The 71755-nt window shown below is 44.2% G+C and overlaps 3 protein-coding genes and 1 long non-coding RNA gene across 15 annotated transcripts in view; 1 reads left to right on the top strand and 3 right to left on the bottom strand.

Annotated features, from left to right (window-relative positions):
* atg7 (ATG7 autophagy related 7 homolog (S. cerevisiae)) overlaps positions 1–17391 on the top strand; it is a 61875-nt gene extending 44484 nt beyond the window's left edge. For all 8 annotated transcript variants that reach the window (XM_031568461.2, XM_031568456.2, XM_031568460.2 and 5 more), the window contains one exon: positions 17074–17391. In XM_031568461.2, the coding sequence (XP_031424321.1) occupies positions 17074–17106 (33 nt within the window). In that variant the 3' untranslated portion in view covers positions 17107–17391. The remainder of the gene's footprint in view (positions 1–17073) is intronic.
* A 2694-nt stretch (positions 17392–20085) lies between these two features.
* vgll4b (vestigial-like family member 4b) lies at positions 20086–57015 on the bottom strand. Of its 5 annotated transcripts, none has more exons than XM_031568451.2 (6): positions 56688–57015; positions 55736–55812; positions 30973–31162; positions 22640–22862; positions 21985–22108; positions 20086–20921 (listed from the first exon to the last, which is right to left on the bottom strand). In XM_031568451.2, exons 2-6 carry the CDS (start codon positions 55797–55799, stop codon positions 20674–20676), a joined length of 849 nt encoding a protein of 282 aa, XP_031424311.1. In that variant the 5' UTR covers positions 55800–55812; positions 56688–57015; the 3' UTR covers positions 20086–20673. The 5 variants fall into 5 exon arrangements, with proteins under 5 accessions (XP_031424311.1, XP_031424312.1, XP_031424310.1 ...); XM_031568452.2 differs by having other exon boundaries at positions 56813–57015; XM_031568450.2 differs by having other exon boundaries at positions 56810–57014.
* On the bottom strand, positions 45419–47605 carry LOC122132933. The gene is made up of 2 exons (XR_006152441.1): positions 45946–47605; positions 45419–45539 (listed from the first exon to the last, which is right to left on the bottom strand). It is a non-coding gene; the product is annotated as an uncharacterized LOC122132933 (long non-coding RNA).
* A 947-nt stretch (positions 57016–57962) lies between the features above and the next one.
* tamm41 (TAM41 mitochondrial translocator assembly and maintenance homolog) lies at positions 57963–63203 on the bottom strand. The gene is made up of 8 exons (XM_012833257.2): positions 62696–63203; positions 62224–62406; positions 61854–61946; positions 61395–61545; positions 60410–60555; positions 59539–59704; positions 59252–59314; positions 57963–59144 (listed from the first exon to the last, which is right to left on the bottom strand). Exons 1-8 carry the CDS (start codon positions 62831–62833, stop codon positions 59068–59070), a joined length of 1017 nt encoding a protein of 338 aa, XP_012688711.2. The 5' UTR covers positions 62834–63203; the 3' UTR covers positions 57963–59067.
* Positions 63204–71755: the final 8552 nt, after the last annotated feature.

The following is a 71755-nucleotide window of genomic DNA, read 5'->3' as shown; positions in this document are numbered from 1 at the left end:
TTTATAAATACATCTATTTTATGGTACATTACATTCGTTTTGCATTAGTTCTTTGTCCAGTTGCAGCATTTGAATTTATGTTATCTTGAAGTACATTTCGTTACACAATGACACATGAACTGATAACGGCCCTTTTAATGTGTGCCAATATTGGAGCCAACTTCTTATCTTATATCATTTACTATAGATAATGTTGCTATCTAAAGTTATCTGTTAGGTGTATGTTAAGTGATATGCACAGACAGGTCATTCTCACTTTACTGACCAAAATAGAACACATATGGTAAGCACAGACATTTTTATGAGGACGTTGTCAAATAGACACTCTGTTGTTGGTCTTAGAGCAAGGTTAGTGTCTAAAAACCCCTTAGGTTTATTATCAGTCTACATGTAGAGGAACGAGAACAGAGCTAAGGAACCTTAGGTTTATTATCAGTCTATATGTAGAGGAACGAGAACAGAGCTAAGGAACCTTAGGTTTATTATCAGTCTATATGTAGAGGAACGAGAACAGAGTTAAGGAACCTTAGGTTTATTATCAGTCTATATGGAGAGGAAGGAGAACAGAGCTAAGGAACCTTAGGTTTATTATCAGTCTTTATGGAGAGGAAGGAGAACAGAGTTAAGGAACAAAGTAGATAGTATCAGGATACACTTTCACCATGACCTATACAGAGCCTGGATGGTGATCCAGCTGAGGATGTGTGCCTACGGAAATTTGGCCCATGCCCGTCACCCCAGTGGGTGTGTGTGTGTGTGTTTATCAGTGCCCGTGTAGGAGGCTGGGCAGGACTGATCCTGGCACAGGGCAGTGGTCTTGTAATCTGCTGTGGGGGCCCTGGGCCGGTCCCTGGGATCAGCAGGAGCCACACAGCAGCCCTTATCTCTGCCCTGATGGCTGAAGCGACACATGTTGGGGAAGATAGGATCGTCCCTCTGTTCTCGCTTTCCGCTCCCTCTGAGGTGTGTCTCTCTCTCTCTCTCTCCAGCTTCATGCGCTCTTTTTTTTTTCTAACTTTCCCTCGCTCCATTTCCGGACTTCTCTTTGTTCACAGCAGACTCACAGAGGCTGAGGTTTCTGTCTGATGGGAGATACGGCCTGGCAAGCACAATACGTACTACTTTTTTGCTCTTCGACTTTGGTTCTTGGTTTGGCGTTTTGATCGTCGCTTGAACTTTACAATATTTAACTAAAGAATAGTTGTTAAAAGTGATTCACTGCTTGCAAGGGACGATCAAAACGTTCTGAATCATCTCCAGTCAGTCGCGAAACAAGTGTCGTCACGGCTTGGCTGACTGCTGGTGAGGTCAACCCAAAGTCATGTCAAGCGTAGGTCATGCTCCCATGTGCCAAAGGTGTGCATCAAAATGGACCGCCTCCAAAGATCCTAAATGTGTGACTACCCTGACGGGGGGCGCGGGGGGGGGGGGGCGCGGGGAGGGGGGGATCAAACGGATCAGTGTGCAGCCTGCGGTTGGGATTGCTGCTCCTCTGATCCAAGATAAAGATTAGCCCCTTCCAAAGCGCATTTCTGTTTTCAAATGATTTGCCTCAGTCTTTGGACCTCATCCAGTCCTTCATTAAAGGGGCCTCTGCAATGGGTGTTTTTCCCCGAGAGGAGAGCTGGGAGGCTGGGCCGGGGGGGCCTTGGTTTCCACTCCTCCTCTGACCACCCATCAGAGCTGGAGGTGCCTCATGTGTAATTAATACGACTGCAGGTCTGCACTGGCACACGCCTTGTGGAAGGCCTCTTGCGTTAAACCCCCCCCCCCCTGTGATTATCCTCAAAGGACCGACGCCTTTGTCAGTGTACTAGCTGAAGATACCACGCTGAACATGTAGGCTCCCCACTCCCTTTGTGCATGTGTGTTTTATGAGCGAGTGTTTCTTGTTTGTGTACGTATGTGTGTGTGTACTATGAGAAGCTGAGTGGGCTTGTTTGTGTGTGTGCTTGGTGCGTGCTCTCCACACCTGCTGAGCTACAGGCGTAAATTGTCTGTTGCTCTGATTGATGAGCGGCATGACCAGGCCTGTCCCCCCCCCCCCAAAAAAAGGAAGCCTCCACCTTTTTAACTCACTCATGGGGTCCTCGAAAGGCAGGCTGGAACTGGGAGTGAGAATAGTGCCTTTCAAAGCGTCTTCGTCGTGAGGATGAAGGTGATTAGAGTGGTGATTAGCTGCTCTTACACCAGCTCCCGAACGAGCTTAAGTGAGGCCATCAGTGTTCAAAATTAGTGCCAAGAATGAATCATGCCAAGTCCTTCAAAATAGACGTCAGAGTCTATTATTTATGGTGCAGTTTTGGGACCATGTCCTATTATTGCCAGGAAATTCTTTGATTTGAACAGTCCTGTCTGCCGCTTATATAAAAAGCAGTGAGCTTAAAATAGTGAGCGCTGTGTAATTTGGTTTTGGTCTCTGACGGCTCACGCTATAGTGTACGTCGTGTATGCCGTTAATCCTGCTCCTGTGTTAACCTGCAATGCAAAATTGGTGGGACACACACACACACACACCTCATATGTTGATGAATGTGTCTGTGAGAGGAAATGTATGGTACAAGTGCTCCATGGGAAACTAACGATTTTTAGTTACGATCTTTGTACGATTTTGAAGGCACTAGATTAAGAATCCTCGTTAGATCTCCCCCCTTATATGGAAGCAGCTGGATTATCTACCATCAGAGAAATGGTTGCACAGAGAAATCAGAAAAATTATGGGTCACGTTGAGGGGAAAAAAAAAACGAAACGTTGTAATTTTAAGTTTTTATGTCCCATCAAGCCAGGGGGTTTATATTTACACAGGCCTCAGTTCTGTTCTAATGGTTAGGTTACAGCACCAAGCATGTTGAAGCAACAGTACAGGGAGAGGATAGACATTCTGTCCCCAAAGCCCGGAGGTTTGGGTTGGGTTGAGTCGAGTCATACAGGTCTCGTTGCTGTCTTTTCAAAGCTTTTTTACAGAAGCACCATGCAGATGACATAGCTCAAGACACGAATAGCACATTTTCTAAGTAATGTGATATTCCGCTTTAATTACAGATGATAGTTCACTGTACAATTAGTACATGGTTGATTTAACCACATTCAGTAAAGCACTGAGTGTAAAATGTTGCCATGTGTGTAGCTCTGGTCCGAGCGTGATGTCTCCAGCATTGCCTGGTACAGCAGCCCCCCCCCCCCCCCACCACCACCCCCCCTCCAGACTGTGTTTAAGGCCTCAGTACTGCACACCTGTGCTCCCTGTGTCAGTGGGGTCTGCACCATAGACATATATCTATATATATCTATGGTATGGTGTATGGTATGGTCTATCTATATGTCTATGGTCTGCACAGACAGACCAGCAAAGGGAGGAGGACTCCAAGCCATTTCCCTTTTCCTGCCTCCAATGGGCTCAGCAGACACACACAGACAGATTAGCACACTTCCAGTCTGGCCTTTGCGTAGTCATCTATACTCCCGTTTGTTTGTTTTTGTTACAAACAGCGAGGTGTTTGGGTTTTTGTATTGTGATCTCCATTATTGCCAACTTTAATTTCACGTTTAATTATTTATTTAAATGTTGAGTTTGTAAAAGGTTTCTGCTCAATTGCCGGCTTTATATTTGCAAAGTCTTGTTTGTCTCCTGTGGGAAACAAACTCCACTCCGGAGAAATAGCAGGGTCTAATCTCTTGGAAGGGTTCTCCTTCATATGTAGGACAGGAGATGTGTCACAGAGAAAGATTGTGTGTGTGTGTGTGTGTGTGTGTGTGTGTGTGTGTGTGTGTCCCTCTGTGTGTGTGTGTGTGTGTGTGTGTGTGTGTGTGTGTGTGTGTGTGTGTGTGTGTGTGTGTGTGTGTGTGTCCCTCTGTGTGTGTGTGTGTGTGTGTGTGTGTGTGTGTGTGTGTGTGTGTGTGTGTGTGTGTGTGTGTGTGTGTGTCTGTGTGTGTGTGTGTGTAAGTGTGTGTGTGTGTGTGTGTGTGTGTGTGTGTGTGTGTGTGTGTGTGTGTGTGTGTGTGTGTGTGTGTGTGTGTGTGTGTGTCCATTCTGAGGAACAACAAACCACAGCTGCACTTCTCTGGCGGCCCCACCCATGAGATCGGCCTGTTTGTGTAGCTGCACTCTTGTGGATCTGCTCAAAATGGAGGAGGGACTTTCAACACCCGCAGGGGATGTGTGGGTGCCTGTGTGTGTGTGTGTGTGTGTGTGTGTGTGTGTGTGTGTGTGTGTGTGGGGGTGCCTGCCTATGTGTCTCTCTGAGTGTGTGTGTGTGGGGCAAGGTTATTATAGTTTTGCATTTTTCACTAGTTTTTATTTTTATTTCGTTTTTACTTTTTGTTTTCAATTTCAGTTTAGTTTTAATTAGTTTTTAAAGCGGGTTTGCTAGTTTAGTTTAGTTTCTATTTTTTGAAAATGCTTAGTTTGAGTTTAGTTTTTATTAGTTTCAGTATTAGTTTTAGTCTTTACCGCGGAATGCAAGAAACCAAGGGGGGGGGGGGGGGGGGGGCAGTCAGGGAAGCTTAATTTTTTTGCTTGCAAAACAAAATGCTCAAAATGAATAGAAGATACAAGCTATAATAAATAATATGTAATAAAAACAGAATTTGCGCATGTCCTGTTCAAACAGACAGGAGACAGCGAGACGGTGAGGCAGCGACGAGCTGTGCCTCATCTCAGATTGAGCAATCCCTCACAAACTAGGTTGAGCGCATGCGTAGAACCTATTTAGTTTTGCTGATCTGACGTAAAGCCGCAGTGAAAAAGCACGGAGAGGAGGCAAATAGTACCTCTGCTTCAATAAAGGGAGCATGCGAGAGCCCACCGGTCGGGTTTATTCTTGTTCTGCCGTTACTCTTCTTATATTTGACATTGACTACGAAAATTGAAGATTCTATAACTAAGCTAAAACATTTCTCATAACTGGACTTTCAATTAAAACGTGAATTGATCAATAATGGGAGACCAATGCCTAAGCTAAAATGTATGCTTGAAACGACGGGACAGAAGATAACTCGATCGACTTCTCACATCCAAAGCCAAAATGTTTTGAAAATATTTTGAACCTCAAGAATAGATTTGGTTTTGGACGTACAGCGGAGACTAAATATTAGCAGGGGGGGGGGGGTATCTCACCCCTCATTCGCTAACATTACATTGATATCAGAGAAAGCCCTTGCTCCGTTAATTTCCCGTTCTCTTAGGATTGTTTAATGTCTATGTAAAGCCATTTAACATCAAACAAGTGGTTGTGATCACTTTGGTGAGCTGATTTTGAGAAATTAAACTTAAATTGCAGCTAAAGTTGTACATAATCACACATATTAACACGAGTTCATCACAAGCTAGCAGCTGCCAACTGTATGTAGCCACCTTACCTATGTTAGAATGCTGATATGAAAAACAACCAGTAGTCAATGTGCAAGCTGCCAATTGAATGGTGATTTAAGCTACTGCATTGGGTTTATATATTTGTAAATCTGACTCTGAAAGAGTCAGTGCCTCACCAGCCACGAACCTCACCGCACGTTACTGTTCCAGGTAATCCCAAATAGGACTCTGTCGCTTTCTCCCGACTTTTGCCGCCATGATACCAGGTGAGGGGCGTGTAGTAAAAGTGGTACGGCGGAAGATAGACGCTATGTATGAAATCAATTGACATCTATGAAATACATTGACAAAGACGAAAACTAAGGACATTTTCTCTATAATTCTATTTTATTTTAGTTAGTTTTGTAAAGACACAATACAGTTTCAGTTAGTTATCGTTTTTTTATAAAGCCTCGTTTTTATTTTTATTTCAGTTAACGAAAAGAAAAATCACACCTCGTTTTCGTTTTTTCGTTAGTTTTCGTTAACTATAATAACCTTGGTGTGGGGGGGGGGGTGCCTGCCTATGTGTGTGTGTGCGTGTGTGTGTGGGTGTGTGTGTGTGGGTGCCTGCCTATGTGTCTCTGTGTGTGTGTGTGTGGGTGCCTGCCTATGTGTCTGTGTGTGTGTCTGTGTGTGTGTGTGTGTGTGTGTGTGTGTGTGTGTGTGTGTGTGTGTGTGTGTGGGTGCCTGCCTATGTGTCTCTGTGGAGGCACCAATGTTTATATGATTGTACATCTCTCTTTCTTTGCCGACTTCTTGTGAAAAAAGGGATGTTTGTTTATTGAAGAATGTGTGAGACATGTCCTTCTTTCTGTTCACTGGGTTTGAGGCTTTCTCAAGGGACGGTGACAATATGTGTAAGCATGAAGGAGAAGGTCCGCTCAGTTTTGTATTTTGTTGGCACTGTAAGTGTAAACTTTAGGTGTGTGTGTGTGTGTGTCGGTAGTGTGTTTTGTTATTGGAGTCGTAGTGAGGCAGAGGTGTGAGTCATGTTCTTGAGGGAGTGACAAGATGACGTGTGTGTGTGTGTGTGCGTGCGTGCGTGCGTGCGTGCGTGCGTGCGTGCGTGCGTGCGTGCGTGCGTGCGGAGGAGGTGACTGGAGGCCCCGGCCCGCTGACAGCTGTGGGGTGCTGAGACGTGCACCTAGTCCAGCAGACGAGGGAAAACCCCCGAGTGGTCTGAGCAGCACATCCTCCCCTCCAGTCAGCCCACATCCTCCCCTCCAGTCAGCCCACATCCTCCCCTCCAGTCAGCCCACCGTCCTCCACATCCAGTCAGCCCACCGTCCTCCACATCCAGTCAGCCCACCGTCCTGCACATCCAGTCAGCCCACCGTCCTGCACATCCTCCCCCTCCGACCGTCCTGCACATCCTCCCCCTCCTACCGTCCTGCACATCCTGCCTCGGTGCTGTTTCTTTGAGTTGCCTGGCTGCTGGGGTCCCCAAAATGAAAGGATTGACCCCGAGCTAGGATCGGCTGTAAAAGCCCCGTTCCCAGCACCCCAGACCCCCTCCTCTTTGGCCTTCTCCTCACCCTCATCATCTTGTTACATATCCAGTGTGCAAAAGGGGTCCCTCACTGTGTGAACCTCAAGAGCACCAGGTCCAACTTAGCATGGAGTTAGTGATCGAATGAGCCTTTTTTTTATCATCCTATCATTTACCACGGGTCATAAAAGTGTCAGGTTGAAGACATCATCTCGAGGTCTTGACTGGTCACCAGCTGTGCCAAAAGCACATGCAAGAGCAGCATTTAAGACATGGCAGTCCTAACAGTAGCTGTAATAACTCATTCAGCTGGAGCATACTACCAAAATACTTGTATATACATTTACATTTAGTCATTTAGCAGACGCTTTTATCCAAAGCGACTTACATATGTGCGACTTACAATGTATACACATTTTACATTTACACTGATGGCACACTGCACATCAGGAGCAATTAGGGGTTCAGTGTCTTGCTCAAGGACGCTTCGACAGGGAATCGAACTAGCAACCTTCTGATTACTAAACGACTTCTCTACCTCCTGTACCACTGTCGCCCCCGTTATATACGTTTGAATGCTCAGAGTGATCAACTCCACTTTCAGATCCAGGATTTTTTCTTGTGTTTGGGAGTGAATGTGGAGGCTGTGCTGTGGTATATGTGGTGCATATAAAATACTGGACTAGTAGGTCAAATGACCTGAACCCTTGTGAAAAGACCTGAGGTGCACATGACCTCCTGCCAGCCTCTCTCTGAGGGGAGAATGGATGAAGTCCACATTCATATAGATAGAGCAGGATAGAGCACAGAGGAGCAGGTTGATTCAGTCTGAGACTGGAGATACAGGGGTGACTAGGAGGCTTCTTCCTGCTGCCTGCCTGCGTCTGTGTATCTGTGTGACAGACCAGCCTTTCTCTCATCAAGCAGTACATCCAGAGCATCCAGCTCACTTGTTTCCAGGGACAGCGGCCTTGGAAAACGAGAGGGAAATGTCAACCCAAACTAGCCCATCCCTACAGATAAGAAACACGGCTGGACTTGAACTTGATGGACAACCACCTCCCTTTTTCTCCCTCTTTCTCTTCCAACTCTGCCTTTTGAGTCGTGTCATAAAGCCAGCAGTTGACGCAAGCAGTTTGTTTGGGGAGGAAAAAGTGCCTGTTAGACGTAATGAAGGCTTTCTGGGGGAGCGATAATGACCCACCGTGACGTGAGCAGACGCTGGATGTCAAGGCTGTTCTTGCGACCCTAAGGGCTTGGGCATGGCGCGTGTTACGGGAACGGGTTGGCTCCTATCTAGGTGACGGAGATGCTATACAGGAGGACAGAGTTAAAGATTAAATGTGTTGCAGATTTTGTTGAAGCACGAGTAAGGAGTTTTTTGTCTAAAACTAGCAAGCTAACAAGCCAGAAGCAACAGACTTGGTGAGAAAACACCAATAACTTCACAGCTGGCACTGATAAAAGTTAGCTACCTTGCTAACGGATGTGTTTCAGTGATTTATTTGGCTAAACTCAGCTGTAAAAAAAAAAATGTTTACAGGGTGACCACAAAACTACTACAAGTAAATAGCCTGGGCAGTAAGTGGGATAGGCAGGTGTTCATTTGTCCTTCACATCAAAAAGAATAGAATAGAATGATAAAAAAAGCAGTTGCCTACAAAAACTGAACTATAAATGGTTAAAAACTGAATAACGTGCTTTTAATGGTTTTGTCCGGCTTACCTGTAACCTCCAAGCTTTGATTTGGAAGATGAAAGATTCTCCCTTTTTCACTGTGTTCATGCCACTATAATTTTCTTACAATTTATAGATGAACGTATTTATACGGTTTAATCTGCTGAGATTACTCCAAGTGTGGGATGTTAAAACTGCCAGAGCAAGTCTCCTAGCATCCATAATGTTGACCTGCTAGAGCAGTATACATAAGACTTGTGGGTGTACAGGGGCTCTCTGAAGAGCATTGTTTCCCTGTGGAACAGTAGTCGGTCTGGGCAGGCCTGATCCACTACAAAGCCGTCCCTTGTCTCTTTGCAATTCATAATTATGTGCTCGCTGCTTGGATTGACTTAAAAGCAACCCAGATGCTCATGGATTCCCATAAACCTAGAGAGGTCTACATGAAACATGTGTGGAGGGACACGGCCTCCCTCCAGAAGCATCAAGCGGCTTTTAACCAAACACTAAAGACCAAATTAACGCTGGCTTTTTAAACAAAAGTCCCCCCCCCCCCCCCCCCCCCCCAAAGCTCAGGCCACAGCAAGTTTGTCTTTTGGATAAACTTTTCAAACAGCCAGCTGCTCTTTTGCAACACCCTGTGCTCAGCCTGATCAGGCTTGTCCTCTCTGGGCATGTTGATGTTGATGTGTAGCACCACCCATGCACCTCACAGCAAACTTCCTGGAAGTCGTTAACTTTGGGGGGAAAAACACCCATTAATATTAACCCAAATTGACGCGCACAATTAGGTAAGACGTTACTATTTGTTTTATTTAATTAATAATTAAACCAAAAGGAGTAACTAGAAACACTCGGAGAGCGCAGACCTCTGCCAAAGTCAAATGCCTCTTGCAATGTTAACGAAAGTGAAAAATCATTTGTGGATGCACCCTGTGATTCAGATCCAAATCAATCCAAAATGTGAAGGGTTTCTTCGTAAGCCCATGCTACACTCTTCCTCCAAGTTTGATGAAGTTTGTGTTTTAGCACAATCCTGCTGACAAACACACAAACAAACTGGACCAAAATGTAACCTCCTTGGCGTAAGGGGGCTAGTCAACCTAAGACATAATGAATCGACTATCTAGGTCATTTTGAACTCAGTGTAGGTGTTGGGTACTCTCAATGTATGATGCAATGATGATACAAACATTCACAAAGTGAGGGTTGAATACATGTACTATTGTTAAGGTGCCATGCGTGTAACACACTTTTGTTGTGTTCTCAGATCCTTGAGCCAAAGATATGTTGCAGGTGTGCAACAAAAGTAGGCTGTTCTATTTCATATAACCTCAAAATGTTTCATTTAATTCACAGCGATATTGGCCAAAATGTAGAGAATATGTAGAATGTGTAAGAGGATGGAACGGTAGAAGTGCTATCAAAGTGACTAAAACCATGGAAAGTGTCTATATGGGGTTGTTTTCCCACATAATCAAACACTAAGACACTTGGAAAAACAATAGTGGGGAACATTTTCTGTGCAGTGGTAGAGAAGACTAATCCTGCAGGTGTTATGAGGCTGTGGACGCTAGTCCCAGTTGCATCTGAACTCAATGACTCTATCTGGACACAGGCCAGCTCCAGGGATGGTACACCGCAGCCACACGGCAAGGCCGTAAATCTCCCTCCACAGATAGTTGCGTTAGGTGCACTTGATCTCGGTGTGCACAGCACCACCTCGGGAAATGCTCTGTGTGCTCAGATGTTAAGGGTTGCTAAAAGGTCTGTCAGAACAGACGTTTGACAAATTAGAGAACCTTGCGTTTGAGATCCGCCAGTCTGTGCTGGCTCGCCCATGTTAAAGGCAGAGTTTGCTATTAGTATTACCAAAGAGTTTGAAAAAAATAAAGAACAGATGGGCTAATCAAGTTTATGAGGTAAAAAGAACTTCTCAACCAGCCAAATACTGCTGCCTCTCACATCTCAACTCATTCTCTCAGCTCTCTTTATATCAAACCTCTATGTGGTTTCTCCTGACTGATCTTCAAGATCTCCGTTCCAGAGGTTTCCACTCAATTTGCAATCAACTGGTGCAGGCTTTAGCAAATGAGGCGCCAGTGTGATACTCAGTCTAATCACAGCTCTGCACTCAGCTTGAGTGTAATCATCCTTTAACAGAATGACAAATCATCTAGTTAGAGGCGAAAGTTTGGCTTTTAGTTATCTTCAACAAATGAAACAAACGCATGATGTGGCATTAGCAGCAGTTCAGAGTCTTGACTCGGATGATTAAAACCTGAAGAATGCTTGATGGCTTCGATGAGTAAGAGCTACGGGAGTGTCCGTAGAAAGAGACGCAATAGTAGCTGAGAGGAAGGTCACCAGGGTCATGGCTGTAAATGATATTGGGAGAGAAGAAAAACATTTGATGATGCACTGGTTGCCACTGTTGGTACACATACTTTAAACGTAACACGCAGCATATGCAACTTAATCACAACAAAGCGCAAGGGACAAAACATCCAAGAAAGTCCAAGAAAGCCTCAAAGTTCCCCAGAGAGAATTATACAGACATTTGAGTATAGATTTGAATAACGGGAAACCGATAAAAGTAGATATAGTGATTCATTGGAACAGCTATTTGTCCTTTTGAGGCCAAAGTAATTGGACACCCCTCAGAATGGGAAACATTCAGTCTCAGCTCTGGAGTGCTAATGATCTATTAGCACATCACAGTTTGTTCTTGTTGTATGCTACAAAATCAATTCAGCAGTCCAGCACTGATGACAGCAGTGGTGTAATGGGCAGACAGCTCACTGTCAGCAGGGCCAACAGTGGATAATTACCCCTCACCATGTGTGGTCCTTAAGATGCTAACCATCTCCATGTTGGTCTCAGCCAAGTTCAATAAGAAAAGGCCAAGGGGCTGTAGAGGACCCTGTGTAAAAAAAATGTTTTTAATTTAAGATATGCGAAACAGATGGACGCTGCGTTTCATTTTTAAAGACCTGCAGTTGGTGGTAAATCCTTGTAATTTGTCTACTGTAAGTTAATGTCAGCATGTGTAAGGCATTGTCAGGCCTCCATGTTGCTACTTAATCAGCTCTGCGCTGAGAGCTCCGCTGCACACAGTGAAGGTTGCGGGTCGGGGCAGAGGGCTTTTACAGTAGAGGTTTCATCAACAGGGAGGCCACATAGGAACGAGAGTGTTTAACGCGGGACTCATTTATAATGAGCCCAGATCTTCTCAACGCGTCCACTCTGAACCGCTGCGTTGGTTAAGAATTCCAACTCATCTGCTTCATAGAGATGATTACTATGATTCTGACTATGATTCAGTAAGATACAGAACATACATTTGTTCATTTACTTTGGAGTCACTCTTTATCAAATGATCTAGCTAGCAAGCTCTGCCACATAATTCATTCAGTCTGTGCTGCTGCTAATTGCTTGCAGAACCTTGTGTGTATTTGGACACCAGAAACAGTCATTCTGTTTCCCTTTTCTTGGCACTCTGTTGATTAAAATGTGGATCATTTCGACACAATACGAGGCTTGGTTTTCAGGCTTATGATTGAACTTCACACACCCTGAAGATAAGGAGATTTACTCTCAGATCTGGAACTGTGAAGGAGATGTTTTTTCACTGCCTTTGGCTGGTGGTGATCGTGCCGTGGGCTGAAATGCTATTTACATGGTTGTCGGCTTATTTAGCAGCAATAAGCGGCTTATTTGTTTTGTAACGCAAGGTTGCTTTTCCATAGTGTTAAGGGGTCCATCATTTCCATGGTCCAGGAGGAATTGAGTTCTAATCTTTGATGTCCTCTGATTTTCTGTATTAGTCAACTAACAATCCACAATATTCCACCCTTCATTTCATTCCACTTTTTATATTCTCTGTTTGTCTGCCATCTCAGAAATTGGGAGCTAATAGAATTTGAGTCTGTTGCAATCTCTGTTTGCATGCTGCTAGAAATATAGAATATTTTATCAAAATAGTTGATATTACACTTTTTTTTGTACCAGAAATGTTTCAATTAATCCGGGATTGTTTTCAGAGTTCACATTTCAGTGTGAAAATAGCAGGGGGAGTGTAAGTGTTTGTGTGTGCGTGTTTGTGTGCGTGTGTGTGTGTGTGTGTGTGTGTGTGTGTGTGTTTGTGTGTGTGCGTGTGTATGTGCATGCGTGTGTGTGTGTGTGTACGTGTGTATGTGCGTGCGTGTGTGTTTTTTATTTATGTATTATTTTTTTTTTTTTCATATGATTTCTCAAGTCAGTTCTTAGTCAAATGAATTCAGCCTGAATGCAGAATTAACTAAATATGGATAATATGATCTAAGTTAGTCTCAAATTATTGTCTAAATATGGATAATAATACTTATAATATACACTATGTTTTCTTGATAAAATCCTAGCACAGCTCAAGCACAGATTAATTATTTGTCGTATCCCTGATGGGCCAAGAAAAGATTCTCTTATTTCAAACACCATGGGTGAGGGGGTGGAAGCAAAAAAGCCATCCACAGAAGCCCTAGCCCTTATATCACTATATAAAGACTAGAGTTACCTCTTCCCATAACAGAAGCCATAACCCTTATATCACTGTATAAAGACTAGAGTCACCTCTTCCCATAACAGAAGCCATAACCCTTATATCACTCTATAAAGACTAGAGTCACCTCTTCCCATAACAGAAGCCATAACCCTTATATCACTGTATAAAGACTAGAGTCGCCTCTTCCCATAACAGAAGCCATAACCCTTATATCACTATATAAAGACTAGAGTTAGCTCTTCCCATAACAGAAGCCATAACCCTTATATCACTATATAAAGACTAGAGTTAGCTCTTCCCATAACAGAAGCCATAACCCTTATATCACTGTATAAAGACTAGAGTTACCTCTTCCCATAACAGAAGCCCTTGCCCTTATATCACTGTATAAAGACTAGAGTTACCTCTTCCCATAACAGAAGCCCTTGCCCTTATATCACTGTATAAAGACTAGAGTTACCTCTTCCCATAACAGAAGCCATAACCCTTATATCACTGTATAAAGACTAGAGTCACCTCTTCCCATAACAGAAGCCATAGCCCCTCCCTTGGCATCAGTGCAGGGCATCTTTGATAAAAGTATAACTTTCTATAAATCTTGTAGATTTGGCTGTATGTTGGCTGGTTCAGGGAATATCCATTTGAAGTAGATGTAACCCCAGTATGTAACCATCGTTGATGTTTTGCCAGTGTATAATATAGTCTATTTTCAGTACTAGAGGTTAGATTGTACATGAATAATGTTTTGATGCTATAATAGTTGTCATGTTAAATAGTTGAATGAATAAATAGATACAACAAGCAGAAAGCCACTGTGTGAAGCACGTAAACATTTATCACAAACAATTACTAGCAGCAGTATATGAAGTCTTGTTGTTGGCAGGGCTTAAATAGTTTAAAGGGCCATGCACTAGGCTGTAATTAAAATAATATATGTAATTATAGTCTGCCTCCTCCTCCGAAAACAAGACCAGGTCCTGATGCCAAAACCACTGTGGGGGTGCAGAGATTCGTGTGTGTGTGTCTGTGTGTGTGTGTGTGTGTGTCTGTGTGTGTGTCTGTGTCTGTGTCTGTGTGTTCTTGTTAATGCGTGTGTGTGTTTATTTTTGTTCAATGGTGTGTGTGTGTATATTCTTGTTCATACGTCTGTGTGTGTGTGTGTGTGTTTATCTGTTAAAAAACTGAGGGGACCTGTGAGTGTCTCTTGGACACATAGGGGCAGATGCACTAACTAACATGTTGGCGCCCGGTTTTGGCTTAATGTCGTCGCAACATGCGCTCCAAACACATGGCATGGTATGTGTGAACACACCGCATATAGCTAAAGCCACATTCTGTCTGCTGCAGGAGCACAGAATGGCAAGTTGAGCTACCACCAAGGCATATGCAGCAGTCAGAAACACTCAATTTCTGGGGAAAAGTGAGAGTTTTGGGCAGAAAGATGGAAGTGCAAAGGACATGAAGTGCAAAGAGTGACTGATTACATATTTTGTTGTTTGTATGAATGAAAACTATGCGTGAATGGGAGAAGCTTCCAGAAACAATGGAATCGGTATTCTGAGCACCAGTTTTGCTCGTTTGTACCAGCCGTATGTATCTCAGTTGACCTCATTTAAACCAGCCGCAGGTATGTTCAACATACAATGAATAGGCAGTGGTAGTGTTTTGGAATACCTCTTCGCTCAGTTAAGCTCGCTCTATGTACTTCAGTTAAGCTCGCTCCTCCGTACTTCAGTTAAGCTCGCTCTATGTACTTCAGTTAAGCTCGCTCTCTGTACTTCAGTTAAGCTCGCTCCTCCGTACTTCAGTTAGGCTCGCTTTATGTACTTCAGTTAAGTTCGCTTTATGTACTTCAGTTAAGTTCGCTTTATGTACTTCAGTTAAGCTCGCTCTATGTACTTCAGTTAAGCTCGCTCTCCGTACTTCAGTTAAGCTCGCTTTATGGACTCTCAGTTAAGCTCGCTCTATGTACTTCAGTTAAGCTCGCTCTCTGTACTTCAGTTAAGCTGGCTCTCTGTACTTCAGTTAAGCTCGCTCTCTGTACTTCAGTTAAGCTCGCTCCTCCGTACTTCAGTTAGGCTCGCTTTATGTACTTCAGTTAAGTTCGCTTTATGTACTTCAGTTAAGTTCGCTTTATGTACTTCAGTTAAGCTCGCTCTATGTACTTCAGTTAAGCTCGCTCTCCGTACTTCAGTTAAGCTCGCTTTATGGACTCTCAGTTAAGCTCGCTCTATGTACTTCAGTTAAGCTCGCTCTCTGTACTTCAGTTAAGCTGGCTCTCTGTACTTCAGTTAAGCTCGCTCTCTGTACTTCAGTTAAGCTCGCTCCTCCGTACTTCAGTTAGGCTCGCTTTATGTACTTCAGTTAAGTTCGCTTTATGTACTTCAGTTAAGTTCGCTTTATGTACTTCAGTTAAGCTCGCTCTATGTACTTCAGTTAAGCTCGCTCTCCGTACTTCAGTTAAGCTCGCTTTATGTACTTCAGTTAAGCTCGCTTTATGTACTTCAATTAAGCTCGCTCTCTGTACTTCAGTTAAGCTTGCTTTATGGACTCCAGTTAAGCTCGCTCTCCACTCAAACTGTTTTCAGAGGAGAATGAACTTTAGTATTGAGTATTTGCTCATGGAGTTGTCTGAATCACAGATAACACGCATCGCAAGGCTTTGAAAGCTCCACTTCGTAATCAAAGGCCTGTCATGCAGAAGTGTGTGTGTGAGAGAGAGTGTGTGTGTGTGTGTGTGTGTGTGAGAGTGTGTGTGTGGAATGCGTCTCTGTCATTTCATTCTCCTGAGTTATGTGATGTGAGTCTGAAGGAAGACGGAATGTGAGGAATTTGCTAACGTCAGAGGAGCCACAGTGTTTACTGACGGAGGTGTGTGGTAAAGGCCTTTGCCTGGAGGTCTGTGTGTGTGTGTGTGTGTGTGTGTATTGAGCTGCGTCCTGAAGGGGATACTTGGTGTGTGCGTGTGTTTGTGTATTGAGCTGCGTCCTTAAGGGGATACTGTGTGTGTGTGTGTGTGTGTGTGTGTGTGTGTGTGTGTGTGTGTGTGTGTGTGTGTGTCTGTGTGTCTGTGTGCTGGTGTGTGTGCTCTCTACTTTGTTCTTGAGTGTGTGTGTGACGTGGGGTGAAGCATGGTTGCAGGCCCTTGCCATGTCCTGAAGACAGGCCTCTGGCTCCGTGGATCCGATGTGAGTGACAGCCCAAGACGGGGGCTCACTCTTTGAAGTGGAGAACAAACCTGTCTTTCTCCTCTTCCCCTGGTTTCTTCTGTCATCTTTCCCTGAGTCAGGAAGCTTTTTTTTCTCTGAGGCCATGACTTGCCCTGGCATCGACTTCAAAGTGAAAGAGAGTTGCTCCTTGACTGGAAGACAGTGCTTTGTCGGGAGCTGAAGTTGTTTTATGTTTTTCCCTTTGTGGCTGTGGGGGGGATTTTATTAGCATGTTAATGGTACCCAGGAGCTAGCCGTGAGGCCAGGTGTGTGCTGATAGCGTTAGCCTCAGTCCCGTGTCTTAACTCATCTAGCTTGTGCACTTCAGTCACCTGCAGAGCTACTTATTACACAAGAGCCTATTGTGTCGTGACTTCACACAGAGAACTTGGCCCCTTTGTTATCAGATGAGGACCAACCTGTTTATGTTCACTGCTCAGCCTTTAAGCTACCTGGAGCTCCCCCACCCCCCCCCACGAGAGACTTGAAAGTTGAGGACCTTTGAGTGTCATCTAATGTGTCTGTCTGGTAGACAATGTCTAATGTTTTTTTGTAGTCAGTGTCTAACTCAAACAATGTCTTCCAGTGTCTGTGCTGCTACTGGTCCTTGTGGTACATGTGTGGTGTCGTCACGTCAGATCTCTTAGTCACTGGAAACAACACAGCTGTGAAAGTGGTGTGGGGAGTACTGTCTTTGAAACAGGTGTTTGGTGTTGTGAAATAGGGTAGGATGTTATTTGTATATGCAGGAGTGCTTGTTTCAACCTTCACACATTGTAACTGCCTATGACTTATCTTTTTCAGATCTGGGACATGAGTGACGATGAGAGCATCTGAAGAGAGCTCACAAGACTGCGTTGAATGGGCCTCCAGACTCCAGAGCTGACACTTTGATACAGACTGACTATTTCGTGTGAGATCAGCAACCAAAGTCAACATGCGTCTTGTTTTCTCTACTGTTGTACTTTATGTCTGATTGCTTATACACACACACACACACACACACACACAAACATGCATATTCTGTTATGTTATTTTCTAACTTCATTGTGTTGTTGTATATCAAGTCCTTGTACTCAGTTACTCTGACAGCAACATTAAAATGCATTAAACCATGAATCATTTACTGTTCTAATGGCCTCTTCACTTTTATAAGAAAATATTTCAGCATTTTAGTAAAGAAATATATACTTAATGGGTTTGGAGAGACATAAAGCCATATAAAGAATAAAACTGTAATAACTGACACCAAATATCACTGTATTACCCTACTGATGAATGCAGTACACTGCTCAATAAGGCACACACACACACACACACATACATACACTTGCAGATACTAAACTCCAGTACGGCCATTTTCTTTCTCACACACACACACAGGACAATAGAGTGGACACTTGTCAAGAGCTGTGGTTTAAGAGCACTTTATTGTTCGTCAAGGCTACTTTTAAGTACAAAAAGGTGGCCTGCCAAAACCTTTTTAATTCGAAGGCGAAAAGGCCACAAAAATGAGGATATAATACAGATTTACAAACAGACTCTGGGTCAGTGGAAGAACACTTAACATGCTGCTTCCAAGTGAAGAGATTTTACAAGTTTCGTGTAATCTTATTTTTGTCTTTTCTGTTTTTTCCTCCTCCTCCTCCTCACCTCCTCCAGATCTACGGCTTAAGTAAAGAAAAAAAAAAAAGGCATTTGAATTCCCAACTAGTCAGGTTTGAGTGGATGTGGCCCATCCGTGCTTGTGCACTGGTGAGATGGACATGTTTGTTCTGAGGTGTGGGGGGGGGGCGTCCTTCCCCATGGGAAGAGGGTGCTGTTGTTGAGACTGCAGCCTTCAGTAGCCTTCAGCGCGCGCACAGGAGTGGCCGTCGCGCAGTACACGCCCTGCTCTCATAGAATAAACTGTGTTCCTGCACTTAACCTTTTACAGACAAATCTACAAATGAAAAAGATCAACTTTTTTCAGAAAAACAAAAAAAATAATAATAATAATAATAATGCATGATTACAATAAAAGGACAGGGGAAAAAAAAATTAAATAGCTACATATCATTAACAAATTAATTGTTCCTCAAAAAATATGACTACGATTTTTTTCTGTTCTCTGTACATTCATTACGCACAGCGTAATGATGGTCTTATAGTTACCTATATAAAAAGTTTTTTTTTTTTTTTTTCTTTAAGTGATTATCCTACACAGTGTGTAGGGAACTGTGTGCCAAAGCTGAAAGTGAGTCTAGTTTAACCAACAAAAAGAAAAGAAAAGAAAACGTGGTGAAATCTGTACATCATGACCCAGGGACCCAATGCCCTTTCCCTCTCTATACATGCAGACTGAAGTAGGAAGCTTAAAATGGCCTCCTTTGCCATACAAAACATTTTCATATGTCCATTACATACATAGAAAATACTAAATAAATGAATGAATTTTCTTTGTGGAGTATTTTTTTTTAGTTTCACTCTTCTGCTCTTGTCATTGCTGTTACGCGAGGCAAACATCTGCTGTCTAGCAGCCATTGTCACTCTTTTTCAAACAACGTTGTGATTGGCTGAATTTAGTTTATGGCCAATGGGGTGTGAACTGGGATGGGTGGAATGTGCAGACGTACGGTTTTAGGGAAAGGATAAGCTTAAGATGGGCAGTGCGTATGTCCGTGCCGCTCCACGTCTCTGCCACCTCACCTCACCTCATATCACTAATGTCGGTTGTTAGTAGTTTCTACTGAAATTGAGACACAAATACGAAGACCTGTACTAGGTTCCTTGGAAGAGGAATGTGTTTCGCCTTGGTGCAGGTTGAAAAGAAAAAAAGATGTCTACACAGTTGCAGGCAACTGTTCAAAAAATTAAGAGGAGTCGATACAAGACGTCTACAGAGCAAAAAACGAGAAATGAACGTGTCTCAACAATATTTTTTCTTTTCCCTGAGAGATGGTGAACTCTCATGGGGGCTGACCTGTCAACAGCTGCTAACGCTCATCTTATTTCAGCCATGCAAAATGGGACAGCATCCTGTACCATGGATTAATAAGGTATAAAAATCCAACCGTTAATAATAATAATAATAATAATAATATGTAAGACCTGTCCGGAGGCCATCCTCTTGATGCTGGCTGCTACCATAATGAATATTGAATAAAAAATATCGAGTACAACTGTACCAGCAGTAAGTTTATCTAGACTGTTACTGACAAAAATAGAACTAAAACATCTGAAAGAAAGGCTACTAAAAGAATGAAGATTGAAATGTCTAAACAATAGATACCAGCTATTTCCAACATGCATCAGTAAGCACTAGTTTTACCCTTCAAACCATAGCTACCCTACCAAAAGCACAGTGCCTGGGGGAACACACATATCCAAAAGGATTCCAAAATGCCCATGTGTAGAAAACAGTCTGGTTGTCAGCACCAACCAGAAAGAAAAGTGAAAAAATGTCTCATGTCTGAAGCAAGAGATGGCTTGATTAATGTCCCACTCCTTTCCCTGCAACATCTACTGGGATGATGCACCACCACACCAGTGCAGTCGGCACTCTCAATGTTTGGTATTTTTGAACAACAGAAATAACCTTCAAAAGAGGAAAGAGTCCGATGAACATACTGAACATGAGCTATCCCACTCAGTGGTGACGTGTCATCTCAGTCCCTCTATCAATAGTGCAAATCAGACCAGACCAGACCCTCCTTCTCAAGTCCACACATGCACAGCCGGGGGGGAGGGAGCCAGGGTGCATGGGACTGCACACGAGGGGTGGTGCATGGGTGGTGCATGGGACTGCACACGAGGGGTGGTGCATGGGTGGTGCATGGGACTGCACACGAGGGGTGGTGCATGGGTGGTGCATGGGACTGCACACGAGGGGGGTGGTGCATGGGACTGCACACAGGGTGGTGGTGCATGACAACCAGAAGTCCAGATCAAATACTGCCATGAAAGAACTGCTTGTTCTTCGACTAAAGGTTTCGCATCAGAAGGTTCTTTGGTAACTCCAGCAGGTCGTTAAGAGGCAAGCTGCTAATACCTAGTTCAAAACAAAATGGTTCCTGCATGGTTTCTTTCTTTCTTTTTTTTTTTACACTGTGGGCAATGCTGCATATGCCAAGCAAATGAAGGCAAACATACTTCAAAAAGAAATGAAAAAGTAAGGCAAAAGACAAGAAAAAATAAAACACACAAAAAAAAGAAAAAACATAAAAAAATTACAGATGAAGCACCTCCTTTTTTTTCCCCCTCTGTCTTATGTACACAGCTATACACTAGCAATGCTGTCCGCGCCGCGCTGCGCTAAAACATGCACGCATGGTTTGTCAGAAGCCAAGGCTCACTGGGCGGGGGGCTACAGGGTTAAGGTTGGGGGGGGGGGGGGGGGGGGATGGGCTCTGGTCTGGTCCTCTTTCAGGAGACGACTGAGGGGGAGTGACTGTGGTTGAGCATGTGGCTGCTGGGCGAGGACTCAGGGCTGCCGGTGGAGCCGCCCTTGGCCTTGATCTGGAGCCAGGTCTCACCCAACGCCTTGGCAAAGTGGTCGTCCACCGAGCCGGTGATGGACACCGAGTTGGTCACGGGCTCCGGCTCCTTGTAGTTCTTGCCCAGGCTGCGGCGGAAGTGCTCCTCGATCACAGGGTCACAGGCCGTACTGTTAGCTATAGCAGAGAGAGAGGAAGGAAGAATGGGTCATCTCAATGTAGAAGAAACCCTTAGCACTAGAGAAGTGGACAGATTCATATGGTAGATAATAAAAGTTCATAAAACAAGAGAGTACGTCAGGAAGTGTTTTTTTTGTGTGTGTGGAAGTTACACAACTCAATCTGGACTTGATTAGAATCTTCCCCCGTGTGCCAGAGCACCAGAACTGAAGATCTCAGAGCGCCGGTCCCAGATGGGATGTGAAACTTCTTTTCCCGTGACCCTACACTGACCTGTGCTGAGCTCCAGTGCCAACAGCAGGCCTCTGACCCCACTTATCACTCATCCCTATGACTATGTCTTAAGGCCCCTACAGACTACGCGTAGATGGCGGACGTGCAGCGATGTCGCCACCAAAGGCCATGGAATGGCAATGACATTCGGCGACTTACAGCGGTGGCAGGCAAACTCATCGTAGGCAACGCAAAAAACGTAACTTATCCTAACTCTGAAGTGACGCGATTTAAGCGACTACCAATGGGAGTAAAAGATACCATTCACAGACCAGGACTGAGTTCCCCAAACAGTTCTGAGAAGGAAACAATGTCCACGAACATTATACTGTTAATTGTTGTATCAAAAAGAAACTAAATGTGGGTCAAATGTTTCCAGTTCACTGTTGATGCATGTGAGTACAGACTAGCTATATGTTTATCCTGTATATGCTAATATCGAGCAAGCTAGTCTATTGCTTGTTTCACTCAGACACTTTAACAACGGGGGAAACATACACCCACTAGCGACCAGCTACAAAGTGATGGGCGAGGAGCGAGTCGTTTTGATGTGTATGAGGCTTTGGAATCGCATTGTCTGTAGAACATTTCACTCGGGCAGTACTAGGATACTTCCTTCTCAGATGGAGCCACCTGTCCGTATTGACCGGCAACAATTTGAAGTTGTTGGTAATTATTTTAATGTCTGTCACAACTTCAGGTACCTAAACTTCTAACGTCTCTTTGGTGTTTGAGTCTGGAGAGTGTTCTCCAGAGGGGCTTCAGAGTGGAGAGAGTGGCTACTTACAGCTGGAGGGTCTCCTGTAGTTGGGGGCCAGGCCAGAGGAGCAGCCGTTGTGGGAGACGGGGCAGTGGGAGAGGTTACAGTTGCGGTTGTTGGCCGGGGCACAGGTGATCACAGAGGGCCGATTCTGCTCAAACAAGGAGACAAACAGGGACATGAAGAAGGAGACAAACAAGGACATGAAGAAGGAGACAAACAGGGACATGAAGAAGGAGACAAACAAGGACATGAAGAAGGAGACAAACAGGGACATGAAGAAGGAGACAAACAAGGACATGAAGAAGGAGACAAACAAGGACATGAAGAAGGAGACAAACAAGGACATGAAGAAGGAGACAAACAGGGACATGAAGAAGGAGACAAACAAGGACATGAAGAAGGAGACAAACAAGGACATGAAGAAGGAGACAAACAAGGACATGAAGACTAGAAGAGCAACACCTTTTGAGCTCCTGCACCACTACAGAAACATTTGAAAAAGTAAAAACACACACAGAGCATTTTTAAAATAGCCAACAGACTATTTTGTGAAGAAATGTAACTGGTGAAAGAAATAGGTGACTAGTGTGTCAATAAATGTGCTGCTTTCAGCTTCCTTCCTGCTGGCGCACAGTTGAGCCTTTCTGTGGCCTGGTCTTCCTGGAGGCGGTGTGGTTACCTGCTGGCGCTCGACGGGGCTGACGTTGGGCGAGAGGACTAGCGAGCGGGCGGCGTCCAGGCTGTGTTTGGTCAGTGCGAGGGGCTGGTCCATGGCCAGGCTGGGCATGTGGCCGTACAGGGACCCGGCGTGCAAACTCACGGCCGGCACGGAGGCTCGCTCCGGGGGGCTACGGCTGCGCTCACGGGGGTCCTTGCGGTAGTCCCCATTGACTGGTTTACCTCTGTGGAGACGGGCAAAGACACACACACACACACACACACACACACACACACACACACACAAGGGGAAGGTTTGTTAGTGTGAGTTTCCTATTGGGGCAAGTGCAGGCCTGCTTTCTCCTATTAATACTGTGATTCAGCAGGGGCCTGGTGTTTGCACGGCTGCTTGATAAGGACATTCTGTGTGCACTGGGCACTAACTCAAGCTCCGCACGGCTATGAATATTCACCATGTTTACCGTGCGAAGGGGACAAGCGGGAGCACAACTTTTCTAAGTATGAAGCCCAGGGACAACCATTTGAATTGAGTTTCTTTGCAGGCTTTTCATGAAGGAAGGTTGGGTCAGTTTTCAGAGAAGGAGAAATGGCCCTCCTATCAAGTAATGGGAGCCCATGGACCTCCTCCAACTGACTTGAAGGGAACACAATTCTCATACTCAAACGTCAAAGACCCGAACAATTGAACCAGTGTGCGTCAGTTCATTCACAATGAGCAGTTTCCAGCTTAACAAATCACATCCTTCTACCCTGTTTTCTCAGGAAGAGCAGGGAGGTAAATACAACTCCAAAAACGAGGGCTCCTTCTCTCCTTCCCGCTCTCTCTCTCTCTCTCTCTCTCTCTTTCTCTCTCTGTCTCTCTCTTCCGCTGTGTATTCCACCCTTCCTGAAGGAGCTGAGTGCGTCTGCCAGCAGCGAGGAGAGGAGGCCCTGTTTAGGGGGGAGTTCTCCTCTCCTCTCCTCTCCTCTCTCTCCCCCTCTCTCCTCTCCGCTCCTCTCCTCTCCTCTCCTCTCCTCTCCTCTCCTCTCCTGGCTGCTCGCAGCACTCTCGTCTCAGCTTCACAGGAGGAAAACTTAATACCCCTTCCCCAACCACATGCTGTAGCAGAGACCAGAGGACAGGCAGGAACTGGGGGCTGGGAAAGGGGCACAAAACACAGCCCCTGATTAGTTTACAATGAGCTTTGTGTGCCTTCTAGGGGGTGGGAGAGGAAGGGAGGGGGGGAGGCAGGCCAACAACCAAATTGCATCTTTAAATCCCCCTGTTCTGTATATGGTTAGCCATGGTAGACTACATCAATGAGGGACTGTCCACTGAAAACATGAAGTTAAAGATTTTACAATGGACCTTGCAAACCTCCTGGGGAGTTTAAAGGCTGCTTTCTCCGTTCCGTACAGGGGAGTGCGTGCGGGAGAGCAGAGAGGGAAGATTTGGTTAAGTCCAGCCTTGTGCGCCCATGGTCCTTGAAATAGTCTGTTACTAGGCAACTACACTGGCAAGTAAAGCATCTGCAGTACACCGTTACGTCCACCGGAAATGTCTCTCCCACAGAGACAAATGGGGTAAGCTGGACGGGGAGAGAAACTCTTTTTATTGCACAGACAAGAACAACTTGAGCGGAGAATAATCCCAAAACCTTTCCCCCCCCCAACAAAGGTTCATTTCACAAATGCTCCCTCCAGTTTCTGAGAACTTAAACCAGAACTTTTTTGGAAACTTTGGTTTGTTTTGACAAATCAAAATGATGGAGCAAAATAAACTTTGAAGAACAAGGAGCTGAAAACAAAAAAAAGTAAGGTCTATGGGCTTACTGCATCAACTCGATGAAAAAAAAGACGCTGCATTATTCAAAGAACACATTTCTGCACAGGGAAAACACACTTTGAGAGAGAAGCCACTTGCTGAATCGGGTGTTAACATCTACCTCCTTAAATGTAAACAACTACTGCCTCATCGGTCCCATGCAAACCCTGCGCTCAATCCCCCTCCCCAACTCGTGTGGAGTATTAATGTTGTTGTATGAATTGCGCGGCAGAGCGCCGTTTAGACATGTTCTCTCTGGGCTGGACGACACTCAGATTCAGTTTCTCCCTCGGGTCTTTAAGCAGCTCTGCCCAAACAGCTCACAGCAGAGAAGAGAGAGAATGGGATGATTTAGGATTTAGAAGGGGGGGATGAGGGAGATAGGGGGGGAAAACCCTTCTTTTTTCATAGGTGTCTTTATATACACTGGCTGTTAGAACAAGGGTGAAAGAAGACTAAAGCTTTACATGAAAATATGAGGCTTCTGTCCCCTTTGCTGTGATGATGGATAAGGGTTAAGGGGGAATCTGTGCTCACTCAACATTAATCCCTTTCAGAGAGCATGAAGACAAACCAGCCTACTCCTACACGGACGCCTCAGTCCTGGAGAGCAGAAAGCAGAAAGCAGAAAGCGGTCTGCTTGACAAAGAAACATCAATCATGGGGCTGGGGGTGAGGGCTGGTTGAGGCCACACCCTCTTTGTTGTAAAAGTTCTGGGACTACTACAAGTGGCCATCTGCACACTGCAGACTGCAGCTTCAACTGGGCCTGCACATCTATGTGGGGGTATTCCCAGCCTAAGCTTTTCATTTTATTGCAGCCCCATTTTATGGGAACTGAAAAGTATATGTATATCGTGTGATTGACAGATTTAGCCTGGTCTTATAATTCACAGGAGCGCCCTAAAGAAACAGGTTTTTATTCATTTTTAAAAAAAAAAATTTACGAGGGCTTGGGTTATATGCAGCGTGCAATTAGTGGTGAATCTTGTGGCATCTTAAAACGGCTACACAGAGGGATCTATTAATTTGAAAATTGGACAAATCCTCTCTGTATAGTATGATAAAAGTCACATGACTTGCACTATATGACCATTTGCCCATGTCTGCTTAAGGCCCAGTGTGGAGCAGCTGTTCCCATGCCATTTGGTTTGGCTTTCTCCTCTGAGGAGCCCATGAGGCTTCTCTGGTGGCCTGCAGAAGACACACACAAAAGGGCTCGCCATTCTAAAGCCATACTTTTGGCATCTCGTACTAATGACGTCTGTCAAACGTTAAAAAAAAAACTCGCCTAATCAGTCTGAAGCCTGCAGTTAGATATCATAAAGATGGCTATAGTAGCAGCCGTTTCTCACTGTTGAAAGAAATCAAGTACGCCAATAAAAACAAGAGACATTTTCTCACAATTGTGTTTCGCAATGGCTCAAGGGGGCGGGGAGGGAGAGGGGAGGGAGAGGGGGGGGACCCTGACTACAAATCTTGGCAGGCCGTGGAGTTTTATTTCTTGTTCAAGACCCTGGAACCTCACCCTAAGAGATACAGGAAACATCTGGGAGAGATCAGGCCATGGAAGGGCCCCAACCACAAGGATACAAACACAGCCCTGTGCAGCCCGTCCCCCTGGAAACCACATGCTCACTGACGCTGGGTGTCTCACGCTGGGCATCGCTCGTGATTTCTGCTCTAGGTTCAGATTCTAATGAAGTGTGTTTTAAGTATTACTTTAGTACGGTCCCGAATGAGGAAGACACACACATCCAGCTACACACAGTAAATGTTTGGACCGGCTACATACTGCTGAGATGAATGGGTATTTTGACGCCTTTTACTCATGTGAGTATTAAGACTCTGAGGAAACTAATGGCTTGGGTTCATAGATGTATTTGTTTCTCTAGCAATGAAACATCCAAATGCCTGGTCCGCCATGAGCATTGCAATTAGAAATGACTAATTTCTTCTTTTTGGCAGACAGCGTAATTCACATCAAAGTGTGCGAGCATGAGTCGGGAATAATGATGTTTATACAGACAGTCTCCCTCGCAGTGGCCTCGTCTCCAGACTAGTTTTAGTGAGGTTTGGGTTTGGGGCAATTTCATTATTTATAATCCTGAATCAGCTCTGTTATGGGTCGGGCAATAACAGTTCTAAGCTTATCCTGAGCACCCAAAGGCCATGTCAAGGATGTCTTGCAGAAAGGACTGGGAGAACAAGGAAATCCAAACTAAACAGTAGCCCAACCCTGTAAATGTACTCATGTAATAAACTCCTCTGATGTTATTTACTTGCAAATACAAGACAAAGGGCACTTTGATCCTCTCATCTGGAGGTGCTGACACTCGGACCCTTGCTAATTACGCTGCTGTGAAGTCTTTAAGTGCAGAATCGAAGTCTGAGCATACCAACAGTGACTTCAGTTGCAATATCAAAGGGATCTGCATGAAAACAGTTATGCACTTAACAACAGAAGAAAAGGGTTCCATGTAAAACAGCAGCAAAACTATGATTTCATCTGGGCCTGACCACTTTGGCACAGGCCTGCCTGCCTGCCTGCCTGCCCTCCCTCTGTGCTTGGCTCTGGGATGGAAGCCATGAGAAGCAAGAACTCTCAAGGTTCCCAGCAGGCAGAGCGGAGGACGGCCGAGTTCCCCACTTTCTACGAAGGGACCTTTTTTTTTTTTTTTTTTTTGGGCTGTTGTTCTTTTTTTACGTCCACCGCAGAGCGCCCAGCACCGACCAACGCCACTCTAGGGGGAACGCCAGCACCCAAACATGAGAACAATCGCTGATCTACAAACGAGGCTCCCGTACTTTAATCTGAAAAGCTTCTGAGATAGGAAGAACAACTGCTTTTCTGGTGTGCAGGTGGCTGGTGGTGGGGGTGGTGGTGGTGGTGGTGGTGGTGGGGGGGGGGGGGGGTTCTGGCTGGGGTGGCTGACTGAAGTGAATGGGTGGTGTGTGTGTGGGGTGGGAGGTGAAGGGGGTTGCTTCTACGGCAGTGGGGGCGTCTCCACGGGGACAAGCCAGAGCAGGCTTCCAACACGCAGTGGGTTGACAGGATAAGGGGCCCTTTGTTTTCAGACAGCGCAGTGAAAATGAGAAAATGGCCCCCGCCTGACATAGGCCCTTCTCCCCCCACAGACACACTTTGCAGAGTTATGGCTCTCTGTAACCTCTCGAAAAGTCCCCTCGCCCATTCTCTTCTGTCCTCCACAGAAAAAAAAAAAAGAGCGCACTAACGTCGGCAGCTCTCGCGATGTGACTGCAGCGTTAATGCTGTTGCGCAACGCCTCATTTGTGCCCACACTCACAGCACAGAGAAGCGGTTGCGTAAACACCGGCTTGTAGAGAACACCTCGCAAAAAAAAAACCCTCGTGGGTTACAGAACATATAGCTGCACATTAAAACTTACGGAACGGGTGAGTGCAGCTCTTACAAAGAACCCCTTCAGGAACCAGAATGACCGCAGGCTACCCCAGAGGTACTGAAACCGGAGTGCTTCTGGAGTGGGCCTGAGTGGATGAGAATATCGTTGAGAGGGCTAACTCTCTGGACAAAAGACAAGAACGGGAGCGGGGAGCGGGGAGCGGGGAGCGGGGCGGCCACCCTCCCCCTGTTCAGCCCGGGCCGCTGCAGGGCTTGCTCTCTGCTCTCTGCTCTCCAGAAGCGCAGCGCCATAATAGTAACCTGAGCCTCTGGGACTGCTGCCCCAGTCTGTGGTGTCAGGTGGCAGCTACCTATGCCCCCTCCCCTCCCCTCCCCTCCCCTCAGTCAGGCTCTTAGTCTTTCACTCGCAGGAAGATTCCGCTACAAACATGGCCTGTGGAGCTCTTGTAAAAGCCCAGGCTCTAAAGTTAAATAAACTAGTGGCCATTAGTCAGAGAAAACATACAAATTAAAAGTTTTAATATTGTGGAAATGTTTCACTTGAATCTTCCTGTTGATACTCAAGGCACAAAAAAGGTGCAAACACACAAAAGGCTTCAACAGCCTTGTGAATAATAATGTGTTTTGCCTTGTGAATAATAATGTGTTTTGCCTTGTGAATAATAATGTGTTTTGTCTTGTGAATAATAATGTGTTTTGTTTGGATAGGGCACCAGTTTCCCTCTCTGTACTTCATATCAAAAGATATTTGTGTTGTTTTTTTTTGCTGAGGCTGGCAATTTCAGTGCATAATGTTTCTCCCAACACAAGTACAGGCTTTGAGTATAACACAATAGTCAGGCGTGTGTCACTCCCACTTGACAAACGCATCAACAGTGACAATTTCATAAAGTTGAATTAATTTACACTGAAACCACGGAGCACATGACCGATCGAGGCCCCGTGGCATATTTAAAACACAATGAGCCGGGCCGCTGAGGGTGTTGAACACAAACACCTCCAATCGTGCCTGCGGTGAGCCGTAACCCTGCACACAAAGTGCTGACGCGGCTCGTCTACGGGGGAGAGCGATGGTTCTTCTAACGCAAGTAGCCATTGTTTCCGCAGCCCACTATCCCGCCCTGCCTATCTGCAGAGTTCAGCCAAGCCGTGCGGTCAGAGTGGCGTAGGCCCGATCTGGCCCCGGTTCAACCTCAGGAAAAGATGATCCCACTCGTGTGGCCAGCGTGTTAAACTCCCGTGACCCGGGGCTTTGGGCCTCTGTCACACAGTGGCAGGAGACGGTAGAGAGGGGATGACCCCCTTGACTGAAATAATAATAATATCGCTGCAAAAACACAACTCAAATAATATTAATACCCCAACAAAAGTAAATAAACAGAAAACTGGGAATAACTGGGTATGTATCTGGTCAATGTGTGGGAATATTGCAGTGAAAAAAAGGGGGGGCTGGTCTCGTGATCAGTCTGTTTACTCCAGCAGCTCTGTGCTAATCGAAGACAAGCCTGGCCTGGCCTGGCCAGAGGAGAGAGAGGGGGTTTCACAGGCACAGTGATCTGCTCTCCATCCCCTGGGGCCCAGAACTAGAGGGAAGAAGACCAGGTAACCCCTAACCAGAACACAGAGACTACAAACTGCATCCTAGTCCCTTGCTCTCCCCACTACTCTCCAATAACAAAAGTTTGATCCGAACTGGCCAAGTGCGCAACACAACAGCCGCGAGGACCGTGGAATGCTGAGCCAGGGAGGGCAGTGCCAGGCATGGCAGGAATCCACAGCCTGTGATGCGCTGAGGAAGAAGAGTGCGCTGAGCTGAGTGCGCCCATTATTCCTCAGATCGGCTAACACTTGCGTCCTAATTTGTGCCACGCATTCCCCCCCGGCCTGTGAACTCCACTGGGCCTACTGCGACTGTCACGGGGGTGAGTTATCCGACACTAAACAGCCATGTCTGTGGTCCTATGACTCAAGGCAGCAGCCCTCGGGAGCTGGGCTGGAATGCAGGGAATCCACGGGGCCCACAGTAATGGCTGCCATGGGGTATGGGGTATGGGGTATGGCCAGGCGCTTGCAACTGCACCGAGGGCTTCCTGCACAGGGAACTGGAATGCCAGGAATCCCAGACTTCACCACCACCACCACCACCATCATCACAGCCCTGTACGCATTCACAGGCCTTCCCCTTACGGAATCTGAGGGAGCTGCTGGGATACCTGCAGAGAGGCTTGACATTCCAGGCCAAAACAGCAACCTTGCAGAAAACCTCCACGTCCTGCTCTAAAAAAGAAAGTGCTCAATGGCAGAAAGTAGAATTGGCCAAGTGTTGCATAGTTCACATTCTCAGGCAGAGTGCAAAAATCTGGGTCAAATACATGTTGGTGGTTTCTCTTGAATGCTTCTGTTCATTTAGTGTTTCATTCACTGTTCAAAACTGAATTGGCCATGTTCCACATTACAGATGTATGACGATGTGCTGACACATAATGATACTTTTCCATAAGCATTTGTCGGTCGTGTAAACCTTCTAAGGTTGCCATACCAGGACGTCCCTCTCCTATCTGTCAGAGTATGAAATGGCAAGCTGCTGAGACGAGTTGCGGAGCTCTGAGCGCTGTGAAAAAAAAAGTCAGGCGTGACATTTATGGGGCTGAGCTTACAACTAGGGGTGGGAATCTCTTGGCACCTCACGATTCGATTCCGATTCAGAGGTCAACGATTCGATTCTAAACCGATTCTCGATTCTAAACCGATTCTCGATTCTAAACCGATTATCGATTATCAATTCTAAACCGATAAAACGGTTATCGATGCATCTCAATTTTTAAAACATTTGAGTTTGCTACTTAGAGTCTCAAATCACTTCCTACTTTGTGTTTGATAAATCAACAGATCTATTTTTTTATTAGAGAAAAAGTTTTTCCTTGTCACAATTATGACTTTCTATGAACAATGCAATAATCGATGCAGCTTGCATTTCAACACAAAATGAATATGTAAAAAAAAAAAAAAAAAAAAAAAAAAAAAAAATATTAAATTTTTTTTTTATTAAAAAATCGATTATGAACTTTTCTGAATCGAGACAGAATCGTTCTAAAGAGAATCGAGAGAAATCGAAAAATCGATTTTTCCCCCCACCCCTACTTACAACTGTGCGGCGAACAGCCGGCTCATCTTGGCCACGTGCTCGGTGCTGCAGTCCAGGTCGTCGTGGGCTGGGTCCCCGCTGTGCTTCCGCTTGCTGGGGCTGATGGGAGGAGGGCCGGTCCTGTGGTTGCTGACCGCCGAGGAGAGAGACATGGGCTGCATCCTGGGCTCTCCTCTTAGGGCGGCTTCGCCTGCACAACAACACAGAGAGGAGCACAATGTCACATCACAACGTCAGTTTCGTTTATTTACACTGCTTTTTTTTTTTTACGCTGAGTTTTTTTCAATGCATTGGAGACATTAAAGAGGGGGGGAGAAAACACACAAACACAAACACACACACACACACACACACACACACACACACACACACACACACACACACTCACACACTCACACACACACGGCTCTGTGTGGGAAAGATGCAGATCACTGGAAGTGAAAATTGCCAAACTGTTGGGAACTCAAAAGGTTGAAACAGCATCAAGGCACGAGTGCATTAAAACTAATGAGTGCCATTTGGGCCTCTTAATCCTTGTGTTCTGCGTGTTGGCTGGGGGTCCACAACAAAGCGTGTGTACCAAAGGCACAGACAAACCTCATCCAAAAACTTTAATTAAACTCAGTGGCTGATTGGAACTCCCATTTCATGTGGAGAGTTCGCCCTGCTTTTTACAAACCTGCTCTGACGCAAACAGCTTTTTTTCAGTGACTGCTTAGTTCGCAACTACCCGCACGCCCCCCCCCGCCCCCCCCTTGCCTTTTAAAGTGCTAGAGGATAATTAAATCTATGCTACAACCGCTACCAAACAGAGGGGCCAGCTGTTTATGGCTCAATTCACAGGCAAACAAAAAAAACAACACACTAATGCCATGCAAAGTAATGAACAAGTTCCCATAACATATTGGAGCTGTTACAAATTTGGACATGGGTGTACACTATCTCTAAAGCCAGGGAATCAGCCAAAGCAAGTAAACAGTCCAAGGTGGATATCTGTAGAGTGGCACAGTAGCACGCAGTGCATGCAGAGTGTGAACTAAGGGGGAGGGAGGCAGGAAAATTACAACTGGCAGCCACTGGCTACTGGGTGTTTCCACTAGCGAGGAGGTTTGCTAGACCCAACACAGCGATTTGACTGAACGCATTTACTGGGACACATTCATAGGGGAACATTATATCTAAGTCAATATTAACAGAATAAACCGGACCTTTTTTTTTTGGGGGGGGGGGGACCTGCAGGAAAATAAAAATCATGGCGCTACTTGAGGTATCCACAATCTTGCAGATTAGTCTTCAGTCTTTTGGTAGAAGTTGTTGACCTACTACTGCTCCTCCCTACCGTGGTCTAAAACTGTGCTGAAATACTGAAAAACAAATGGAGGATTTCAGACCCAACGCTTCCAAGGTGATCAAAGCAGCACTGTGACCAAGCTAACAACACACACACACACACAAAACAATGCTCCCCCTCTGCCCCCTCAGACAAACAGCGTGTCGCGAGGTGTCTTCAGAACAAGCGGCCTATTTTCCCTCCACTGGCATGTTTCTACTCGTCCGCCCTTGCTCCATGGCAACAAGGGTATGACATCATTGTTTTTGGCAGAGGCCCGGGCTCTGTAATAAAGACGAGACTGTGGGCCATGGTGGTGGCACTGCATTTCAGCCATTGAGGCCAGAGTCCCTGACACACGATAGCTTATCTGCTCTCTGCTTTGAGAGTGAGCCACTCCAAATGTGTGTGTGTGTGTGTGTGTGTGTGTGTGTGTGTGTGTGTGTGCGCTCCTACACTATCGTAAGAGAATGAGTGCGTTATCTCTTACTGCAAGACTAATGTAGTTTATTGTCCCTCAGGCCAGACAGATAAGACATACTATAGGAGAGAAAAAGGGAAAATGCTAAATAGGCCAAGAATGGAGCGAGTCGGAAAACTGCCACTGTTCAGCTGCATAGTATCATGTGAACAAAGAGAAGTCATTCAGGAGTCATTTTACACGAGTCATCGCGCAACATTTTCACATCCTCCCCCCCAAACTCCGGTAATGCCAGGTTAAAGGTTTTAAAGCAGGATACCAACAGGTATGGTGCCATGCAGACAGAAGGCCAACACAAGGCTTTTAAAAAGGGAAAACTGCCCAAATCAGCTTCCAACTCCACACCAGTGCACACAAAGACCTCCCACGTCCAAGAGCTGCACAAAACAGATACAGCAGGGATTTTTTTCCCCACAGAGCAACTAAAAGGATCCCTTCTCTTTCATACTTGTTGCATTTCACACTTGGTGTGTGTGGGGGGGGGAGTACAAAGCCAAACCAACAGAGAGGCTTCAGCGCTGCCAAAAGGAGGAAAAAAAAAAAAAAAAAAAAAACTCCTGGTACAGTAACTTTTGCAAGGCACATGCTGAGCCACAAAGATTACTATCTGTGTCGGGACAGACGCGCGCTGATGTTTGATGTTCTGAGAGGCAGTCATTAAGTGCAAAGCGATCAAAGGCAGACCTCTACTTGGGACATCAAACGTGGAGGCAGGAGAGATCAGGTTACGGAGGTGCACGCCTCCTAAACCCCCGTGCCCCCGCATCTCAGAGTGCTGCTTTAAAGAGCTGAACATAAGCACGGCATCCGCTGCAAATGATATTTTTGGCAAACTCCTTTGCTGTAACCCGAACCCCGGAGCAAAAGGAACACCTCCGTTTAAAAAAGACGTCTGAGGGCCCGGCTTGAATTCGCTCAAGTCGGATGTTGGCAGGACAATGGTCTCCTTTTAGCATCCGTGTGTTTTAACTTGTCTTTCTGTGCGTTCACAATGCCTCGCGCTTGCACCCCAATCCCCTTTGAAATAGAAGGAGGCATAACACATTCAAAAAAAGGAACATAAGGTTGGAAGAGGAACTTCCAGCTCAACAATGAGCTTTTGTGTGGTGTGATGTTTGCATGAAAAAATATGGGTTACTAAACTTTCTTTCTCCACACACACACACACACTCTCAGTCCCTCACTGTATTGTTTTTAAGATTAGCCATTCAGTCTTCCTCCCCGCTCTCTGTCTGCCCTCCACACACTCAACCCAAGCTTGTCCTATTGTATGACTGAGTCGATGCGGAGGGATGGGGGAACATGTTTGGTGGAGGTGACAAGATATCAAACTTAATATGTTGAGCAGTGTCTCTTTCCACCTCTGCCCAATGAGAGGAGTGGACCTCCACATCCCTCTCTCGCTCTCTCTCAGCCTCTGAGACTTAAATTAAGCCCTCCAGCAGACAGGGGTGCCGGGGAGCAGAAGAGCAGGAGAGTTTAATTTAAGTCTCAGACGCTGAGAGAGGGATGTGGAGGTCCACTCCTCATGGCAGATGTCACCACAGCATGCTAGTGTGTGAGAGTGGATGGCTGTATTGGGATCCAGGGCCCAGCCACCACAGCATGCTAGTGTGTGAGAGTGGATGGCTGTATTGGGATCCAGGGCCCAGCGCTTCTTTTGGCATCTCCATACAGCAAGCAGAGAGAGTGCAGCCTCAACTCAACTCACCAAAGAAGGTCAAAGTGTTGAAAATACGCATTACAATACACTTCTACACCATATTCTGTGAATATAATTTCACTGTCCGCCGCCATTTGCAGTGTCCCAACAGTCTAATGTAACTGGTGATAGCAGAGCTTCAAGGTTGGTCTGAGAGAAGATTCTCAAATCCAATCTTTAGCATACAGTGTCTTTCCAAACCACTGCACTGGAAACTGACAACATTGTCCAAGAGAATGTGCGCACAAACCTTCAAATACTGAAAAGGAGTTATGGGTGCACATGTCACCTCTGTGAAGCCAAAGTTGACATTAAACGGGTCTATTAACTTGTCAACATTTATGTCATTGCAGGTCATCAAAATGAAGGCTATAGCACTTCTTTGCGGAAATATTTCTCGATAAGTCTCTGAGTAACCTGGCGAAAGGCACCCTCTCCACTACTTCAGAAACTTGATACAAAGAGCAGAGACGACACTGACTGATTAACCAACAGACCAACAGGCCTATTTATAGGAATGATGCACTGCTTCATGCACAGAAGCCCAGATAGGTTAGCCATGTGCTTGACGGGCAATTCTTCGGAGCCCATTATAAATAGCTGAGAAGCCTGTCGTGCTCTGCCGATTGTGTATTTCCAGCCACTGTCACTGGGTCACGTGACCACATCATCCCACATCCCACAACCCCCTCCACCTTCACCCCTTCCCCACCCCGGAGGCCTGAGGAGCTAGCCTCAACGCTTGCACCCGGAGAGTGAGAAGCACAGGAGCACAGGAGCTGGGGAGGGAGTAAGAATAAGGCCTTCAGAATAGATCCGGCAGGTCGCCATCCAAGCCACGCCAATCATGCCTGCCACACATTTGAGCTGGGAGTTTTTCCGTCCGCCGAGGCCAGTTATCTTTGGAGGGCTTCAAGGCTTATCATGGAAACATGGGTGAGTCACTAGGTTCCAGGAGAGGGGACCAAAAAAAATGTTTTGCAACTGCAAACATGCTATGTCACCGTCAGAAGAGACAGGAAGGACAGCTTTCAGATCGATCAACTTCAGTCTGATCAAGCCTAGATAAACTTTATATCCATCATGTCATTTCCTTTTATTCACTTATTCTGGTGTAACTATTTATGCCGTGAACAAATCTCAGTCTCTGACATGGTCATGGCAGACAATCATTTCCCTTCCAAGTAAGTCTGGCCTTAGGCCAAGTAAGTTAGTCATGAATATGAGTGGACCTCTGCCCCCCCCCCCCGCCCCCAGCGCACTGGCCGGGTGATGTGAGATACATGTGCAACACCAAGAGTCCTGATGCACTGAGCCTCACCTGAAGGGATCAGATAGAAGCTCAGGATATACTGCAAATGCATCTGGCCTTATCAGAGGTCTACTACAGCATCACGCATGGCATCAGAATACCACAGCTCTATAGAACATAGAGAGAGCGATGGGGAGAACTCTAATACCACAGCTCTATAGAACATAGAGAGAGTGATGGAGAACGCTAATACCACAGCTATATAGAACATAGAGAGAGCGATGGGGAGAACTCTAATACCACAGCTCTATAGAACATAGACAGAGTGATGGGGAGAACTCTAATACCACAGCTCTATAGAACATAGAGAGAGCGATGGGGAGAACTCTAATACCACAGCTCTATAGAACATAGAAAGAGCGATGGGGAGAACTCCAATACCACAGCTATATAGAACATAGAAAGAGCGATGGGGAGAACTCTAATACCACAGCTATATAGAACATAGAAAGAGCGATGGGGAGAACTCTAATACCACAGCTCTATAGAACATAGAAAGAGTGATGGAGAACGCTAATACCACAGCTATATAGAACATAGAGAGAGCGATGGGGAGAACGCTAATACCACAGCTATATAGAACATAGAGAGAGCGATGGGAGAACTCTAATACCACAGCTATATAGAACATAGACAGAGTGGTGGGGAGAACTCGAAGTGTTTATGAGCCCTTCCAACAGAAGTAGAGACAGGGACCTAAGGAGTGGGGGCTAAGAAAGAAGGACCTTAGGAAAACAAGAAAACCTAGAAAACAAGAACTGGGTTTCATGACAAGATGCCTTTATGTTCCTTCACTGGAACCAGACCAGTCAAGCCCATAAGGGACTAATAATACAGTTCTAGCACTCCATAACTCTTTAAGCCACTACCAGACACTACAAAGGACCACTGCACATGACAAAATCTGCGACTATTCCAGATTTCTGACATCACCATTAATTACTGATGATAGCGCTATTATTAAGAACATCTTAAGATCCTGCAAAGTTCTTAGGACCAGCCAGAAAAAAGGTCATGACTTTACAATTGAAAACCATCAACACAATCCATGTCAAGAAGAGCCATTCCAATGTAAGCACAACTACAGGAGACCAAAGTTGGGAACCCAAGTTGAGCTCAGTTGCCTGAGATGGTTTAATACATGGTTAGGCTTGGTGAAGTCAGATGGCTGTAGGTGGTTAATACATGGTTAGGCTTGGTGAAGTCAGATGGCTGTAGGTGGTTAATGCATGGTTAGGCTTGGTGAAGTCAGATGGCTGTAGGTGGTTAATACGTATGGTTAGGCTTGGTGAAGTCAGATGGCTGTAGGTGGTTAATACATGGTTAGGCTTGGTGAAGTCAGATGGCTGTAGGTGGTTAATACATGGTTAGGCTTGGTGAAGTCAGATGGCTGTAGGTGGTTAATACATGGTTAGGCTTGGTGAAGTCAGATGGCTGTAGATGGTTAATACATGGTTAGGCTTGGTGAAGTCAGATGGCTGTAGGTGGAAGATATAATCAACTGGAAAGACATCGGCACTCATGGGCCTTTGCTAATCCCGAGGGTCTGATCCCTGGGCCTCTACTCATCTCCTGGCCTGCTTACTAAGGGCTTTCAGACAGGAACGCTTCCAGAGAGCCTCGCTAGCACAGAGCCCTGACCCAGGCAGGACACTCTACAAAAGGCAGGCGGGAGAATGGAATTAGGCTTGTCAATCAGTTGTTTGACTTAACTTCAGAATTACATGAAGCATTCTGTCTATGACTACCATCAATGCAAAGGAGGAAGGGGTCGTTTTTTTTTTTTAGGTCAAACCACTTGTCCAAGCTCTGCTCAGAGTAACCAAAAAGAGATGAACCGGGGGGAAAAAAGATATACATTTTTCTCCACCAGTCTGGATCACGTTTCCAGAGGCCTGACAAGTGAAGACTGACAACAGGAGGCTGGTACGGCATAGTGCGGATGAGACCTCATCCTCCCCTACGCTAACCTTCCTCCTCTCCCACTCCTCCTCCATCCATACCTCTGATGTCTGGCATTCTTCAGCGTTCAACACACCTTTGTGTATATTCATAAAACCACTGTCTATGCTGGGACAAAACACAATCCAATTCAGCTCTACAATATGCAAACACTTTCATAGCTGAATCACTGCGAATGAATGCACCTACGCAATCTTTAATAAAACTAACTAAACTAAACTAAAACTAAGTTAAACATGCATGAGCATGAACCGTTGGTTAGCTACTTCAGGATGACTCCTACCCTTGGAAGACAGAGTTACCCAATTATGCAACCCATTTGCCAAATGACACAACTGACTATCCAGTTGTGACAGATGTTGCTGCAGGGCAAGAATGATCTAACCTATAAATTAATATCACTATCCTGCAAACGACATTTAATACCTCACTCATAAACATACACAAACATGTATAAACAGTGGCAAACACGTGGCGAATTCCTTTATTTACACATCATGGCAGCAGATCGGTTGTTCAAATCCTGCTGACAGATACATTATCTTCAGGGGGGGATATTACATTAGACTCTCTCAAGTGCTTCCAAACATTCAACGTAAAACTCGTGCTTGGAATGTTTTTCAGTCACTGTAGTTCGACTTGAAAAACGAAATAATCTGCCGAAGGCTACACAAGAGAAAAACCGCTGCCTCCGAAAAACCTCACGTTCACCTTCGAGAGTAAATTGAATTTCGCATGATAGCAGGTAAAGTCAACAAACAGTGCATTACCACATTTTCTGTTATGAATCCGTTTGCAGTCACCCACGTAGTCTAGATATTACTCTATCAACTGTTAGCAGACTGTTACTGCATTAACTCTCTATGGGCCACTTCACTGAAGTTATCGTTTAGCTTTTGCAGGACTTCTAAAAAGAATGTAAAGCACGACTAAACAAATAAACCCAACACTACTGTTTACAAAAGGCTTCCCTTAAACAACCAATCGCAACTTCACATTACAAAGCTTTGGGACAACACAACTACGTCATAAATCATACTCTTTTTTTCCAACCATGTAAAGCTTGAGACTAATGCATCGTCAGCAACTAACGTTACGTAGGCGATTATAAACCGTTGGCTATATCAAATATTAAGTATACTTTTAAATGTTACCTTCGTAGCAAAGTATGCCGATGTTGTTGTTCATTTTGTCCAAGTACTGATAGTTCAACAGGTCCATCTTCGTAAGAAGCATTTATCGGGCCAGCAAAAAGACCAGCTTTTTTGCTTTCAATCGAGGCAGGGGGAGAAATGGTGCGACCGGTCTATTTCTCGCGAATTCGTGTCCTAAAGCTAAAGGCCCAGCCTTTAACTTTTTTTTTCAGAGGGCTAAGAGCCTAAATCTCTAGCCCGCAAGGGTTATGCGCTCCGACGCGACAAAGAATTTAAATAACTACCCGGATAAAAGTGAGAAAACACTTCTAGAACTTTACTAATTGTGAGGGAAAATAAAAATTAAACGAAATGTTTATTTGGGACAAAAGGGTCGCGCCAGATCTCCTCACAGCCCGCTGTAAGTAGACTGCCCTGACACGCAGGCTATGCTTGGTATGACTCGTATGTACACCCGTTTCCTCTATGTGGGGTTTCGGCCACTGGGCATGCTCATTAAATCTCTAGAGCGCCTCAAATGTCAGAGATTTTTCCTGAACAAGATCAGCCCCCTGAACGCACCGAAGCTCAGAGAAAGTAATGGGAAATTGGAGAGAGCGGGAGGCACAAACAAGGAGGGGCTAAATCAGACAGGAAACAGTGCTGTCCTGGCGAAAATAAAAAGCAAAGAAAGCCATTTCATGTTCTTCAAACATTAATCTATTGGCACTTTAGGCCTTCACAACATGAACAATGTAAAATGTTTCATAATTAGACCTACATCAAAGTGAAAACCCAGGAACAAGACAAATTCAAACAAACAAAGCAACCAAACAAACAAATAAGCGTCGGAAATTAATAACAAAATAGTTTGGCTACGTTTCATGTCTTCCAAAAACATTTGTAGGCCTTATCGTGTTAGTTCAAATCAATACATCACGTTAAACCTACACATTTTAGAGTGTTGTGAGAAGCACATATCATATTAAAATCGTTAAGTCATCACTAAAATAAAAACTTCAAAACTAGTTACAATTTGCCAGAGCGCTGAAATGTCGAGAATGTCGAGGTACTTGGTGATCTACTGCCCTCTGGTGAGCCTTTTTATAACGCCACGAACTCCACTAACCATTATAGTGAGGTCCAGACATAGCATGTCTATTTCAGATCTCGTCATTGAGATAAACATATTCAAATCAATTGCCATTATTTTGTCACATCAAAAATACACCAATAAATCACAAAAAAAAACAAATATAATAAGCATATGGCAAGCACAACAGCAGCTGATTATGACACTGATCCATCATAGCACTAAATAATTCATATAAAGGTAGGCTATCTCACAATCTGGAACGGACAAGGCTGAGTGTTGCATTAGTATTTCAGTAGGCAGTCATATGTAATATATGATGCTATTAAACTAGTGGGACAGCTCATGCACAGGAATATCAGTGGATCTAAGAAACAGGGTGTGCCCCTGTGCTTCCACATCGACACAAAAGCACAAGGTGTTGGCTTTCAGGGGGCATCAGGTTCACCCTGGGATGCTTCAGTCCAGTCCCCAAGTGCATACCATCACATTGAGAGTGGAGGTTTGGAATGGCAAACCTTAAAGTGTAGCAGGAAAACTGAAAGGTGAGTGCGTAAGCAGGTTTGCATGTGATGGAGTTTGACCTGTATCTAGGCCAATGAATGTGGCAGCTTGTTGATGGCTGGGTAGAGACGTTCCTTACGTTGCAGGGAGCGAACTGTATTACTTTCCAAAAAGAGTCACATTGTCGTGACCCCAAACATGCTAGGTGCTCAGGGGCCACCTCTTCAGGCCAAGTATACTCTCCTCAGATGTGGGGGGGCCCAACAATCTCTTCAACTAATCTGAACCCCAAAACGGAGCCATGCAAGGATGTGCCAAAACAACCAACCACAGCCCACCACCTAAAGGCCCTCATCCAGCTCAGTGGACCACATAAGCCATGATGCTCTGAGTTATGAGTGTTACAAACGCTGTCTTCACAGACACTTTACTCTCACCAGGAAAAAGATTCCTTGACAAACTATATCAGGAAAACATTGCTACATTGTCCAATGATCACATTACATACATCACCTTTAGATATTGTTATCAGTTCAGTATCATATGTTCCACAGGCATTCAACACTGTGGCTATAGTAATGGTACTTCAATTTTATAATTCAATACTTCTACCATTTCTACTTTCTGTTTGCATAGTGATTACACAGTGCAGCAGCATAGATCGCTTGGAAATGAGCAGCCAAAGAATAACAGGTCGGCCAAGAACGATCCTTCCTAGTCCCATCTTTTGTTTAAGAGTTACGTTAGTTACTTGTCATTTGTTATGCCAACTTAAAAAGAACCAGGAAGTGAGAGCCCGACCTCTCATTGGACGGTTTTCTGTAGTAACACAAACTCCGAAACGTAACACTCAGTGACCCCTTGTTGTGCTGCAGGGGCGATGGGGAGGACGGAGATACCGAGAGGGGGGGCAGAGCAAAGGGGATTATTCAAAGGCAATACCACACTATTCACCCCACCTCTCTCAGCACCCCAGATTACAGGGCGCTCTGTTTGACTCGCCCATCAATGGCAGAGCAGAGGGATTAGAGGAGGTTATTCATCCAAGGGAGCCTAGCCAGGGCTGTGCCCTGCCAACCCTACCCACCACCCCCCTCACACACACACACACACACACACACACACACACACACACAGAGAGAGAGAGAGAGAGAGAGAGAGAGAGAGAGAGAGAGAGAGAGAGAGAGAGAGAGAGAGAGAGAGAGAGAGAGAAACACGCACGCACACGCACGCACGCACGCACACACACACACACACACACACACACACACACACACACACACACACACACACACACACACACACACACACACACACACACACACACACACAGAGAGAGAGAGAGAGAGAGAGAGAGAGAGAGAGAGAGAGAGAGAGAGAGAGAGAGAGAGAGAGAGAGAGAGAGAGAAACACGCGCGCACACACACACACCCCAGAGAGAGAGAAACACGCACGCACACACACACACGCACGCACACACACGCGCACACACACACACACACACACACACACACACACACACACACACACACACACAGTTAAGAAAAGTGCTCCTCATTGGGTAATCTTTTTTCCCCCCCCATGCATTGGAAGAGCCATTGTCTGGTGTTTCACACACTCAGTCCCCTCTCTGAGCCAAGTCAAGGACAGTGCCTTCATTCAGCCCGAGCTGCTTCTTCCATTGTCCGCTGCACTGGGTAGTTTTTCGGGGGAGACAACAACGCAGGCACACACACAGGGTATAATTGGAACAGCCCCGGTGCCTCCTGGGAGAATGGGCTGGTGGAGGCGTCGGCGTGACAACAGCCAGCGATTTGAGGTGAATTTGATGCCGGAAGGGGTGGTGTATTGATCCAGCCTTTAGTACAAAGCCATTATGAGCCGTTTTTTAAGATGTTTCATGTGTTACGATGTGCGCAAATCTATAGGGAGATTCTCTATAGGCGGTGTTGAAAAGGACACAGTCCAGAGAATGATGCGGCGCTATTGACTGTGTGTGTGTGGGAACATGTGAAGCACTGGGTGTGTGTGTGTGTCTGATTACACATTTGAATTCTGCACCATAAGTACTGTATATCGACCATAGCAACACATCATTACTCTGTAGAGGTGTAGGAGAGAAACATATTATATTTCCCTTTCTTAATGAACAAATAAGGCTGACCAATCATACCACCATTTCAAGAAAAACTGAAAAATGCTCATCACATAAAATGACATGGAAATATGTTTTTTTTTTGTCAGCGTAATCAATTGTATTATGACTCCCCAGCAGGAGGTTAACCTGTTGAAGCTAACCCAAGGTTGAAGCTGTTTCTCCTTGTGATTTGGTAGACAATCTGACCTTAAACCATGCCAAGGAAACTCATTTCAAAACAGGGCCTTAGTGTGATGCGTTCTCTACCGTCAACTGTAATGGTTCCAATTCATGATTGCTGGCGAGTCACATGCAGCCTACAGGCTTATTTAATAGAGGAGGCATTATGTTCTACAAGCCTTGCTGAATTCAAACTCGGGGCTGTTCTAGCTTGTTGTAAAGAGTGAAAAATGTTTTTGTGAAAGATACCCCCGCAGGTCAGTCAAGGTATGGGTGCTCACTACAGTGAAAGTGGCAATAAGGAGTTTTTGGTCTAAAACTAAGCTAATTTGCCAAAAGCCAATAGACTTGCCTGGCCAATGCAAATAGCACAGATGGCTCCAAAAAAGCTAGCTAGCTTGCTAAATGATGTGTTTTGGTGATGTATTTGGTGACATCGACTAAGTGTTTATACATTTCTGCGGCACTTCACAGGGACCCATTTCACAAACCTACACAGTGAGCAGGCCGGGTGACTCATGGGACCAAGACATCGGTCCTTCACATGACCATATGCCATCAGAATTAATACCATGATAACTAATTACTTGCAAAAACATATCTCAAAAAGCAGTACAAACTTGCATTACAGTTGCTTTAAGCTAGATGGCCAAATCTGATGATCAATTGACCAATTCTGATGACCAAATCTGGCTCTGTAAAGAACATTTAATTTTCAGCAATTTGTCTCTTTCCGAAGTCAGATTTAAATGTCAATACTTTATAATTAAAAAACACACTGCTGGTTACAAAAGTGTATTTTCAACATGACAGTCACTTTATGTACAAATACACTGAATGTAAAAAAGAACTATGCTTATGAGTGGTAAGGTGTCTGACACCATTTCAGTATACAAGGCAACATTGCCAAACACAGACAAGCTACAAGAATGATAATGTTCCAAAAATGAAAGAGACTGAATCATATTAAACTTAGGAGAAAGCAGAGAGCATCAACACGGGAGCTTTTAGCAGGAGCTTTGTGACCAGAATGTACCCTGGAAAGGTCTATACAGCCCAATAATAAAAGTAAATCCGCACTAGGAAGCTGCTGAAATGAGAGCTTTGTTCAGTGGCACAGCCATCCAGCCATGTGTTAAGTAACTCCGCAGTAAGTTGATTAATGATTACACAACTCCTGGGGGAATTTCCACTGCAAGGGGTTTGGTGTTCTAAAAGCTGGTCCCCCCAGAGCCCAGCTCTGAAAAACCACTCACACTTCCACAAATCCTTCCCATTATAATCCCTTCATAGCCTGGATAAAATAGCTCCATAGTCAGTCATAGGTGAGCTCATTTTGAAATGATGTTGATAGATTTTGGCACAGCGGGATCCATTTCAAATGTGTGTCACATGTGATGCCATAGTACTACTGTATGAGACATGTCTTTGGTGGCATACACACATCATCTGAAAACATCCACATCAAACTTACATTTTTAAAATCAATCTCTCTGTATCTTACTGTTCCACAATGGAAACCCCACTGCCCATCACGTTTAGGTAAAAGGTGTTTTAACACTCATGTATACTGATGCAAATCATACATCAACAATATTTGTATTGTTTTTCCAGCAACAAGGGAAAACAAACTCTGAGAAACTGTTGTCTGTCTGTCTGAGCATGCATGTATCTCCTGTATGACCCTGCATGGACACACTTAAATGAAGTCCTCAATGTGGTTTATTTGAGGGGATTACACAACCCTTGATCCTTGACAGTGTCCTGAAGAAAAACAGAGTAACTTTTGTTTTGCTCTAGATGACACGTTCCTCTGGTTGTTATGGAAAAGAAGGAGGACACTTCCTGGTTGCGGGGGGGGGGGCGGGGGTGGCTGTGGAGACACACGGGGTGGAGTGAGAGTGAGCAGACTCCAGGGAGTGAGGGAGATACACTGACACATGCCAGGGGTCACTAAATTGCTAGCCTGACGTCCCAGGACAAATCAAGCTTTCCTGTCAGAATTGTAACACCACCCTGTCCGACGGGCCATCCGAAACGACCCCCTAACCCTCCTTTATTCGCCTTACTATTTGGAGGAAAGACTTTGACCACCTAACGGTACAAGCTGTTGATCATGATGGTTTGTCCACTAGGAAGTGTACGCATTAATCCACTGATTTGGTAACCATGGTTTCAGTTATCTGTGGTTTCAGTTATACTGCATCCCAAAAATGTGACTTGATATGTGACTTGTGTCTTAAAGCACATCATATTTTGACAAATGAAATGTAGGCCTACGTCTGTGCTTGATTCCTCCGTTGGAAACAAGTTGGAAACATTGATTACAGTGTATCTGTTTTTACAGTTAAAAGAAAAGAATCTAAGGATGAGCAAAATATGTATAACTGAATAAAGAAGAGTATATCTCTATGGCCTATAAGGTATAGGCCTTTTATTTTCTTTAGTTGTTTGCATTTTTGTGTTTTATATGAATTATGCTAAGACATAGAGAGAAGAGAGACCACAAGATGGAGTTCCATTAAAATATAGCCTAATATTGATTATCTAGGCTGATATTAAGATATCAGGTAACGTTACACAGTCAAATAAAACAAGTTGGACAGAAAGACTTCAGACAATTGATTTTTATTTTACAACATAACAGGCGTATCTTTAAAAAGTAAGTGTTAGTTACTTTCCATCATGAGGGGGAATTCCACTGTCCCATCCATTTTTGGGGTAACGTTAGATCTGTAAATCGAACACAAAATAGACATGCATCAGTCACTATTTACATCATCCAGGAATGGATAGAGAAGCTCTTGTATTACATTCATTTATCTAACATAGCGAGAATTTCGTGTCCATCTTTGAGAATTTCTGTGATTGATTTGGACCAATATGACCCTTAAAAGCAGGCTTCACATGAGGATTATGACCTTTAACCTTTTAAACGCTGTATTAGTGTAACGTTACTGATCTCTGTTTGAGGCTAAACATTATCAAACATAAATGTTAGCCTACTGACAACGTTAACTATCATTAGCTAAATGTTAGCTATCAACATAATTAGTTATCAAGCTGCAATAGTGATCAGTCATGTCACGAAGGGCATGTCTCTGTGCCGGATAAAAAAAGGTTAAAAGTAGACACAAACCTTTATTTCACTCCATATACGGCCCGTTTTCCTGTGCACGATGAAAACTGCTGGACAGGACGGTTAGAAGAATAGCGCCTTTTTTCAACTTGTTACATAGCACAAATAATGTCACAACGGAGCTACTAGCCAGCTGCTGGGTTACAGAAATGAACCCAGAATGAGTTCAAATAACCCAACAACCCAGTATGTTTACCTCCGCCTCTGTCCATTTGTTTGTTTGTTAGCAGGATTACGCAAAAAAACTACTGGCTCTATTTTCATGAAACTTGCTGGGAGAGTGTTGCATGGGCCGAGGAAGAGTCGATCTGACTAAAGGGGCGCGCATGCACACATTTAGTTTCGCTTTCACCAATGTTGCAAGATACGCCATTGAAGGGGACTGTTGGGCCTTGGTGAAGGTATGTGATGTGATGTGTGTGTTCTAGTTTAAAGTGTGATAATGGTAGATGAGGGCAGGTGGACAGGGCCCTATAACTATTACTAATGTAGACCTTACGGCACAGAAAGATCAGAGAAACAAGAACCCAGCATGAAACTAGAAGTGCAGACCTCCGACCAAGGGCAAATGCCCTATTTCACAACGTTAAAGAAAGTGGGAAAGAAATCTGGATCCGGCCCTTCATTCAGAACCGCTCCGAAATGGATTTCCCCCTGGCCCGTGCTACACCCCTCCACCAAGGGGTGAATTTGCATGAAAAAAAAAAAATCGGCCTGGTAGTTTTTGCGTAATCCTACTGACAGACAAACAAACAAACCGAACCGAAAACATAACCAGAGGTAAAAAGAATATTTTCTTAAGACTTAAGAATGTACGAAGATATGTAGTCACCCCCACACGTCCCTCCCTCCACCGATCCCTTAAACAGACGCAGGCCTCGGTCTCTTTCTTAGGCTCACTGCCTTGGCTGGATCCTGAATCAGTGACTCAATCAGCTGTGCAACCCCTGTTCTCTTGAACACAGGCAGACAGCTGTGATTCGGCCTCCTGACCCTTAAGCTCTGTTCGCCCACCCCCTCTACTGTAAGTCCCTCAGGGAGTGTGGGAGTGTGGGCAGTGAAGAGCACATTTCTCTCACCCCCTGCTTTGCCTAATCCTGCACTCACCCAACGTTACGCCGAGAACCAAACCACCATTCAAACCCAGTCACTCTCACATGACCCTCTCTACCAGTAGAACTGGAAATACGGCTTTCAAAATCACAAACCTTTAGGACAGATCATTGCCAAACCATTCCTGGACTGAACATCGTGGAGTGCCGATGTGAAAGCAGGCATTGTTGATGTGCAACTGCCTGGAACTGGGTTTCCCCTGGGGGATAGGGCCCATGCAAATACTCATCCTCATTTGCAAGTGTTCCAAGGCAGAGAGGGCGCACTTGACCAGTAGAGCCATGAGATACACGTGAAGAATGCAAACTAAAAAGACCTTTTTGAGCGGCTGTTGAATTCTGCCATTCAAATATATATTCCATTGAAGGTTATATGTTTTTGTTACACAAACATGTGAGCGAATAAAAAGGGCTTACTCAGGGTGAACGGTTGACTAGTACATGCGATCGTCGGGGGGTCGCGTCTGATAAAAACAAAAGGAATGTTTGGCACACGTGATGGCCCAGATTCAGTCATCAGGACACAGAGGAGGGTCTGTGACGACCACACTGGGAGCTCCAGTGATGACTGATCTCTGGACACATCATTTAGTAATCATGAATTTGATGCCAAAAGGCATATTAACATGGAAAAAAGGCTTGTTAACATGGAAAAAAAGGCATATTAACATGGAAAAATGTTGTTCAAGCCTTAGCGTGTTAGTGGTTGGATTAAGGTTAAACAAAAAGGGAACCAGAGGTCATTTGATGTTACTCATTATTCACCATTTGTGAAGGTCATGTAAAACTATACAAATATTACAATAATACAAAGCTGTTATCGAAGCAAACGGTGGCTACTTTGAATAATCTGAAATATAAAACATTTTCTGGTTTAACACTTTTTTTGTTTACTACATAATTCCATATGTGTTCTTTCCTAGTTTTGTTGTCTTCAGTATAAATCTACAATGATAGAAAATAACAAAAAATAAAGAAAAACCATTGAATGAGAAGGTGAAGGTGTGTCCAAACTTTTCAATGGTACTGTATATCAAATGAGTGTTTGCCTGTTGTTCTTCGAGCCTGTTGTGTTTAGCCTACATTGACATTTACATTGATTGATTTGATACTATTTGTGAATATAGCCAGTGTGAAAAAATAATGTCTATGATCCAATACATTGCTTACACAAGGGATGTTAACCTGCAGACAGTGCTGACCTCAACCTGCCTGTCATTGCATTGCATTGCCTTGCCTTGTGTTGCCTGAAATGAATACCTGCAGTTCTACCATTGTTGCTCAAACTCAGACAGGAAGAAGCTTCTGTCCTAAAGAACTAAAGGACACCTCATCAAACCCAGTTCAAATGAAGTGCATGCAGAACAAAAAACACCAGGAGGTCTACACTCTCTCAGACATGCTTGACCATGAAATATTAACAGTGTGTGTGTGTGTGTGTGTGTGTGTGTGTGTGTGTGTGTGTGTGTGTGTGTTTACTCTGGCTGAAGGCAACTTTGTGCTTGGATGGTGGTGACATTGTAAATTATCAGTGCAGACACAGCGATGCCTCTCTGAGCAAGATAGCCTAGTGCCAGGCCCTGAGGACTTTGGATAGTGTGAGACTGATGCATCAAAATCTCTGTCCACACTGATGAATACAATCTGTGTGTGTGTTTGTGTGTGTGTGTGTGTGTGTGTGTGTGTGTGTGTGTGAGAAAGGGAGTTAAAAGTGTGCTTTAATTAGGTAAGAAAAAATAATAAAAGGCAAACATGTTTTGGATGATTTTGAACCATAAATGGTGAACAGAGGGCCTCTACCTTCTGACACTGGGGCTTGTTCTGAGCGTCCCCTTCCACGGAACATGTGCTGCTCCACCACCTGTCTCACTGCTGGGGAAGACCACACTGCACAGCCCAACCAGGGAGCCAACTGACACGGCTAGTTCTGCAACCCGAGACTTCAACTATACTGACTGTGAGCCAACACTAAGTCATTAAATACCACAGGGATCTCAGCTTCCATTGTTCCAACTCAAAACACCTTTTAACTGCATACGTGAGCATGGCAACATTCATTATACATGTTCATATTCTACCCAGGCTATCTATGCAGTAACAGACTCCTAGGCTAAGGGGTATCCAATGACTCTGCGAGTATGAGGTCATTTCTCATACTGCCCTGTCACCCAGCCAGCATTCCTTTCTGTTGTAAAATCCCAGTTTTAACAGGAACACACATGGGGAAAATAGTTATTTAAAAAAAAAAAAAAAAGTATGATCTTGATGAGCAATGGCTTATCAACTACTGGTAGAGAGGATGATTTAGTATGTGGTGGTTTGCCTGTTAAATATTGATTTATAACATACGAGAAAGTCTGGGAGGGTCTGTTTGTTTTGACTCTGGCCTTGAATGGACCTTGGGCTCTATGACTTCAGGCCATGTATTTTTTTTAATGGCTACTTCCTTAAATAAAACGGGCAGGTTACCATAATCAATGTCTCGGAACACTATCCAGAAAAACAACGCCTCTTATCCTGCAAGCAAACTATCTAGACACCATCCGAGACACAAATATTGTTTAATCAAATGACCTCATACAAAGCTGGTCAAACTGGGACATGACCGAACATATGGAAAGGGATTTTGTGGCGGGGAATTTTCGTTTGTTCCCCAAACTGCTGTGTACGCCACCGAGCAGACACAAAAGGCCCAGTGATAAGGGCGAGCCGTCTTGTGGTGACGTTGCCATCTCCGGCGCTCTGGCTGAATCTCTGGCACGTTGGTGAGTGTGGGGAATGATGGCGTCTGAGGAGAAACTGAATCTCTGGCACGTTGGTGAGTGTGGGGAATGATGGCGTCTGAGGAGAAACTGAATCTCTGGCACGATGGCGAGTGTGGGGAATGATGGCGTCTGAGGAGAAACTGAATCTCTGGCACGTTGGTGAGTGTGGGGAATGATGGCGTCTGAGGAGAAACTGAATCTCTGGCACGATGGCGAGTGTGTGGAATGATGGCGTCTGAGGAGAAACTGAATCTCTGGCACGATGGCGAGTGTGGGGAATGATGGCGTCTGAGGAGAAACTGAATCTCTGGCACGATGGCGAGTGTGGAGAATGATGCCGTCTGAGGAGAAACCACTCTGACACTGAGGCGCAAGAAATTCCAGCGTTGCTGACCTGCATACGGCAAAGCTTTGACTGTTTGTTGAGGGGTTACATAAAGAAGTGTTTTTTCTCCTAAAGCACTGATACATTTACAACGCGGTCTGGACCTTCAGTCTGGGAATGACTATCATCCACTTATAGTGTTGCCATATTTGTAAACCAGTGGCATTGTAACAACTTCATAATCTTTAACAATAAGTTTCATTTTTTTTCCACAATCTTGTTGACATGACCTTGTTATTACCAATCCTAGCTAAAAATGCAGCTTGTCCTGTCAAGCTCAGGCTTTGGGAGCCCCATAACAATAATAATATTGAATTACATCAAATTACTTTTGCCATCTAAACACACACCAACACACCATAATATCTGTTCTGCTGCTTTAGCCCTAGACACGCATATGCATGCCTTAGCAGTCTGGGGTTCAACAGTTATTTGTTTATGCACAAACAGGGCTGGCGCTGACTACCAAAAGCATCCATTCTGTTTGTTTCCTGTTAGGAGCGAGCAAACAAGCAGCTCCAGCCTCAACATGCTTTGTGTTTGTGTTCCGTGGACGGAGGGGATGGAGAATAAAGTCTGCTGTCCACTGTCCGAGACGACACACTCCACTGACGCAGACAGAATGGGGGTTTGAAAGGACCCACATTCAGTAACACATGAGCCAACTAATCACGCATGACTGCTCCCCATCATGGCTACACCTGTGGAACCTCAGAGGACAGCCAGCCCCCCCCCCCCCCCTACTCTGGGTTAGTGGGTGCATGGTCCGATCTTTTACAATAGGAAAAGAACATCCAATTATCTCTGGCAGACGAACACGGAATCATGCAGCTCTTTACAGAGTAAGACATCAGTGCTCTTGAAAAAAAAAAAAAAAGGCCCCCTTAAGACACGGTCAACGGACTGAGCTGAAACGGAATGCGAGTCAGCCACCACCATCAGCTTGATGGATCGACTGCTCTGCCACTGTCAGAAAAGCCAGCCATGAGAAGCATCCATCTTTGGCGGCTGTGGTTCTGATCAAATCTCCCAAACAGCGACAGGTCTGAAGTACCACCTCACAGAACACGAGGGAGGAGAGCATTCCTCAGGGTCCATGTGATAGCACATAGTTTGCAGGCTCAGTAACACTGTGGGAAAGGACCTCAGACAGGCAGACAGAGGTCGAAGAAGGGGGCGGAGGCTTCTAGCAGACACACTCAGCTATGAGGAGTCGAGTCGAGTCTAGTTTTAGGACAACCGTCAAAACATAACTTATGTTCACATGTATGAAGTTTACAAAGAGCAAGATTAGTGTCAAAAGTCTGGTCAAAAGACCTACAAACAAATAGTAGGGTGTTTTTGGTGGCTCAACCATTCATAAGAGATCATACAAGAGACTGAACTAAATCTATGAAACTGCCAGCGAGAAAGTGTCAGTATGGGGGGAAAAGATGTCTGGTGGAAACCTGGAAACACATGCACACTCCATCTCACCGTTCACAACAACACCACCATGCAAAGTTGCCACCTGGAAACTTTCACTCAGAAGAATGATTGGAAATCCCACCAACGCAGTGCCTCTCGTGAAAGGTCTACAGCCCCCCATCTGTTGTTGTGGAACCATGCGTTCAACACATTAACCATGTGCTTTTGCCAGCACCTGAGGCAAGCAAGCATTCCAATCGACCTCGTTAAAGAACCTTACCCAGGTCCTTTTAGTCCCCCTTGAGGCTAGCGTACTAGCGTGGAGAAGAAACACTCTCTTGATGCTATTTTCACTAAAAATCGACTATGTGGAAACTACTCAAAACAATGTTTTTTTTTTTAGCACTGTACTTACTAGTGTCAGCTGATTCAGAAATATCCATCTCCAAGATATTTGAACACGTTTAAAGGAAAAGCTGCAGAAAGTGTGTCCCCATGTGTTAACAATCAAACTATTCATCAATACAACTGCTAATCGCTGAAAACCGTTGCAACCACTGTCACAAGCCTGAAGAAACAACAATAAAATGGATTATCTCTGCCTGCCTCCTCCTGCCCTGTGACACACAGCCTCCCACCCGGTGTGACCCCTGACCCCTGCCCTTTGACCCCTGCTTTCACACTGACCTCAGGGAGCTGAAGGAGGAAAGAACGCTCAGCTGCTTTTTTTCTCTTACACACAGACATATGGCCAAACCATTCCTTGGAGTGTGGATTTTCTTCATTATGATTGCTATGTCTTTCTCGTTGTCACTGGGAGAGCCAAACATCTAGTCTGTAACAACGCTCATGACCAAACATTAACCTAAGGAACTAGGGCACGGAAATACTTAAGTCCTTTGTGCTTGACTCTCATTTCTAACACAGACAATTGAGGAAGCGTGAGACCTTCATGCAAGTACACACACACACACACACACAGCTAAAAGATCAGCTAGGCACAAAAGAGAAGGCCGTCCCCTCCCCTGCCCCTCATGAAACTCTCTACACGGTAATGGACAGTCCTTCACTAGCACATTAGAAAACTCCAGTCCATCACATACGAAAAGGGCCTTTCTGGAACATTCCTTAAAGTATTCACAACATTCAATAATACATTCCTTTTCTATGGGAGCCTATTGACCAAGCCTTGATGACAAGGTTCTTCATAAACTCACACAGGAATACTTCAAATACAGAAGTTACAAAATTGCAAAGTACAAAAAGTTGTAAAAGTTCAACAAAGTCTACGGTATGAGATCAGTACGAATGATTCTCTTCGAAAGTTCATTTCAAGGCATAACGTATATATTATAGTAACACATATTTGTCCCCAATTGGTAAAAACTCTTGTGTGAAGAACTGCAGATATGGGTGACCCAGAGACACCTGAGATATCATGTCTGCCTCCCCACCTTCAAGACGTACACCCCCTTAAGGTGAAGCCTCTAGAGGCCCTGCAGACACCCAAGAGGTGAGTCATAACATACCCTCACAAAGTCCTGACAATAGCCAAGCCTGCTCCAGCAACAGCGGGCTGGTAGCGCTGCAGCAGGGTAATCCACACCACACTGACACGGAGCTGCCAAGTGCTTATTAACATGACACTCCCACACCAGCGGGGAAAGCGCAGAGCGCCAGGCTGCTCCGCAGAGACCATAACAAAGGCAAAAGGCATCAATCTTTCAGGAGGAGGAAGAAAAGAAAAGAAGACTAGCGAGAGAGAGGGAGAGAGAGAGAGCCTGAACAAATGAAAAGGTCATCATCCTGTTTGGTCTTGACTGCAGGTGTAAGGAGAGGTGATGGCCAAAACAAACATGCCAGGCAAAGACAGGGGTCTGGGGGAGGTATTGTCTTAGCTTCCTCCTGTTGAGTTGGCAAAGCCCCAAAACCCAAAGCTGAATTCCTCTACATCAGGCGTCAATAGGAGGAAGCTCTGCAAACACCGCCTCCCTTTATAGAGCTCTCTGAAAACAGGAGTGCTTTTTTCTTTTTTTTTTTTTTTTCTCTTTCTTTTACAGAAAGCCATTAAATTGGTTGAGGCTGTGTTCTCTCACACTAATGATGTTAAGAAGTGCTTAATCCAATTGGGGGGGGGGGCCATTTCACTTTGGCTCCCAGGCAATGGGCTGCACCCTTAAGAGAGTTTTACAACCTGAGCCTGCTCTCCACCTGACTGGGCTCCATGACACAAAGGCAGGCTATTAAACACCACACCTCAAATACTTTTACAAGAACATTTTTTTTTCAAACATCGGCAGAAGTTGTCAACGCATGCAGTGCTTGAATTAGCTTCATCTGCCTTGCTGTTCATCCCTGTTTAAAGTTCTGACAGCGAGGGGCGCAGCACTCCCCCGAGGCTCATCATTACATTTACATTTACATTTAGTCATTTAGCAGACGCTTTTATCCAAAGCGACTTACATATGTGCGACTTCCAATGTATACACATTTTACATTTTACATTTACACTGATGGCACACTGCACATCAGGAGCAATTAGGGGTTCAGTGTCTTGCTCAAGGACGCTTCGACAGGGAATCGAACTAGCAACCTTCTGATTACTAAACGACTTCTCTACCTCCTGTACCACTGTCGCCCCTGTCATCAGGTATCAGTGCTGCTTTACTTAACCCTGGCAAAGCGTGAGCAGCAAGTGTGTGTAGGCCGGGTGAGGACTTAGTCTGCGCGCCTCTCCCTGCTCTACTTCCAGAAAGGTGGAGCGGTTCCAAAGGTTTGTCATAAATACAAACAGCCAATGGGGAGAGACTCTGCGCTGGCACTATTGTGAAAACAGGGTCGAGGACATTGTGCCGCAACAAAGACACATGCACTGCCACAACACAATGACATCAGCACCCCGCAAAACAGAACACAGCAGGGGGTGGCGGGGGTTGTGCTGCGACGCTCCCAGTCCAACTTAGAGACAGTCATTCAACCAGCCTACTCGCTCAAAGAAGCCCTTTAGATTTTATAGTGGTAGAATTTTGTAGGGGTTTGGCCATTATCACAAGATATTACTCTCAGTTCTAGCATTTGGCCAGTTAAGAAGAAATTGTTTTATTGAATGCGGGGGTTATTTTAATATCGTAGAGAAGGCTTGAGACACAGAGCTTGAGCTAGAACAGGTTCAATCATTTAGAAAATGACCAATGTTCACTGACTAAACTTCTGGCACAACGGGTACAATACACCAATACAGACTAAACCCTACATCTTGGTAGATCAGCTCCTCCAATGCAAAAAATAATTGGACACAAGTAACGATTAAAACACCTGCTGAGGTTAGTAAAAAGATGAATAAACTCCTCCAGTCAGCAGTTCAATTCACATTAGGGTTTCTAAAGGTTGTGGCCATTCAACCCCCAAAAGACCTTGCACACCCAAATTTCAAGTAGGCTCAATGCCTGCTGAGCAGGATTTGCCTCTCTCCTTAATCTAGGAAGGAATTTTCTCTGGACAGAATTGAGGTGTGATTATATGGATGGGGTAGAGGCAGAGGAATGAACGTCAAGCCTGCCAGAGATGGAGGGTGTTTCAGCTGGAGCAGAGTAGTCATGCCAAGTGTTTAGGACTGGAGGCCTTCAAGTGTGTTTTATCCTACCTAACTGGAATAAACTACTGCTGTTAACGCCACATAATGTGTGTGTGTGTGTGTGTGTGGAGAATTATGTATCAGATGATATGCATGTTTCATTGTTTGGTGACTCCTCCTGAAATATCACCATATGGTGAATAGGACTAGTGGCAGTTGAGCTCTCTCTCAGAATCTAGGCCATTACTTCATATGCTGTCATTGTTATCCAAATGTTACTTATTAAGTTGAGTCATGTCTGAGATAACACTAAGTGCTTTACCAGAAATTAGAAGTCAAGCAAAAAAATGTATTGCTTTACCAAAATCGGGCTATGTTCAGCTCATCTGAGGACTGAAGCCATAGTTCCTTCATTATATCTGATTTCCCTGGCATTTCTGTCTTTCTTTGCCTCTTTTACATAAAAAACAACAACAACAAGCAGGCAAAGTTATATAAAAAGGCACTGCCCTGACTTAGGAATCAAATAAACATTTTTTTAACTTACGTTTCTCATCATCCGCGTGAACTAATGATGCTGCTCTTGACAATACATCCAAGGGCGTTTCCATCCTTGGCGAGACCCTGTTGGAAATAATTGGGAAACAGCCATTAACAAAAGGGATCCACATTCAAAAATGTCTTTCTTGCTTGCGTTCAGGTGCTGACCAGCTCAAGTTTCTTTGATTTCGTGACGAACTGAAACTCAACAGAGCCTACTAATGCAAATACACTGTCGGCCTAGGCTATATCAGCAATAATTTTGTGCTCAACTCAGTGGAGGTTGTGGGCAATTATAATGCTATGTAATAGTAAGTCAGAATAAAGTCTCGCCAGTGATCTATCCATTTACGTTAAATGAATGAAGTTGCGGAGATGCCTGTATTTGAGCGCAATTTGTCTGCCTCATGCTTCCCACACTCAACATTCCAAGAATACCATTCCAGCATTTTTTGCAAGAAAGTTACTTTTACGCGACACTGTTTTGCCAAGGATTCACCGAAGAGACCTCACACTCGAATAAAACAACCTGATTTGTAAACCAAACAACATAAGTTAAGCTGATCTAGAGTAAACACTCGACGACCATAAGCCTATCACCAAGTCCGAACATTATCATTTAACTTACTCAATGTAAGGTTTGCACAATAAAAGCTAGTAGCCTATGCGCTCCCAAGAGGAAGTGGTTCGCGCACGAATGTTTGGACATGAGATAAAATCCTTAAGTTCTGACAACTTTCCTTTACTATTACAAATTCAGCTAGTATGATTGCATTCCCTCATTCCTAATGTAAGTAAATACTTGTAACAAGTGTTTCCTCCGTAACTGGAGAGAACGACATAAGAATTTGAAATCGCTATGGCGCTTTCACACCAGCATGTTACATTTTAGCGCGATAGCCCGTGTTGTTAATCATGATTATGTAGGCTAGATAATGTTTTAATATCTGTTTTCTTACTGAGCCAAAATGAAGAGAGGCACCTCCACGCCGTGTGTGGACCACTTCCAACCTGATTAATGTCCATGCTAAGATACGCTTTTTGGTAGCCTGCTTAAAGGTTTTTCGAATTAGTTACATACCACCTTGAAGTGCCACTTTGGATTCTTCTCCAGAATGTTAGCTGATGATGGGATTTTGAAGCAAGCTTTAAAACGTGTCATAGGAAAGAAAACAACCAGATAAACCCAATAAAAGAAAAGAAACAATAAGACCTCGAACTAACTTGGCCACACAGTAGGCTACTGAGCGGCCACACTGAGGAAGAATGTTTGGAATGATGGAATTCTCTTCCTAGCAGGTGGTGAAAGTGAAGAATTCTCATTGGTTTAGCTCAACAAAATGAGATCAGCATAAATTATGTTAATCACGCGAATTACATCATATCCTTGCAGGTACAAATCAAGGAAGCAGTGCTCTGAAATTAGCCTACTAATAGAAACTATGCACAAATATGTAAGAATCAATGTTATTGATGTATTAGTACTATGTCATAGGCTACCAATGCACGATCGTGAACACCTCGGGTATCAGTAGGTCTGTACGTGTGTGGTCTCATTAGCCTCAAAACAAAATGACAGTAAAATAAAATACAATTTGGATTAGAATACTTTAAGTACTTACCAAGCAGACCATTCCATTTGGCGTTAGTATCCACACAATTTAACCTTTATCAAACCAATTTCCTTGGAGTATAAAGTATTGACAATTATTTTCAAAGTATTTTTCCATTAATATTAATTCACCCTAACGTCATGCTGCATTAAAAGGGCCTTAATCTGAAAAAAACTGTTTGTGTATGGCGGTTAACCCCCTTTTCTGAGATTCCATGCACACTTCTTAGCACAGCAGTAGTGTGACTTCCCCACACGAGTCCAATGCCCACAGGGACCCAGGTCCAAAGCTGGCCGGGGCTCACTCACCATCTCTCTCCCACCTGCTTTCTGTCTGCCCTCTACTGTCCTATCAATAAAATAAAATAAAATAAAAAAAAAACACTTAAATAGCAACCCAAAAAACTGAGAATTTCTAATCATCTAATTTGAAAAATCATCCTCGTACCAACTCTGATGACTCCCTCAAGTTGAGCTAAGGGACTGTCGCTAAGGCCTTTCACCAGCTGCATGGTCACACCCTACCAGCCGTCTCCTGCACAGCCCCGTCTTCTGCTTGTCTGAGTCACTACCGTGGCTACACCAACACTATCTCCATGTCAAAATCTTCACAAGAAAACAGTTCAGTATGTATAAATAATTTATATTTATTTGAATTAAAATCATGGACAATACAAATAATAACCAACACTTTTTCGAAACCTTAACTAAGTCATTTTATGAGGTTTTGTTCATTCAACATTCTATTTTCAGTCTGAAACATTTTCTTACTTCATTTGCGGGGGGAGAAAAACAGTTAAGTGTTCTGACCTCATTGACCGCAACATGATGTTTATTTTACACCTGGTTATCTATCCATGGAATATAAAACAAGCAACACCTTGTGTGCCTAAAGACATATTCATGGGGGGTTAGAATGTACAGCTAAGAGGTGTTGGGTAATGGAGACGGGTAGCAAGTCCAACACTCGCAATAATGCAAATCTGTGCATTAAGGGGGGAATAGCCATGTCATACATATGAGAAATCAAAGTTTTACACAAACCAACTTTAACAGCTTGGCATCAGATGGAAAGATAAGATGCATGTTTACGATATATACAAGATATTACTTTGTATATCTTAAGAGATACATCTTATACATATAATTATACATCTTACCCTGTGAGGCCAATCAAAGATCTTAAATGCATCCATTTCACTATTCCAACATCATTTATTTTTCTTATTTTGGATTATTTAGCTAATGCTTTTGTTCAAAATATTGTTCCTCTTCAGCTCCAGCTGTGATGTTTTCAAATGTAACATGCTCTCAGTCTGGCAGCACCACCAGTGCAGGTAAAGGAACACACTCTGATCACCAGTGTTAGACAAATCCCATTCTTAGCCCAGGGAGGAAAATGGAGTTGCCTCCAAAGATGACAATAACTGTCATGTACCCAGAATGACCTCATGAGGCACACTGGGCCACAAAAGAGTATGCAATGCCATCAAGAAAGCAAATAGGTGGCGTTTTTTCTTTAATCCATTCCAATCAGTGCATGTTTTGCAGTGCTTGTACACTGCGCAAGACACATCTGCACTTTGCAATCATGAGGAGTGTGTGTTAAAACCTGAAGAGTGTGGTGTACTGTGTTCGCAGGGGCAGGCAGATCAGGCTCAGTTTCACGGAAATTCAGCACGTTGTCGGAGCAGCACGGAGGAAGGAGACGCGACAGAAGCGAAAGGTCAAGCTGGTTTCCTTCTCCAACCTTTCCACATTTTGTTAAGCTTTTTGACACTGTAGGATGCAGCTTTCAACGTCCCTGAAAAAAAGAGAATAGTAATGTGTCACAGACCTCCACGGGCCTCACAGTTTCCATGAAGTTTTATGGAAAAATGAATTCTACTAAATGAAACCTGCTTAACTTACCCGCAGTGGCTATTCCTTTGGCACTCTGTGTTAAGCTTGAAATCTTCACTATTGATGCGATTGCTGGGTGAAAAGAACATTTGAGTCAATCTTTAGCACACTGCAGCAGTCTGTACAGAACTCTTGTCTAGTAAGCAAATCAAGTTTCTGGTTGCGTATTGGACATTGGACAGTCACTGGAAAGTAACATTACACAGGTATTAGGCTAATACAACACACAACCACACACAATGGCAGCATGGTATGACTACTGCACAGTGCACTAAGAGTGTGAAAGTGCTCCTCACCTTGCTGCACTACTAATCCACAGTCAGGGTCCTGTGCCACCTGCAGCAGGATCTCCTCCACGTCGCGGTTCTTCCCTGGAGGGTCCACCAGCCGGGTGATCTGCTGCTGGAGGGTTCGAGGCAGCGCCATCAGCTGTAAAAACTGCCCCTCTGGACTCTTGTCCACCTCAAGGCACAACACAGGCATTTACTAGGCTTAACTTAACAACTTTGACCACTACTGATCTTAGCTTTGACCACTAGTGATCTTAGCTTTGACCACTACTGATCTTAGCTTTGACCACTAGTGATCTTAGCTTTGACCACTAGTGATCTTAGCTTTTCCACATATATATAATACATTCAAACCAGTCAAGATGTATTCATTTTTAGAAAGGCCATTGATTTATTGATCATTTCTGCCAGAGGTCATCTAATAATGACTATATAAAAAGAGGATTGTAGTCTGCAGCAAATAAAACCTTATATGAAAAGGTTAATAAGGTCCCTAAATATGGAAAGGACACTTCTTGCGCTAACAAAACCATACTAAATGAGCCAATCCATTAGCCTGCAGAGCAGCCTGGCAAGCGGGAACAACAGGTATGATTAGATCTTTCACATGACCACATAGCCAACCATCAAAGTTAGTTTGATGAAAGCCAGTTAACTACAAAAATGTACCTTACAATTGGTAAAAACCTGCATGATGTTGCTTTTAGTGCTTTGTTTATACTTAACTCCTTATGTTGTGACTAGTCATTAAGCTTCAATTTGAAATGACCAATTTCCATATTATTTTAGATAAAATAGATTTTGCAGTAATTTCAGGTTCCATAAAAACAAGCACACTGAAATCTGTAGGTGCATTAGTGTGTGTTGTGTGTCTCACCTCTAGTTTGCCCTGTTGTGGCTTGTACACCACCTGTGGACACTCCTGCAAGATGGTGCTGTACAAGGTTTTGAAGTGCGGCCCGTTGTCCTTGACGATATTGAGCACTTTGGACTTGTCCTCTCCAAACACCATTCTGAAATCCCCTTGGGAGAAAACAAGCGTGTCCAAGAGCTTAGTAAGGGCATTCTAGAAGAATTCCTGCATTTCAAAAATAGTTTGTATCTGGTACTCCAGTAGGACTTAGGCTAAATTAGACATTAAGACCCTTTCTTTAGATATTCTCTACTTTCATGCACCTTCATGAAATGTTACGCTACTGATTACTTTGTTAAAGACATGCCAATAAATGTGAATGCACCACAAAAGCTGCTGCAACGGAATCTCTGACCTGGTGATCAGACCTCAGGATCTATGCTAATTTACCCAAAAAATAAAACAATCAGAATTGATATGGGCTGCAATCTTAGATAGCCCATGACTAAAATACTCAATTTTGTCCGTACCGTAGTGTGGCCACCATGCATGGTGTTTTCTCCTTTTTCTTTCAGCCTGATATAACTGTTTAAAGGACGGGTAACTCACAACCATCTGTGGCTTTCTTCAGAATATAAACATTGTTTAAAGATTGTGGGACGGTCCAGGTATGATCTGTCTTTACCGTTATCGGGTCACACAAGGGGCTTACATTCAAATAATACACTACATGCCTCAACAGTATCAAATGCCAGAATGTTCCGTCCAGCATGTTTTGATGTGTGCACATGTTCGTGTCTGATGTCTGGGCCAACAATAACACCAGAACCCTGAGATATCAGCGAGCTCTACAATCCAGAACGGGTCATCTACTCGCCACAGTAGGAGAGGCCAGCGATCTGAAGGAAGAGCTCTACTCACCACAGTAAGAGAGGCCAGCGATCTGAAGGAAGAGCTCTACTCACCACAGCAGGAGAGGCCAGCGATCTGAAGGAAGAGCTCTACTCACCACAGTAGGAGAGGCCAGCGATCTGAAGGAAGAGGTCCTCCTCGGAGAAGCTCTCTGGCAGCATGAGGAAGGAAGCGGTGACGGCACTCTTCAGGTTGCCCACCAGGGCGGCCCGCAGCTTCCCACTCTCCCCCTGCAGCACGATACGCACCTGGAGAGACCCGCGGAAGAAGAACGAGTGAGCAAAGGAGATGGTAAGGAGAGAGAAAGAAAGACAGAGACAGTATTTTTTTAATTATTTCCCAGGGAGAGCACATTCACATTCAAGAACAGTGCTGCCACGTGGGACTCATTATATACACTCATTTTCAGTAATAGATATGGAGGCAGTAATAGATATAAAAATGAATTTTAAGAAATGCACAAAATTCCTTCAACCTTAAGCTAATAATCATGAAAAGCAGTATTAATTGGAATGTTAAGAGGAAACATAATTAGGAAACTTTAGGGGAAACTCACTGGCTTGTGTAATCTACCAGCAATGTACATGGTCTTCCAGTGCAGCAGATCATCAATCAGGGTTTGGGTGCTAATGACGCCATACTTTATCATCTGCAAAAAAGAGCACTTTGCTGAACTGTACAACAAGTTTCAGGGTAGTAAAGTGCACAACAATGAAAATATGAAATAAAGAGCCTAGCCTTCATTAGACAGTCTATTCACTACTAATACTATGTGGAATTTGCCCTCTAATTTACCTTCAATGGAAAACAACTACTGATCCACTACTACAGAGTTCATGGCCCAGTATTCTCCACAAGCACTTTAATAATCAAAGTCAAAATCTAAATCATCTATGAATCACAGTAGTCTCGGTGCTTCATCATACCCTGTCGTCTATGGGCACTAAGGTGTTGTAATACACCCCAGCTCCGTGCTCATTCTGGATGGTGCTGATCTGCTTGGGCCCGAGGTATTTCAGGAAAGAATAATGCCTTCGATTCTGCATCAAGTTCATTGTGTGCCAGGTGACCGGGTCGTCCACAGCAAACACAAAGTCCAGCATGTTTTTCTGAAACAATTGCACATTTCATGCGTTAGCATTGGTGAGAGATGAAGATAACTATTCCATCAGCATATCATACAAATGAAATGTAATGAAGCGTATACAGAAAGTACTTTTTTTTTGTTTTATTTAGTAATTTTCACATATCTGCATTATTTAATATGTAAATACATAAAGGCAGAGGTGATTTATTTAACAATATATTATACTGGTGTGTGTTAACATTCACAAAGGAAAGTGCATGTGAAATAAGGTGACAAGCATGAGTAAAATGTATCAACTTATTTGGTCTTACCCCCATTTGACCTTGAGTGGTTCCCTGTTGTTTAAATACACCTGATCCATATGCAAACGCCAAACTTATATCCTGAGGAAACTGAGAGAGTATCCTTCGAAAGAACACTGTCGTATTTTGCAAAGCTGGAAGAGTCATGTTTGACGCTTACAATAAACATGTACCACGGGATGTCTTAAAAGGTTAGTGTGTCCTACATTGCAACCCCGGTGTTATGAAAAACTAAAAGTGCTCAATATCACAACGGTCTTTGCATGCTAGCTAACGTATAGAAAGACAAGCTAGTTAGCTAAAAGTGTGCATCTCTATAGCTAACGGTCGCTAAGATAGCTAATAGGCCGATGACAACGGAAATTACAGGAACTGTAGTCCTCGATAAGCAAATATCTAGGTAATCTGTTCTTTATAACATGCTGTAAGTTTCAGAGAAATTAACAGCATGCCACATATCTTTTCGGCAAGACTTCTTAAGCTATGTCACTGCAGAAGAAACTTGTATTTGGAGGCGCATATCAAAATATTATTTGTTGCCACCTTGTGGCATGGAGGGCAAATAAGAACTAATTGTATTTGTGTGTGTAAAACCTGAACAGGCTCACTATACTACACGTTGTAGTATGTGCAACACTGAAAATCAAATTATGTTTTAAAAAAAAAACGCACCAGTGTTTTTAATGTTGGTCTTTGCATTTCATTTTTTTACTTTATGTTATTTTATTAAATTTTTTCATACTTAATTTCTGAGTTGTTTAATGTGTTTTTTTATTATTTTGTCTGTTTTGTTTTGTTATGGTTTGTTTATTTATTGTTCTTCTGTACTATGTAGCCTCAATCAGGGCATTGCTGCAAAAGAGCCCTGTGCTCAGTCAATTCTCCCTGAATAAACAATGATGATGATGATTTGGAAACTCTTCTTTGAATTTGGAATTCTTTTTCAACCCAATTTACATAAAAGTGAGCTAATTGTACCTCGTAAATTCCACTTCAGTCAAGCACTTGCATACTCCCTGAGTCCTCTCTGAATCTGTGTGTATGGTCAGCATCAGCTCAGCTCACCGCACGTCACTGGTGTATGGCCCAGTGTGTCTGGCCCAGTGTGTATGGCCCACTCTGACTTGCCCCTATCTACCATGTCCATAACACATCGACATTCTGCGTAGAGTCATGATGTGGGACACCCTTGCCATCTACTCTTAAGGCTAAAGCTATCTGTCACCATGGCTTTAGATGTGTACCTTGCTTACACCATGCAGCACGTGTGGTCATTTCACTTCGTTTTTCAGTTGTCCATAGCTGTTCACAAAATCCTTAGAAATGTGCATTAGCTATAGCTCAGTGGGTCATTTCTAAATTTTGGTCCTCCAATTAACAGCACGCTCACATTTGTGTTGTGGTCATCATTAACTGTCACACATCACTGGGCTTTCATTGAAGCGTAACTCTGAAAAAAGTGTGCGGTGCAATGGAACCAAGGTTAAATAGCATGACTACTTCCAAACCAAACGTCAGACAAAAATCTTGTTTATGTCATTTTGTTTCCTCCTTTCTGCTACAAATGTGCTCCTCCCTAGAGTACGAGTACATTGAAATCTGGAAAACAGACCTGCTGGGTTTGATTGCCTCACCCACTCCCCGCTAGGCCCGGGATGAGGCCCCAGATGGCAGTCCAGATGAATGCACACATGGAGTCCGAGTGGACAGTGCAGAGGGTGTAGGGTGTAGGGTGTAGGGTGTAGGGGTCAAATGAGATAGAGCCACAGTAAAGGATGGCCATGAGGACTTTACCGTTTACCGCTTAACCTCATTCCACCGCTCCCACTCCTTCCTAGCCTGGCTATGCAGCCGCCTATTACTCTCCAGCTTCTTACAGTAAAATAAAGATTCTAGCTACACAGCAAAGAGGACCAGACATAGGCCAGCTAATCAACTGTCTTCATCACAGTGGATATACAGTAGCATGTCTTTGGTCTAATACAGCTGTCTTTATCACAGTGGATATACAGTAGCATGTCTTTGGTCTAATAAAGCTGTCTTTATCACAGTAGATATAGCATGTCTTTGGTCTAATAAAGCTGTCTTTATCACAGTAGATATAGCATGTATGTGGTCTAATAAAGCTGTCTTTATCACAGTAGATATAGCATGTCTTTGGTCTAATAAAGCTGTCTTTATCACAGTAGATATAGCATGTCTTTGGTCTAATAAAGCTGTCTTTATCACAGTAGATATAGCATGTCTTTGGTCTAATAAAGCTGTCTTTATCACAGTGGTTATAGCATGTCTTTGGTATAATAAGGCAGAAATGCCATCAACTGCCATCATTGATAAGACTGAGGGAAGAGGGAACAAAAAACACAGAGAAAAACTCTGAGCATATCACTATATTTATATATGCTATATTTACAGACAGTAGGGAATGAGAGTGGACATGGTACTGTAAAGACACACGAGTGGACTTTCTGCAATTACGATATTCACCACAAGGGGGCGTGATAGATTTGAAGTTGTGAAGGCTCTCCTTGCTCTGGTAGTAGCACAGCTACAGCGAGCAGCCATGTGAGAGTCAGTCTGGATCAAACATGTCCATGCATTGAAATATGAATGATGCATTATGGGTGACTGTTTCAGTGTTGTGCATTTCATCATCATAGTAACTTCTCTCTGTTAGCCAGTTATGGCTGGTCCAGGAGTGGCACGGGAAATATCTTTTCACTGAGGAAAATACAAACATTACACAAACAAATACAACCTTTATACATCATAGAGAGAAGTTAACCTGCAAAGAAAACACTGTATTGCATTCAGTCCAGGCCGTGCCAGTGTTTATGCCTTATTCCATTAGCTACATTGATGACCCGTGGACACGCCTGATGGATTGTGGGATTTCGTCATACATAGTCCCATTTAGCATTCCCAACACATCCCAATATGGAAATGGTAGACATTTGACCTGAGGTGAAAAACCTGTTTCTTGGCACGCCCGTTCTTTATTGGAGGAGAAGACAGCCCTCCTGGTCCCTCCTGGTCCCTCCTGGTCCCTCCTGGTCAAGGGCTCCTTCTCATTGGTAGGAACCAGAGCCTACGGTGTTAACTGCCTATCCTTCAGATGCTCCATCTGGGTTTAATTGCAGTTTTCCATTTTCCTCTGATGTTCACAGAGCCATGGCTAATTTTATTTTAAAGGAGACACTGGGAGCAGAGCGGTGAGGATGACATGAAAATCCCCCCAGAGAGAGAGAGAGAGAGAGAGAGAGAGAGAGAGAGAGAGAGAGAGCTGGAGGATGAGGCCAGGCAGCTGAGCTGAGTGACACCCACCCCGCCTGTTTATCAGCGCACAATGCCACGGAGGGAGGATCTTCCTCTCTTTAACGCCTGTTTCCATGGAGATACGGAGGCTGCCTATGCCCACCAAACAAACACTGAAAGCTTCTTGGCTCAATGGAACATTGAGATGCATCCACCACCACCACTACCACTACCACTGCCACTGCTGGAACAAAGCACGAGGAGTCTGATTGTACTTTCTCCTGTGTGCTGCTGCACTCTCAGCCATGGGAGAACTGGCTTCACACGGATGTGGACATTTTCCACTGCTCATTCATAGCTAATTGGTTTTTTTCATTTTGCCATTTGTGTGATTCCTCTCATTTGTGCGATTTACTCGAATCCCTATTACACGGAAAGTTGATTAACTTGACGTGAGTTGAATTTGTATGAGGATGTCTGTTTGTCATTTCTTCCAGTAAATTTACACATAAAATGACCTTCTTTTTGCTCATTCATGAGCTGATTTCCACAATGTAAAGGTCATCTGACCAGCTCCTATGGGTTGTCGTGGACTGCAGCCTTGATTGCCTAAGAAGATTGTTATGATATTCGACTTGACGCTTGACTCTTTTTGACCGGAGCATGTAGGCTTGGGGCGATTTTTTTCCACTCTTGCCTCAGCTCTGTGATCAGGTCTTCTTCAGCCAATCCATGCTGAACCCATCACACCCCACACCTGAGCCAGCTGCTTCACTCCCGTTCCCCACACAGCTTTTAGTCGCCTTGTTAACCGCATCCTTCATCTGTCCTACGTCACTGCTACACTGTGCGCAACAAGGAGGCCTTTATATTTAGGTGTGTTCATTATGTACATGTTACACATACAGAAATATAAGCATGTCATGTGATGTTGCAGAATGTTGTCTAGGCACAGAATGATATTTGTCCAAATATGTTTAACACCATAATCTATTTTCTGTATCAAGCCCATTGTGCTAGGGGGAATGTTATTTTTTGTGTCATCAGTTGCCTCATTAACTTCATGTATTTAAAAGAGTCTTTGTTCATTTACAATGCCCTCTGATGAGAGTCAGCAAATTGGTGGCTTTTCTACTTCATTAAACACACAATTCAAATTATTTTACTTCACCTGGGAGATCTAGGGCTGAATTAAACAGACTGATTGAATGAATATTAAAGAAACGAACCATAACCTCTCATGTAGCTACTATCAATGAATGCTGTGAATGCATAACAGAATCCATCCTTCTGCTGACCTTGAATGTATTATCATAGATCGACGTGCACAGACCCATAGCTATCTGGAGACACTAGTACTCTCAAAAACCGTTGTGGTGCTTGGATGGCTTTCCTTCTTTGAGTCCCCAGTGCCCAGTAGCCAAGAGGACCTCCATAGGGAGGACCCTGCAAACCCTCAAGGCATTGCATGCCATAGCCATCTTAAGCTGACAGTTTCCAGCTGTTACAAGATCCTCTGTAGACTGCACGGTAGACTGATGTTTGCTTACCTATCCTGGCATTCACACATTCATTAGCTCATGAGTGTGTGTCATTGCTATACAAGACTGTGGCTTCATACTCGTTTCCAGTCCAGTGAAACTATCTTGCTCGGGGTTGTTCAATCAGATCACGTGTGAACCTCGACCAATCCTAATGGTTTATGCTGTTCATCTCCATATGGCAACTTTCATTTGATCAAGGGGGGGAAACATTATCATAATTCTAACATTGCCTATGGCATAGTAAGACCTCTAATATATCATAATATTTATGGATTAAATTAAAAGTATGAATAACAAGTGCAATCAGCAGATGTCAGTGCAACCAATGCAAGTGAAAATCTAATCTGGAAACATTGTGGAGGACGGTAACATTGATACTGTAGTTTTGTCAAATATCTACCCCAGTAATTAGTTGTCACGCCAGCGCTGAGCCCTGCTCCTGCCACGCCCCCTCCTGATTCAACTCACCTGCCTCAGTCGTCTTCCCAGTCTCCTGATTACCTGCACCTGTCACTCGCTCCATAAACTCCTCACTCCCCTCACTTCCTGGTTTGGCATCGTCTTGTATGGACTTTGTCTCCTGAACCTTCGTCAAGCCCCGGATTATTAGATCCCCGTGTTTGTTCATACTCCTTCGTGTTTGTTCATACTCCTTCCTGTTTCCAAGGTTTTGGTACTTCTGAGTTTACATTCTTTCCTGGACTGTTTCTGTTCATTAAGTAAAATCTTCTGAGCGTTGTGTTTTGTTCTTAGTACTGTTGAGTCTAACTCCTGTCTGTTCAGTTAGCCGTTTGCCCGTTCTCTGTCTCTGGTTGACTCTGAATAAACTCCATCCTCGTTCCAAGCTCCATCCAAGTCTGTGTCTAGCCTGACATCCGTGACCTTATTGTAAAGAGTATTTATTTTAAATAATGACGTGCAAAAGTAAAGCTATGGCAGAAAAAAGTATGGCCAGTTTTTTTCATCAGGTATGCAGCATGGTTCTTCCCCGATTCACGTATTCAAAACGTCAGTCGAATGTAAATTGCAAATGTATTCTATGCCTTTAACCAGCCTAAGGTGTTAATTCATATTCCATGGTTTAACCTTGTGGCAATTACATGAAAGTTGATTAACTGTATTCTTTGGATACGTAGATCTTTCTTGAGTATCTCTTGTGTTCTAATCAGGTTAAATTAAAATTTTGAAAATCTGTACACTGATTATCAGATACAGAGGTTGTTATGGGAAGAGAATTTTCCTTCAGATGTTTACGTCATGCCATAGATTTTAAATGTATATTAGTCACTGTTAGTCTGTTAGTCACTTATAGATTCAAGTAGTCATTTTGATCAAAATCATCTGACCTCCTGCAATTGTTTTGCTCGTGTGCTTTCAACTGAAGAGGGTTGCAGTTGTACAACTAGTTTCCCAGTAGGTTCATTCACTTAGAACTTCTCAAATTTCATTGTGAATAAAACTTTAACAAAACCAGAATTTTCTGTACCTCATTCATTACTCAAGCACTTCTTTCAAATAGGGTGCCATTATTAACACAAGCTTGTAATAACAGGCAGTGACTGTACAGTGATTGGTGATTGAGAGCTGCTAGGCCAGTGGGATTTAATTACCTGCTATTTAATGTTCCACTCGCGCATTAAAGCCAGGTCCTCTGGAGCCATGTTCTTTTTAGCAGGGGAGAGTCTGCTTGTATGTGTGTCCCTGTGTCAGCATCTTTGGTTTCTCATGCACCCTGCACCTCTGTTAAAACAAAACCCTGAAAACACCCTGCTGCGGATACACACACACACACACACACACACACACACACACACACACACACACACACACACTCACACACACACACACTCACACACACACACACACACACACACACACACACACACACACACACACACACATGTACAGGAAGATGCATGGCACGCATTGATTCACAATGACATTCTCATCTCTCCCCCTCTGAGTGTATGTCCTGTCTGGACACCCACACACACCACCTCAAATGTAAATATGAGCTGAATTCATTTATCAGCCAATGGCCATGTCAGGTTACTGGTACTGTTTTGTCTCTGCCAGAGAGACTGTTTTCCTTCCTCACAGGAGGAATAACGGCATCTCTTTTACCTTTAAAAAAAAGAACAGGGGAGTGGAGGCCGTATCCTTGCTATGCTAAAAGATGCAGCTGTTTCCACATGGCCCTGTCACCACCCATCACTCATAGCAGGGGCTCTTCGGACATGGCATGGCCTGGTGAGTTCTCTTTTATAGCAAATTTTTTTTTCTATTTTTACCCCGTCATGAAAAATTTAGGTCAGGACGGGCTTAACATGTCGGCACGGATGCAGCTGTGACTCACGACGAGCGTCTTCCGCTCTGCTGCCTCTCTCCCCCCTTCACTGCTGATGTTGCCACATCGTGCATCGTGACTGAGTGCTCCAGACACCCCAGCACGAACCAGGGAGCGGAGAGAAGGAGGGAGAGGAGCACACCTGCATTGCCTTTACTCCTGCGGGCCTCTAGGGGGTTGTCTGTGAGCCAGGTGCTCTGCACGTAAAACAGGGTGCAGCTCAGAGGCGGACAGGAGCGGTGGGATGGTGTGACCTTCTGGGTGTCAGCAGCTGGAATCCATTCAGACTGATGATGTGTGGGTTTTAAAGCCAGCGGGGTCAACGAGGGCCGCAACATTGCAGATATGGAGACAAAAAAATAACGCCATAGTGTCATTTCATGACTTCCCGATCTTACATTTCTGCCGTCATGTCATGTTCCTGGTAGAGGTTTCATGGAGTTGAAGCGGGGCCTGTCATCTCAATTCCCCTGAACTCCTGAAAACTATGGTGTTTAACGGAGACTAAATGAAATGTATGTCAAACTGAAAACATTTAGTGTTTTATGCCTGGGTGAACATGGCTAATCACTCCGGTGCTTAGAGCAGTGTATTTTAAGGTTGTAATGTGAAACACATCTGATGTGTACTTTGTTTCCCCCCGAATCTGTCTGTAAGGATGAGAACAGACTCGCTGGAGAGAAGAGGAAGCTCCTCCCAATAGAGATGAAAGAACATCATATCTGTGTATACTCAGCTCTCTCTCTCCTCTCTCTCTCTCTCTCTCTCTCTCTCTCTCTCTCTCTCTCTCTCTCTCTCTCTCTCTCTCTGCTCACTCTAGCTGCTGGCACTCTCTTCAAATACAATGTCAGGAAAAGACAAGACGGATCCGGAATCTTCCCTCCTGCATAAACTGCCTTCCCTCTTTAATACTGAGGCGATCTTGGCAGTGGAGGGGAAGCATTACATTTCAAATTCAATCAAAAATAGGAAAGTTAATAAATGGCTGTGGCTCATTACCCGCAAGAGCAGGAATACAAATACTGGTAAAAGCTCTTAAGCTCTGACCTGGCCAAGTCATATATTTTAAGTGTGCAGGTCCCTAATTCAATTAATGGACTCCTCATGAACATTCAAATGATATGTCTTGTCAGATTGTACAAAACATGTTTGTGTGCATGTCGTGTTAAGTTTAGTATGTAGCATTTCCGTTGCTCTGTGGTGACATTTGCAGAGTGGAAACCATGTGAGAGTATACGCTTACAAAGATGCTTAGGCCATGTGAGAGTATACGCTTACAAAGATGCTTAGACCATGTGAGAGTATACGCTTACGAAGATGCTTAGGCCATGTGAGAGTATACGCTTTCAAAGATGCTTAGGCCATGTGAGAGTATACGCTTATGAAGATGCTTAGGCCATGTGAGAGTATACGCTTATGAAGATGCTTAGGCCATGTGAGAGTATACGCTTACAAAGATGCTTAGACCATGTGAGAGTATACGCTTACGAAGATGCTTAGGCCATACATTGGACAAACAAAGCTGCTGCAAAACCTTCATTCTTCAGAGCATTTCACACAACACCTCTATTAAAACACATTTACACCCCTCCAATGGGCCACACAGATCTCTGCCATTCCACCATCATTATATCACAAGTATGTTTGGATTCATTAAACATGCACTTATGTCTGTTTACTCATAAAGAGCTAGTCTGCAGAGGATAAACCAATGCATCGCTTGTTTATTTTATGGGATTTCATTTAGCTCTAATCATTGTCACACCCTGCTAAAGGCACTTTTGTCTCGTTATTGCTGGTGCAGAGCAATTTAATAAATGTACCGTCTCCTGGGAATGCGAAGGATGCACATGTAGAATTACTACCTTCAGTCATCTTCTCATCTCGTAGAAAGAGAGAAACATTAGCCCTGCAGGAGCCGCT

Source organism: Clupea harengus, chromosome 5 (genome assembly GCF_900700415.2).
Source record: "Clupea harengus chromosome 5, Ch_v2.0.2, whole genome shotgun sequence".
In the NCBI taxonomy this organism is placed as follows: domain Eukaryota; kingdom Metazoa; phylum Chordata; class Actinopteri; order Clupeiformes; family Clupeidae; genus Clupea; species Clupea harengus.
This window is presented reverse-complemented; position numbering and strand designations above follow the sequence as displayed.

What these genes read in the sequence shown, in the direction of transcription:
- tamm41 (XM_012833257.2), bottom strand. Translation starts at nt 62,833, where the DNA reads ATGACTCTTCCAGCTTTGCAAAATACGACAGTGTTCTTTCGAAGGATA. An exon ending in CTGGTAGATTACACAAGCCA is followed by an intron (nt 61,546 to 61,853) that starts GTGAGTTTCCCC and finishes GGGTCTCTCCAG; the next exon opens with GTGCGTATCGTGCTGCAGGG. An exon ending in TGGATTAGTAGTGCAGCAAG is followed by an intron (nt 59,315 to 59,538) that starts GTGAGGAGCACT and finishes CTTTTCACCCAG; the next exon opens with CAATCGCATCAATAGTGAAG.
- vgll4b (XM_031568449.2), bottom strand. Translation starts at nt 55,859, where the DNA reads ATGTGGATCCCTTTTGTTAATGGCTGTTTCCCAATTATTTCCAACAGG. An exon ending in TCACGCGGATGATGAGAAAC is followed by an intron (nt 31,163 to 55,735) that starts GTAAGTTAAAAA and finishes GTTGTTGTGCAG; the next exon opens with GCGAAGCCGCCCTAAGAGGA. An exon ending in CGGCTGTTCGCCGCACAGTT is followed by an intron (nt 22,863 to 30,972) that starts GTAAGTAGGGGT and finishes CCGTCTCCACAG; the next exon opens with AGGTAAACCAGTCAATGGGG.